At 38.3% G+C, this 72,089-nt stretch overlaps 1 protein-coding gene across 3 annotated transcripts; it reads left to right on the top strand.

Moving 5' to 3' along the window:
* The first annotated feature begins 12,010 nt into the window (after positions 1-12,010).
* Positions 12,011-67,525, top strand: LOC138072305 (lysozyme C, kidney isozyme). 3 transcript variants are annotated; one of them, XM_068963414.1, is made up of 6 exons: positions 12,011-12,154; positions 42,227-42,336; positions 61,354-61,690; positions 63,297-63,461; positions 65,313-65,391; positions 66,626-67,525. In XM_068963414.1, the coding sequence occupies exons 3-6, from the start codon at positions 61,555-61,557 to the stop codon at positions 66,690-66,692; spliced, it is 447 nt and encodes a 148-aa protein (XP_068819515.1). In that variant the 5' UTR covers positions 12,011-12,154; positions 42,227-42,336; positions 61,354-61,554; the 3' UTR covers positions 66,693-67,525. The 3 variants fall into 3 exon arrangements, with proteins under 3 accessions (XP_068819515.1, XP_068819516.1, XP_068819517.1); XM_068963415.1 differs by lacking the exon at positions 42,227-42,336; XM_068963416.1 differs by lacking the exons at positions 12,011-12,154; positions 42,227-42,336 and adding an exon at positions 53,674-53,691.
* The last annotated feature ends 4,564 nt before the right edge of the window (positions 67,526-72,089 follow it).

Here is a 72,089-nt window from a genome sequence, read left to right as displayed (position 1 = left end):
AACAAAGGTCCTTAGTCTGAAGTGTATCTCAGTTTGTTGCAAGGGAGAAAAACAAGTTTCAGAGAGCTGTTTAAGGCATACAAGCACTAAACTGAGACTTTCCTCCTTGAAGTAATCAAGACTGATTGATAACTGAAAGCTACTCTTCTAACCATGTAATTTAATATTATTCCAAATTGTCTCCATTGCTAAGAATATCACACTATAAGATAATGAGAAACACTCATTCGTAGTGAACCTCTGGTTGCTGTGTCACATAGGATTTTGTTCAGTGGCATGTAACCAAAATCCAACTCTTGTGGCTGAATCAAATAGAGGTTTTTATTTGCTCTTACATTAATCAAAATCTGGAGGCAGAGAGGGGTTTGCCTCCTTCCAACCCTCTGCCCCACCAGTCTTAACCTTGAATCCAGACTCCACAGAGAAAGAAGAATAACAGGCAAAAGGCAAAGGGTGGCCAGCCAAGTTTTCATTTTTATCATGAAAAAAATACGGAGTTTATTCTTCAGGCAGACAGACTTCCATTTCTATCTCATTGGTCAGAATGAATCACATGCCTCCTCTTACCTGCAAGGAATTCTGGGCAGTTAAGTGTTTTTCCTGGGCATTTGCTGTCTGGACAAAAGCAAAAAAGGAGAAGGGAATCAAGCAATGCCTGATACCAACCATACCAAGCTTTCGTCCTTGGAATCATAAATTATCATCCTTAATACATCTTGCTCTTGAGAGAGATTTCTTTCAGTTACTACCAAGGATTATAGGATGTACAACTTGATGTCATGTGACACTATATTTCTGCTGCTAGCTACCATGGGCCTATCTAGATGGCAGTGTAAGCTAGGAGGAAACCTGCAATTCATATGCCCTTGATCTATTAATATTATACCTAGGTTTATTGCTTCCCATAGTAGTTCAATAGCCCCTACCTTGTCTTCTTTTTCTGGCTGTCTCACATCTCCACATTGTCATCTAAGTACACATAACAATTCTGTCTAACCTGTATCAGTTATATCAACAAAAGTGGACTGTGTTTTGCTACCTAATATCTCAATTCTTTGTTGTTTTGGCTTGTTTATTGAGATAATAGCCACACTGTGTGTGTGTGTGTGTGAATTTTCCCTGGTGCTTTGTGGTTGCTCATCAAACTACATTCTGGGATCATCTCCTTATATGAGTGATTTATCTCATTCAAACGCACAAAACAATATCCCATCCAAAGCAGTTTGAATACTTTAGAAAAAAAAAAAAAAAGAAAGTTCAATTGAGAAAAATTGAGGCTCCCATGTGTCTAACGTTTTAGAAATCTCTCATGTTTTCCGTTTTTTGGCAAAATCGAGGGCTTAATGTGAATAATCACTGTGGTTACATTTGATCCAGAGAGATTACATATCTGTCAAAATAGTAACTGGCCAAATCTACTCTAGTAGAATGAAACAGAGGGAAAAAACAATTTATTTGATAAATCAGGACTTCCCAGTTTTGTCTCAGCTAACCAGAAAACCTAAAGAGAAGTGACTTTCAAAATTTAACAGTTTTCATAATGCATGCCTTAGATCTCTACTTTTAACCTATATTTGACTTAGTTTTAATAATAGTTGTTATTTTTAGCATGCTTAAAACATCCCAAAGCATTTAAACTTATACAATCTTACCAGACTTTAATTTTTATAAAGTAAGAAAATGTATTATTGTCTATGTATTTTATAGATAAATTGAAAGTGTTTAGATGTCACGTATAGAAACTGTATTTATGATTAATGGATCATTGAGAAAAATTTCCTTTCATTTAACAAAAAACAGTCTAAACTGTTGTATGTATTGCCAACGAGCATAAAGCCCTATAACTAGATATTTCACTGTTATAATTTCTCTGCACAGCGAATAAATCTGTCATGGTCCAGCAGGACAGGAACCTGTTTTTGCCAACCTGCAATATAAGGTCAGAAAGAATAAAGTTGATAGGAGGGGAGTCGATTTTTTTTATTCATGGTTTATATATTTGAGCATCTTATTTAGTCAGAGTTTTCCTACCTTGAAATCTTAACACTAGCCTCCCACTCTCATATTTTTAAAATAAGATTCCATATTTGTTGGAAATTTTTCACTCATTTATGTTGTTCAACTTCTTGGTATTAATTTTTGTAAATGATGTTCAGTAGGGATCAAAAATTTTCCCCCACACATATAAACAGTTGTCCTGGAATTACTTACTGTCATTCTCCCACTCATTTGTGATGTTTCTTCTGTGACATATTGATTTTATGTGGATGTTCCTCTGAATCAGCAAGGAGACCAGTGTGGCTGGAGCAATTGGCCTTGCACAGAAAGAAAACTTTACATCATACTTCACTCTCTTAATTTCTAGACATTATAGTAAATCGTGGTATCTTGTAAGGCATTTTGATGTGTAGAGGTTGAAAGTATCACAGGAAATGAGAAGTGTGAAGTTTGGTTAAATTAAGTGGTAAAAGAAGAAAGAATAATGATTTGGAGATAAATGGAAGAAAATAATCTGACCTGGAGATTTGCTTGTATTGTAATAATTCCTCCCAATAGCATTTCCTAGTATGGCAACAATTTCCTAGTCTCTATGTTTTTGTTCTTGTTCCCTTCACAGTCTGTTCTCTTCCTATCATAGAACTCCTCTCATCAATTCTCCATTACTGGGATATTTCTCATCTTATTGAAATAAAGCAGAAGTCCTTCACATGACCTGTATAGTCTAATAAAAATGTCAGGCAGCACTCTTGCTTCCTTCATGACCTACCACTCACCACTTTTGACCATCTGCTTCACTCCACTGGCCTCATCTCAGTTCCACAAACATGACGGCCCGACTTGCACCACTCAACCTTTAGCTCATGCTCTGCATGGAAGGCTCCTCTACTGGATATTGTCATGTCTGCTCCTTATGTTATTTGCATCTCTGCTAGAAAGGCACCTCAATGGAGAGTCTTTGTATACTTTATATAATAGAAAATAGATGTTATAAACTGTCTGATCTCCCTTTCCTCCCAATGTTTGTAAGCCCCATTTCAGCAAGGCCTCTCTCTTTGGTTTACTACTGTATTCCAGAAAGTTAGATGAACATCTATCTCATTGCAAGCAAGACATCACTCAATTTAAGTTAAATAGAAAAAATGCCCTTTACTTTTAAGGGTTCAGAACTCCTGGAGAAAGCTAGAAAAGCCTAGACAACTTTGAAGTTGGCTAGGAGTGTAAAACTCTATTCTAAGACTTATTAACTATGTCCGATGAATTACTTTAAGCCTTGATCTTATCAGTTCTTTGGGATAATAATACAAATCTCATAAAATTGACTAGATAATTAAACACCATACTTAACATGAGGGAATTGCTCCATAAATATTGGTTTGATTTCCTTGATTTGAATTGCATTTTTGTTTAAGGGTTTATTCATAATTAAAAGTAATAGCTAAAAAGGCATAGAATCAGGAGAATGAAGAGAAATGTAATTAACCTGGTCCTACTAGGGAAATGTACAAGTATCTTTGGTGGTGGTTGATTTTCAGAAAAGCCAGCGGGGGCGGTAGATTGGAGCTAATATTGATTGAGATTTGGCAATGTGCCAATGATTTTACTTACAGTATTTTATTTATTCTCTTTTAATTTTATAAATTATATCATTCTCCCAATTTATAGTCAAGAAAACAAATGATGAAAGATGTTAAATACCTTGTTCAAAGTCTATCAGAAACAGAAGAGCAGATTTCCACTTCAAATCTGCCCAGCATCTCCATCCACCCTTCTTTCTATGCTAAGTTTTTCTAATGTAATAAGAAGGTATTGATAATATATTTAGCACCTCTGCCTTAACACCTGGAATAAGCCAAACCAGACTGGGATTATTAAAACCAATAACAAAGGTCTGGTAGCAGTACTAAGTGGGACAACAATGACTCTGTCTTTAAAAGAAGTGAAGTGAAGTCGCTCAGTCGTGTCCGACTCCTTGCGACCCCATGGACTGTAGCCTATCAGGCTCCTCCGTCCATGGGATTTTCCAGGCAAGAGTGCTGGAGTGGATTGCCATTTCCTTCTCCAGGGGATCTTCCTGACCCAGGAATCGAACCTGAGTCTCCTGCATTGCAGGCAGACGCTTTATACAACTGTAAGAATTTTGTTTCTTTAAACCCTGCACTGTTTCATAAGAAAATAAAATTTGTATTTTTTTTTTGTTTTTTAAGATCAAATATGTTTCCATTTATAAAAATAAACTAGGAATAATAATAAATGGATCAACCTGTTTTTCTTGGTTGTCCATTCTGAAAGGAATCCCAAGATGTGAAAAATATTCAATGGATTTTGGGATGTTGGGTCACAGGGGAATGTCTACAGGTTTGTTTCTAAGATACCTCGTGGAGTGGCTATAAATTAGTGTACTTGTCATCCTCCAGCCTTCTTTGTAGTTTTTCTAGATTTTTTTTCTTATTGTTAGAATACATCCTTCTCCTGGGGACTTACTGTAATCAACTACTTTCATCTATATCTTTAATTATATTGCTTCATCTACTCTAGTTATAAGCTAGTCTTTCTGGCCAGGAATGATGATGGTGATGGTGATAGTGATGATGATAATAACAACACATTGAGGAGAAAAGACATTTTATTTTATTTTATTTTTTTTTCCACTGGTTTAAGCTACTTTTATTTATTTTATTTATTTTTTTATTATTTTTTTATTTTTTTAATTTTAAAATCTTAGACATTTTAAAATGCACTTCCTTTGTGCCAGGCACTCCTGAAGCACTTTGAATGTATTAACCATTGTGGCCTCAAAAAATGCCATGATATGTGAGTGAAAGTCACTTAGTCGTGTCTGACTCTTTGCGACCCCATGAACTATACAGTCCATGGAATAATTCCCTAGGCCAGAATACTGGAATGGGTTGGGTAGCCTTTCCCTTCTCCAGGGGATATTCCCAAGCCAGGGGTCGAACCCAGGTCTCCCACATTAAAGGTGGATTCTTTACCAGCTGAGCCACAAGGGAAGCTCAAGAACATTGGGGTGGGTAGCCTATCCCTTCTCCAGCAGATCTTCCCAACCCAGGGAGAAGGGATAGGCTAGATATACTAGATATAGGTACCATTATGTTCATCTCCAGGCTTCCTTCATAGCTTAGTTGGTAAATCATCTGCCTGCAATGCAGGAAATCGGGTTTGATTCCTGGGTCGGGAAGATCCTCTGGAGAAGGAAATGACAACCCACTCCAGTATTCCTGCCTGGAGAATCCCATGGACAGAGGAGCCTGGAGGGCACAGCAAGAGTTGGGCATGACTTAGTGACTAAGCCACCACCATTTTCATCTCCAGTTTACAGGTAAGAACAGAGGCACAGACTGATTAAATAAGTTGGTCAGTGCATATAGAGAGAAGAGGTGGGGCCTGAAGTCACACTTAGGCTGCCTGGTACTGCTGCCTGTGCTCTTGTGCACTGAATAGGCTGCTGCATGAAAGTGGCTGTGCATTTTCATGCAATCTGAATGGAACTTTTTTGATTTTACTGTTTCATTGCCTAAAGGATGTTTTTATTTCCTTACTTCTGGGTTATGATAAGTGTGAGCAGAGGCACAATTTTTTTTTGTAGCTGCCAAATACTGAAAATATAATGATTATATTTTCAGAAGCACATAGCAGGAGCACATGGCCCATTAATGGATGTTTGTGTCAATTTCAAGGTTAAAAGACAGTCTAGAACTGGCTAATAAGGTTAGAAACATGAAATGTGCAAATATTTTTAATATTTTCTTGGTTTGTGGAACAAGAGTGTTTGAGATTATATTGTGTATGTGTATATATAGTGTCTGTATGTGTGTGCTTATTCACTCAGTTGTGTCTGACTCTTTGTAGCCCCATGGACTGTAGCCTGCCAGGTTCCTCTTTCCATGGAATTTTCCAGGCAAAAATAACTGGAGTGGGTTGCCATTCCTTACTCCAGGGATCTTCCCAACCCAGGGTTTGAACCTGAGTCTCTTGTAAATCCTACACTGGCAGGCGGATTCTTTAGCACTAGCACTACCTGGAAAGACCGTATATAGTGTCCATCCTTAAAGTAAGTTCATCTGTCATCCCTGAGCTCCCACATATCTGATAACTGATATGGTAATTAAGGCAAAAAACCTTGGGAGAATAAAGGAAACTTTGTAGTGTGCTCCCTAAAATTCCAGCATTTTTGAGTGACAGAGAGAACTCTATCTATATGGTTGATTTTGGCCTGTCCATGGCAACCCACTCCAGTATTCTTGCCTGGATAATCCCATGGACAGAGGACCCTGGTGGGCTAGAGTCCATGGGATTGCAGAGAGTCGGACACGGCTGAAGTGACTTAGCATGCACACACCAATAGCAACATAAAAACTGCACTATACTTTTTGGTGAAGTTTTATTTGACTATTATACAATAGCTCAGTTGGTAAAGAATCCTCCTGCAATGCAGGAGAGTCTAGTTCAATTCCTGGGCTGGGAAGATCCCCTGGAGAAGGGATAGGCTACCCACTCCAGTATTCTTGGGTTTCCCTTGTGGCTCAGCTGGTGAAGAATCTGCCTGCTGTGCAGGAGACCTGGGTTCGATCCCTGGGCAGGGAAGATCCCCTGGAGAAGGGAAAGGCTACCCACTCCAGTATTCTGGCCTGGAGAATTTCATGGACTATACAGTCGATGAGGTCACAAAGAGTCGGACACAATTGAGCGACTTTCACTTTCACATTATACAATACTTTATTTTTCCCTTCAGTTCAGTTCAGTTCAGTCGCTCAGTCGTGTCCGACTCTTTGCGACCCCATGAATCGCAGCGCACCAGGCCTCCCTGTCCATCACCAACTCCCGGAGTTCACTCAGACTCACGTCCATCAAGTCAGTGATGCTATCCAGCCATCTCATCCTCTGTCGTCCCCTTCTCCTCCTGCCCCCAATCCCTCCCAGCATCAGAGTCTTGTCCAATGAGTCAACTCTTCACATGAGGTGGCCAAAGTACTGGAGTTTCAGCTTTAGCATAATTCTTTCCAAAGGACACTCAGGGCTGATCTCCTTTAGAATGGACTGGTTGGATCTCCTTGCAGTCCAAGGGACTCTGGAGTCTTAACAAAAAAAAAAAAAAAAAAAAGGAAAATTAAGGGGCACCTTTTATTCCTGTATTATCCTAACACAATTTCCCCATTAAGCTATGTGGAATTGCAATATATCCACCCAAAGAAAATGCAAAGCTCGTTATAAAGAATGTGAGTATTAAAAACTGGAATAATGATGCTAACTTGGAACTGCAGAAATCACAGGCCTCATAATCATTAATTTTACATGTTTCAAATAGTGTGCACTATTGCCTTTCTGAAGCAGGGCTTCATGAGCTATGATGAAGACGACCAAATGAAATCTTTCTGAATGGTTTATACATAAACATCTTCTTCAGTTTAGGGCTATGGTCAAAGTTTATGAAGCCATTCTTCATCTCCTTATTGACTTTAGGTTTTTGTTTTTTACCAGAAAATCCATTGTATTATTTTTTTCAGCTCTCATTTGCCTTATGAATCTTTTTGTTGTTGATTTCATGTATTTTTATCAATAGAAATAATTTTGAAAGGCTACTTATTTGTGTATTTTATGATTGTGTGAATTTTATCATTTATGGGTAAGATTAGAACATTTCCTTTAAATAAAACCATTTTGGTTACATAATCTTTCATAAATAAATAAAATGCACTTAAATATAAAATGCTTTAATGTGTCATACTGGTTCACAGTGGGTTTAGGAATATACTTGCTTTCTTTAGCAAGGACCACCCTTATCTACGGCATATGGGGAAGAGTGATCCTTGGTAGTAAGCTGTTTCCCAGAACACAAAATGGTGAGGGATTTCTTTATTGTCACTCTTTTTCATGAGCTCATGTCTCAGGTGAAGTTCAACTTTGTCAAATGTTACTGGAATTTGAAATAATCTATAAGGAAATGGATCAGTGTTCTAATAATATGTGGAAGAAATGATCTTGCCAAGAGACGATGTGACTAACCTTTTAAAAATCCCCTTTAATTTGTCAAGCTTGAAAACAATTCATGATACACCACATTTGCATAAGAAGTAGTCCACAGAAGTTATTCAGTCTCCAAGTTGTCCATTTGTCCCAATTTCCTTTTTAAATATGGACAAGGAAGAACCTCAGATAGTTCTGAGCCTCGGATCATGGAGAACAAGGAAAGAGGGGGTATATCCATGAATCTTGGGCTATTTAAGAAACTTTCTTGCCCTCAAAGTAGGAGGTCTCCACAGTTGCTGTGCTGACATCTTCCATTTGAAACTGGTTTCCATGGTGAGTATCCGTGTGGGCAGCTGCTTCACTCTTATTTAGCGGTTAATCTGTAGAAAACTGCAGATAGATTGTTCTTTCAGGCCTTAGGCCACTGGACCCGAGAAGCCAGGAATGGACATGAATAAGAGGACTGTGAATCTTCTGGACATCCGGGGCTTTGAGTTGAATGGAGAGTATGAAGTGGATATTGGGTTGCCTGCCTTGGGCAAATGGAGAGTGTGTACAGTGTTTGGCAGGAAGGATATGGATAGTTGAGGGCAAGAAAAGCTAACTGGCAAATATGACAAACTCTCCACCATAAGACTCCTCTTCCATAAAGTTTGTTGCTGGAAAGTGACTTCTCAGCTAGATAGTCTTGCTCTCACTACTCTCTCTGCATATAACTGGTGCCATGTGACTGGCACTCGACAGTGGAATATGAGTGAATTGTGTTCTTCCAGGCTTGGCCTGTGCAAATCCTCCCCCACATGATCTTCTCTCTCCCCTCGTTTGCCGGCTGGATACCAGTGCCTGACATGCCCTTGCAAGCCTCTTTTTGAAGATAGTTTTAACCTGTAAGAAACAGAGTCCTCCATGGCAACCTATTACAGTTAGACTTTATGCCTTTGAAGAATCAACATGTTTTATGATAAATTAGTGTAATGTGGAAGTTTACTTATTACAGTAGGCATATTTACCTTTATATAGATCATCTTAATTTATGTATGATAATATTAATATATGATCATCTCAGTTTGTGTCTGATAGTGTTAGATATTGAGATACCCACTTTCCTTTTTTTGAAGGGGCAGAAAAAGCGGGAGTCTTTTATTGTATAAAGTTTTGTTCCCATTTATGAGATATAGACTTGTATTATAAAAGAATGGGAAAAAAAAAACAAACTCTTTAGTGTGGAGAGTATACCAGTGTCCAAAACTTGAAAGAAAATGAAAAAAAAAAAAAAAAAAAGCTGGTCTCTATATGTATGTCGATGGCAGAAGGAGGGAAAGGGGCTAATGTGTATCCAGAATATATTAGATGGCAGCAGTTGGATTACATGCTTTAATTACATCTCCTTTCTAAGAAATACCAGACTTCATACAGATGAGAAAATCTAGGCTCAGAGAAGTTAATAACTTTTACAAGTTCAAAATATGACTAAGAGGTCAAATCAGTTTCCAAACTCAAAATTCATTTCACTTTTTGACTACACCATGTTGCTTCCAGATAAAATTTTCCAGTTATCTTGTATAGCATTTCTTTTCTTTCATCATCATAATCCTTGTCATTGTCATTGTCTTCATCACCATCAGTAGCAACCGTTTTATTGTGACTATTATCACTGTCGTTATAATCCCACTTAGTGTTTAGTATGCACCTGCTGCATGACCAGGCCTAGACTAGATACTTGTCATGAACTATCTCTAACCCTTCTTATCAACTTGTTTTTATCCCACTTATCATTTGTTCAGCCCCTTTTGTGTGTCAACAACTAGACCAGATGCTTGGCGTATGTTATCTCCAACCTCACAACAGCCCTTTGAGTAATTCTTTGTGTAATAAGAAAATAATTCTTATTTCTGTTTTCTGGAATCAGAAACTCAAGTTTGGGGAGACTGAGAAACCAATCCAGAATTCACACCCTCTGGAACAGGTGGGTTCATCTGGGTTCTTTGGCGCAGAACCAGGATAGTATTCATTACTCCTCCACATGTGTAGTATAGCGTGTTCTCTCTCTCTCACACATTGCATTATTTCATCTCAAGAATTTCATGAAGAATTCTTAACATAGGTAATTCTTAAAGGAGAGCATATTGAGTCGCATTAGGGGCCTTGACTCAAAGCTCAGCTTGTCCTGGTGGAAGATCTAAGGCTTGAATCTACCTCTCATTGCAGTGCTCTTTCCTCCCACTTCACAAGGCCTACTTTCAATGGCAGCTTCTACGAGCTGAACAATGGAGTCCCACTGTTCATAGAACCAAGGATCAAATGTAGTCGCTCAGTCTTATCTGACTCTTTGCCACCCCATGGACTGTAGCCTGCCAGGCCCCTCTGTCCATGGAATTCTCTAGGCAAGAGTACTGGAATGAATTGCCATTTCCTTCTCCAGGGGATCTTCCCAACCCAAGAACTGACCCTGAGTCTGCCACATTGCAGGCAGTTTCTTTACCATCTGAGCCACAAGGGAAGCCCCCACTGTTCATACACACATGCAGATGGTAACCAAAAAGTCCCACCGATCATACTTTTGAAGCTAAGCTTTGCATCTGTTGTTTGGAGAAGATGACTTTTCAAAGAAGCATCATTTACTGTATTCTCTATAAGACAGAGTTTAATTAATGTTTTTTGGAGGGAGTTTCTAGTTAGAGATTATTAATTTTACCCAGGTATAAAAGGTGGAGATAAAGTAAATATTAGAAAAAGAAGTATACTTTTCACGGTCATAAAACACCTTGTTAATGTTTTTATTATTTACTTTAGCTGCTCACAACTATATATAATGGCCCATAGAACCAGAACAGAACGGGACCAGAACCTGAGTGGGCTATGGGTAAGCTCAGTATATACTGCTGACTAGGAGTGTAAGGAAAGTGAAAGTGAAGTTGCTCAGTCGTGTCTGACTCTTTGTGACCCCAAGGACTGTAGCCTATCAGGCTCCTCTGTCCATGGGATTTTCCAGGCGAGAGTGCTGGAGTGGATTGCCATTTCCTTCTCCAGGGGATCTTCCCAACCTAGGAATTGAACCTGGGTCTTCTGCATTGCAGGCAGATGTTTTACTGTCTGAGCCACCAGGGAAACCTTACAGGTAGTGTAAGGAAGTGGAGGCCTGTTCATTCTCAACCACTTTTGAAACAAAAAGTTGCTTCTTCAGACTGTGTCTCAAAAACGTTTTATTTTTTTTTTATTTTTTATTTTTTTTTAATTTTAAAATCTTTAATTCTTACATGTGTTCCCAAACATGAACCCCCCTCCCACCTCCCTCCCCATAACATCTCAGTGGGTCATCCCCATGCACCAACCCCAAGCATGCTGTATCCTGCGTCAGACATAGACTGGCGATTCAATTCTTACATGATAGTATACATGGTAGAATGCCATTCTCCAAAATCATCCCACCCTCTCCCTCTTCCTCTGAGTCCAAAAGCCCATTATACACAGCTGTGTCTTTTTTCCTGTCTTGCATACAGGGTCGTCATTGCCATCTTTCTAAATTCCATATTATATATGTGTTAGTATACTGTATTGGTGTTTTTCTTTCTGGCTTCCTTCACTCTGTATAATCGGCTCCAGTTTCATCCATCTCATCAGAACTGATTCAAATGAATTCTTTTTAATGGCTGAGTAATACTGCATTGTGTATATGTACCACTGCTTTCTTATCCATTCATCTGCTGATGGACATCTAGGTTGTTTCCATGTCCTGGCTATTATAAACAGTGCTGCGATGAACATTGGGGTACATGTGTCTCTTTCAATTCTGGTTTCCTTGGTGTGTATGCCCAGCAGTGGGATTGCTGGGTCATAAGGTAGTTCTATTTGCAATTTTTTAAGGAATCTCCACACTGTTCTCCATAGTGGCTGTACTAGTTTGCATTCCCACCAACAGTGTAGGAGGGTTCCCTTTTCTCCACACCCTCTCCAGCATTTATTGCTTGCAGATTTTTGGATCGCAGCCATTCTGACTGGTGTGAAGTGGTATAAAGATGGCGGAGGAATAGGACGGGAAGACCACTTTCTCCCTCACAAATTCCTCAAGAGAACATTTCAACGCTGAGCAAACTCCACAAAACAACTTCTGTAGGCTGGCAGAGGACATCAGGCAACCAGAAAAGCAGACCATTGTCTTCAAAAACAGGTAGGAAAAAATATAAAAGACGAAAAAGGAGACAAAGGAGGTGGGGAGGGAGCTCCGTCCCGGGAAGGGAATTTTAAGAAGAGAGGTTTCCAAACACCAGGAAACACTCTCCCTGCCGAGTCTGTGGCGAGTCTTGGAAACACAGAGGGCAACATAACAGGAAGGAAAAAATAGAGAAATAATTAAAACCAAGAGATTACAAGCCCAACAGTAACTCCCCCAGCGGAAAAGCAGCACAGACGCCTGCATCCGCCATTGGGAAGTGGGGGCAGGGCAGGGACGCGCAGGAGGAACGGGCTGCAGTGCTTTGTAAGAGTCGGGCAGGAACGCCCCACGCGCAACCAGAACGATCTAACTTGGGCTAGCAAACCAGCCTGTGTGATAGCTACCGCACGAAAAGCTCGAACATAAGACACCGCCAGGACCGAGCACAGAACGAAGGACGGAACGGAAAAGCCGGCTGCAGACCATCCCCCGCCGGGGATAGGCAGCCAGAGCCGTAAGGACTGGAAAGGGGCAATTGCAGACCCGGAGAGACTTTACCTACCTAACTGCAAGCAGGCTTCTTTGCTAAGACTTCTGGGGGTGCTGGACAGTCACCATCTGCCTCACGGGGGCTGCCAGCGGTCCACCCAGAAAGCTGAGCAGCAGCGGCAGAAAAGGTGACAAACCGCGGCGATCGCGCTCGCCAAACTCCTGAGCTACTCGGACCTGGGAAGGGCACAAAGCGCAGTCCCAGCCGAATCTGTGCCTCTGAGGGCTGCCTGAGCGCCGAACCTGAGCGGCTTGGACCGGGGAAGTACACGCAGCCTAGGGCCGGCCCCAGCTGTAGCTCTTGACAGTCCTCTGATGTTCCCCTCCTAACCTTGTCGAGAAAGTTAAGGAAGTGCAGTTTATTTAAAATGTTGTGTTTAATTTCTGTTATATAGCAAACTGACTCAGATATATATATATATATATATATATATATATATGCATATATATATGTTCATCTTAATATTCTTTCCCATTTGATTTATCTCAGATACTGAGAATAGTTCCCTGTGCTATCCTATAGGACCGTATTGTTTATCCATTTATTTATATATACTTTTCATCTGTTAACCCAAAGTCCCAGTCCTTCCCTCCCCTACCTCTCCTCTCCGTTGACAACCACAAGTCTGTACTCTGTATCTAAGTTGATTTTGGTTATTAGATATGTGAATTTGTGTCATATTTTAGATTCCACGTATAAGTGAGAGTATATGATATTTGTCTTTCTCTTTCTGACTTCACTTATAATCTAGGTCCATCCATGTTGCTGCAGATGGCATTATTGCATTCTTTTTTATGGCTGAGTAGTCTTCCGTTGTATACACACCACATCTTTATCCATTTATCTGTCAATGGACCTTTAGGTAGTGTCCATGTTTGGCTCCTGTAAACAGAGCTATCCGTGGATGTTCAGGCTGTCTCCATGTCTTTGCTGTTGTGAATAAAGATGCTGTGAACACAGAGGTGCAGGCATCTTCTTGAATTATAGTTGTGTCTGGGTTTATGCCCAGGAGTGGGATTGCTGGATCATACGGTAACTCTATTTTTAGTTTTTTGTGGAACTTCTATACTGTTTTCCATAGTGACTGCACAAATGTATATTTCCACCAACAATGTAAGCGAGTTCCCTTTTTTTCACATGCTCTCCAGCATTTATTGTTTGTGGACTTTTGTATGATGGTCATTCTGACTAGTATGAGGTGATACCTTGTTTTAGTTTTGATTTGCATCTCTGTAATAATTAGCGCTGATGAGCATCTTTTCATGTGTCTGTTAGCCATATGTTTGTCTTCTCTGGAAAAATGTCTATTAAGGTCTTCTGCCCACTTTTCAATTGGATTGGTTGTTTATTTGTTACTGAATTGTAGAAGCAATCTGTTTATTTTGGAAGCTAAGCCCTTGTTGGTTGTATCATTTGCAAATGGTTTCTACCAGTCTATAGGATTAGACCTGAGTTTTGAATCATGACTCTGCCATGTATTATATATGTCATATGGGACAAAGCTTTCTCAGTGTCATCTTCAACGTCCATACAAACAACAGGATCAATAATCCTTCCCTTCCAAAATTGTGTGGACCTTGGCAAGTTTGCTCAAAATAGGCACTCAAAAATGAAAGAAAATATTTCTAAGTAAGTTGGGTCACCCAACCAGAGGCAAAATTTGTCACCTTTAAGTGAATTTTCTTATTAGGTCATGTTATCTTAATAACCTATGGGAAATGTTAAAAGACTAGAATTTGTCGGAACAAACACATTTTTGCATGCTTCTGGGAAAGTAAGTCAGATAAATAAATGAACCATCTGATTTGACACTTCAGCTCTGAAATGGGGCAGAAGAGAGTTTAAAAAGTTTTTTGGACTTAGAATCAATGCTTTGAAAGGCACTTAACCAACTGTAAATACATAAACCCCTTTTGGGAGGGCAAGCTGGTCGTATCTTCAGAAGCCTTAGAAATACCATAAACTTTGAGTAGTAAGTCTATTCCAAGAAATCCATCCCAGAGAAACCAACAATCAGAGATACTCAGTCAAAAACTTACATATAATACTGTTTATAATTTTTTTTTAATAATAATGAAAAATTGGATGCAATTTAAGTGTCTAACAATAGGAGATTAGTTAAATATGTGGTATTTTTTCTTTAAAATAATCTATTATGAAGCCATTAAAATGTATTTTCAAGTAATGTTTGATGACATAGAAAATGCTCAAATATAAATTTAAGTGAAAAAGGAGAATATAAAGCTAAATTTACAATGTGATGCCAATTTTGTAAAATTGAATATTTAACATAATTATTTTTATTCAACTTAAAAGGAATCAACCAAAATATTGTCACAGCATAAACAGTTAAGACAAATGAATTTCAAATTTAAAATACCATTCCATCTCTTTTCTCTATATCTGTCTTCAGCTCGGGTTAATAATCATGAGCATAGTATGACACAGGCCATATTTTCGTTCATGTTTTGTTTTCCTCCAAATTCTGACATAAGAATATATAACATTTATTGACAAAAAAATCATATGTTTCCTTTAGATTTAACTACAGAGGGACTGCAGTTTAAGACATTGCCTTTTCTTTTGCACCACTGCCTTTATAAAATGTGGGCCCTTTTTGGCAAATGTTTGGATGAGCGCACCACATGCATTAGCTTTGCACATTGTCTGAATTATCCAAAAGGAAAGAGAATGTTGTAATGAAATTTGCATATCTAACCAGTTAGTTAAGGGAATTTAATGGGCATCCATTTTCAAGGAGATTGCAGAAAACCTACCAGGACATAACAAAAGTAAGTGAAGACACAGTAATTAGATGTTTTTAGTCATCCTCAGGAAAAAAAAAAGTATTTGCAGGTGGCCTCTACTCAAAGCCAGCCCTGCCAAATGTTGTGGAATCCTATCTAAGGCAAAAGGAAATCAAGAGAGAGTTGTAGGAAAAATCTGGACACATTGCTTCCCTGAACTCTGTAACACATTAGGGCCCAAGCAGTAATCCTTCGGGACCCTTCCAGTCAATTATTAAAGAGAATAAATAGACATCATTCATTCCTCTAGACTTGTACCCTCTACTGATAAAGAAATTGTGGGCTGCTTTTATCAATGAGAGAACTGTGCACTTGGACCAGCAATTCCTGCCAGGACCATGGCTATTTCTAATAGAGAAGTACCAAGAAGCACTATGCCTGAAAGAGACTTGACATTTTCTTCAGCACGTGTGAGATACCCACTAGGTGCTCCTAGATAAAATGTGGAGAGAGGTCATCTGTATGCAGTTGGAGTTTCTGAGTGAAAACGAGAGAGACAGCCAGAGAAATAAAATATATTTTGGTCCTATTTCCGTGGAAGCTATTTATTTTCAGATCAAAAGCTCAAGTTGTTTACCAAATCAAGATTTTCACACTCTTCCACCTGTGGGGGCAGTGAGCTAGATCAAAGTCCTCAGGACTGATCCAGAGTAAAACTGATGCTGAATTGGATTTATGAGGAATGTTGCAGTGAATAAAATGGAAATGGAACACCAGAGTATTAGTCCCAATACTGTACAGAATTGTAAGAATGGGTGGTATGTTTCAACATACTCACAAATATATACTGCTGATTTCTGTTGTTCTAAAGTATTTGCTATAATATCTGATTAACTCAATATACCATTAAGGTTCATATGACCCAGTTTTAGTTTATTAATTATTTTGGAATAACTCTATTTGCAAGTATTAATATTTCTTGACTTTTATTCTTTCTTTCTCTTTATTCCAAAAAATAAAGAGAAAGATACACCTATTTTTATGAAACTAGAATAAAACTCTGTTTTGTAATAATCATTTGAATCCATTGGAACCTTTAACATATTTGAGATACGAGTTCTTAGTGATTTCATCTTTCTCTGTTTCTTGAAACATTTGCTATTTAATCATCCTAGGAATTATTTTCTCATTCAGTTCAGTTCAGTTCAGTCGCTCAGTCGTGTCCGACTCTTTGCGACCCCATGAATCGCAGCACGCCAGGCCTCCCTGTCCATCACCAACTCCCGGAGTTCACTCAGACTCACGTCCATCGAGTCCGTGATGCCATCCAGCCATCTCGTCCTCAGTCGTCCCCTTCTTCTCCTGCCCCCAGTCTCTCCCAGCATCAGAGTCTTTTCCAATGAGTCAACTTACTTATCAATTATTCCCAGATATACTTTAAAAAAATTATAAACAAACACAAGAGTAATTAAGGAACCTAGAAGGATAGTAAATTATTAAAATAAACTATCACTACTGTTTCATGCTTCAGGTTCTCTTTTTGAGAAGATATAAAAGGGGACTGGAGACATCATCTTTGTACTCCACTCTTTTGTGGAACGTAACTTTGGACTCATAATTTCTCATACTCTGTCCATAATGGCAAATTGAAGAAAACTGTAAGAGGAAGATATTTCACAACTGCGAGATGATTCAGAATCCTAATGCAGACAGATTAGGAACATTCTATAATCTGACAGTGAAATTCATTTCATAAGCAAAAATTTCAGACATTCAGATTATGATGTCCTGGATAAATTTTCTCAAATTCAAAAATCAATAATGATCCAAAATAAAATTTTAAGGATGAAAAAGATATTTGGTTTCCTCATAGTTAACTGTTAACACAGAAAGCACATTACCATCTATATTTGTGAGAAAAACAAGACCATTCCATTTTATTTAAAAGATGTGTGACACCCTTCTTTCACCTGTTATGATATCTCTGCACCAAACTTACCTGATACAGTTTGTAATCAGCAAATGCTGAAGACAGATGTGTAAGAAAAGGTGATTGGGGGAGAAAGTCATGAGGAAATTTAAAAACTCATTGATCATTCTAAATTGTGTTTATAGATGTAAAACTGAAAATGGTCTTAAGTATAGAGCAAAGAAGATACAACCAAAATTATATCATCCAAGAGACTGAAAAATTGCTTTTAAGTGTTGCATTTTGATGATGCAAATTCAGTAAGAACCAGGATTAATGATAAGCTAGAACCTCTTCAATATGTATTTGAAATACAGAATATGTACTACAGAATGGATACATCCCAGGTTCATGCCTGACTGCTGATGGGCAGTTAGTTGCATTTAAAAGATATTTTCCATTTTAGGCATATATAACATTAAAATCATGAAAGTATAAATTATAAATCTGCGTTTACTATATTCAGATTTTCATTAAAATTTCTAAATGATTTTCACTATCTACTTTTACTGATTTTATCTTTTGGTAAATAAAATATTACACAAATATAAATTAGTAAAGAGAGTACATTGGGTCCAGATGTTAAATGGCACTGGCTATTTTTCCTGGCATATGAGAGCAAGGCTTTAGCATGTGGACTAGAAGTAGTTAAGTTCTTGAACTGGACCCAGGTGTGATGTTGAAGCAGGAATATTTTGTGGCACAGTTCTGGGAGTTAGTTTAAAACAAGGCACATGTGGTAAAAATAAATTTTGGGACCAAAAGTACAATTAAATAAAAAGTGCTAATGTCTTCAGACAAACACAGCAGTAGATTTCTTAGCCAATCCTCCTCTGTCCTCCTCTGCTTCCCTTTCTTTTTGCTTCTATCTTCTCCTTCTTTTCCCTCCCAGTCTCTTCCTCCCCCTTCTCTTGTGAGTCTGGGTTAATTTAGGAACTGCTGAAAGAACATCTAAATGGCTGTCCTTACTTTATTCTAATTATGGATCAGGAGAAAAAAGTGTTGGCTGTCTTTCAAGGAAAGCCAATCCACTGAACTCTTCCAGTTTTTTTTTTTTTTTCTTTTCTCCCAAACCCAAGGGATTTACATGCTCTCAGAGAAAAGATTCTAAATAAGGAATAATGATCTTAATCTCAACTAGTATGGTTTGTAGGACAGCCTTTTCATAATCTCGATTGCTGCAAATGAATGATTTAGTCTGTATATTTATTGAGCAGCTACTATATGCCAGACACTGGGAATAATTTTTAAAAAAGACATAATCCTGTCTCTCAAAGAGAAATGCGTTCAAACAGTAAACAATTGCCATAATTTGAGGGCAAAGCCAGCCAGGCGTGCTGCAGTCCACGGGATCTCAAAGAGACAGAGACAACCAAGCAACTGAACAACAACAGGAAAAGCAAGCAAAGAGAGGAGCAAAGAGAAAATCAAAGACGAGTTTACTTTCCCAGAAGCCTGTTGAAGAAATACAAACAAAACGCATCCTGAGTTTAAGCTTTAATTTCACAGCTTTCCCTATCTGATTTGCTTATTTTATAAGTAAGCCAACAAGATTTGTGTACTCAGTGACAACACACTGTCTCACAGAACTAACATAGATTTTATTTTCCTAAGAAGTTTTACCCTTCCCTTTGTTTCAAGGTGTATGGAAAAGAAGAGTCCCTTTGGTAAGCCAGCCCAGTGAGAAAGATGCCTTATCTTTGGACTAACCTTTTGCCCAAATAAACTAATGTTTCTTGCCAGTGGCCTAAATCTCTGTCTAAAAGGTCCATAATGTCATAAAATGGATTTTTTTTTGTTTTTTTTTTTTTTTGCTCAGCTCACCCACCAGGGTAGTAAAAAATAAAATAAAATCTATATCCAAATACACACAATAAATTTCCATTGCTCTAGGGGCAAAATAAAAGCACTTCCATTTCCTTTTTATTCTGGATCACAGACCTGACTGTTTCTTTTACCCCCTCTCAAATGAACTTCCAACCTTCAAGGTCATTTTCTTTTTAAAAGTTATCCTAGTGACATCTAGAATAGCTCTCTCTGGGAATACCTTTTTATTTTCCCCCTCTCACTTAATTTGCCTCTTATGCACCTTTCTCTCAGGTCCCATATTTTCAGTAATGCTGATTGGGCAACTATTTACTTTTTGCTTGAGTTTGAAAAGCACATCAACAGGCACATAAATGTGTTTTGGATCTCATCCATGTAGAAATATTACTGGTAACTTGATGAATCTGTAAGTAATTTTACAAAAATGTTTAGTGAGTTTTGCCAAGGACGTCTGACCCCCGGCATTGCTCCACTGATGTAAGTTTTTGAGTGCTTGGCCTGTTCTGATCAGTACCAGCTGTTCATGCTTCAGTTGTACACATCAGATGTTAAGTGAAGGAGAAAAGACAGCATATTCTGACTTAGGCTTGAAAGTTTGTGAGCTAGGACAGAAATAAGACTGCAGTTGAAAGCGAAGCATGTCTTTCATGCTTCATGTTAGGTTCAGTTGTACCTTCAGTTCAGTTCAGTTCAGTCGCTCAGTCGTGTCTGACTCTTTGCAACCCCGTGAATTGCAGCACGCCAGGCCTCCCTGTCCATCACCATCTCCCAGAGTTCACCCAAACTCTTGTCCATCCAGTCGGTGATGCCATCCAGCCATCTTATCCACTGTTGTCCCCTTCTCCTCCTGCCTGCAATCCCTCCCAGTATCAGAGTCAGTTCTTCGCACGAGGTGGCCAAAGTATTGGAGTTTCAGCTTTAGCATCAGTCCTTCCGATGAACACCCAGGGCTGATCTCCTTTAGGATGGACTGGTTGGTTCTCCTTGCAATCCAAGGGACTCTCAGTTGTACCTTCAGTTCAGTTCAGTCGCTCAGTCGTGTCCATCTCTTTGCGACCCCATGAATCGCAGCATGCCAGGCCTCCCTGTCCATCACCAACTCCCGGAGTTCACTCAGACTCACGTCCATCAAGTCAGTGGTGCCATCCAGCCATCTCATCATCCTCTGCCGTCCCCTTCTCCTCCTGCCTCCAATCCCTCCCAGCATCAGAGTCTTTTCCAATGAGTCTTAGCATAATTAAAAATCTCTCTCAATCAGATGCTGCATAGAGCAGATAGAGTATCTCTAACAAAGAATAAAGATTCATTAAAATAGTTTTGTTTGATAAAGATTTAAAAAACTGTTTGATTTTTTGTACATCTTCACAGACTTCCAAGGAAGAAAATAAAAACAATAAAATATTGATAACGTATTGTGATTTCCTTAGAGAGCAGTAAGAAATCTATTTCAGGACACATTTCAGAAGGAGTTAAAATTATTTAGGTTTTTAATTTTTTTGCTTTGAAAGACCATGAGGTTAGTGAAAGCATGGGATATTTTAAGTATATTTACATCCAGCCTAAATGCCAACACAGAGATGCCCCTTTAGTTCAGTTCAGTTCAGTCACTCAGTCGTGTCCGACTCTTTGTGACCTCATGAATTTATAAAAGTGGAAGTACGTATTCTTCCACTTTTAAATACTTTCTTCCACTTTTACATACATTTCTTCCACTATTACATACATTATTCCACAAATACATACATAATGGAATGTATGTATTTCATTACATCTAAACACATACTGCCTAGGGCGTGGCTCCCAGTATCATAACATACGTTTAAGGTTTAGGGCCAGGCATAGTTGTTAAAAACTAGTATTGAGAGAGTGTTAGTTAAAGCTTTGGAGTAGAATGTCCATCAGACCAAACAAAACAATAGCCCTATTGACAGTAACCAAAAAGTGGAAATGACCCAAATGATGAACCTCACTGATTAATGGAGACGTAAACAGTGGTATATCCATACAATGGGAAAGTATTCAGCCACTAAAGGGAATGAAGTGATACTTGCTACAGTGTGGATGAATTTTACAAATTGTTGTTGTTGTTGTTCAGTCGCTATGTCCTACCTAACAAACTGCAGAATGCCAGGCTTCCCTGTCTTTCACTATCTTTCAGAGTTTGCTCAAACTCATGTCCATTGAGTTGGTGATACTATCTAACCCTCTCATTCTCTGCTGTCCCCTATTTTTTCCTTCCGTCTTTTGGAGAATCAGGGTTTTTTCCAATGAGACAACGCTTGGCATCAGGTGGCCAAGGTATTGGAGCTTCAGCTTCAGCATCAGTCCTTCTAGTGAGTATGTATTCAAGGGTGATTTCCTTTAGGATTAACTGGTTTGATCTCCTTGCTGTCCGAAGTAAAAGTGAAAGTCATTCAGTTGTATCTGACTTTATAGTCCATGGGATTCTCTGGTCACAGAATACTGGAGTGGGTAGCCATTCCCTTCTCCAAGGGATCTTCCCAACCCTGGGATCGAACTGAGATCTCCCACATTGCAGGTGGATTCTTTACCTACTGAACCACCAGGGAAACCTTGCTTGCTGTCCAAGGGACTCTCGGGAGTCTTCTCTGGCGCCACTATCCAAAAGCATCAGTTCTTCCTTGCTCAGCCTTCTTTATGGTCTGACTCTCACATCTGAACATCACTACTTGAAAAACCATTTTTCTGACTATGCAAACAATGTCGGCCATGTGATATCTCTGCTTTTTAATATGCTGTCTAGATTTGTCGTAGTTTTCCTTCAAAGGATCAGTTGTCTTAATTTCATGGCCACAGTCACCATCTGCAGTGGTTTTCAAGCCCAAGAAAATAAAATCTGTCACTGTTTCCACTTTTCCCTCTTCTATTTGCCATGAATTGATAGGACTGGAAGCCATGATCTTAGTTTTTTGAATGTTGACTTTTAAGCAAGTTTTATCACTCACCTCTTTCACCCTCAAGAAAAGGTTCTCTAGTTTATCTTCACCTCCTGCCATTAGAGTGGTATTATCTGCATATCTGATGTTGTTCATATTTCTTCCAGCAGTCTTGATTCCAGCTTGTGATTCACCCAGCCCAGCATTTTACATGATGTACTCTGCGTAGAAGTTAAATAACCAGGGTGGCAACAACCCAGTCTGTTGCTCCGTGTACAGTTCTAACTGTTGCTGCTTGACCTATATACAGGTTTCTCAAGGGACAGGTAAGATGGTCTGGTATTCACATCTCTGTAAGAGTTTTCCACAGTTTTTTGTGATCCACACAGTCAAAAGATTTAGCATAGTTGGTGAAACAGAAGTAGATGTTTTTCTGGAATTCTCTTGCTTTTTCTAAGATTAGTGAAAGTTGGCAATTTGATCTCTGCTTCCTCTGCCTGTTATAAACCCAGTTTGTACATCTGAAACTTCTAGGTTCACATACTGCTGACGCCTAGCTTGAAGGATTTTGAGCATAACCTTGTTAGCAGGTGAAATGAGTGCAATTGTACAGTAGTTTGAACATTGTTTGGCACTACCCTTCTTTGAAATTGGAATGAAAACTGACCTTGTCTAGTCTTGTGGCCACTGATGAGTTTTCCAAATTTGCTGACATATGGAGTATAGCACTTTAACAGAATCATCCTTTAGAATTTAAATAGTTCGGCTGAAATTCCATCACCTCCTCTGTGTTCATAGTAATGCCTCCTGGGGCCCACTTGAATTCACACTCCAAAATTTCTGACTCTAGGTGAGTGATCACACCATTGTGGTTATCTGGGTCATTAAGACCTTTTTGTATACTTCTTCTATGTATTCTTCAGTTCAGTTGCTCAGTTGTGTCTGACTCTTTGCGAACCCATAGACTGCAGAACACCAGGCCTCCCTGTCCATCACCAAGTCCCAGAGCTTACTCAAACTCAGGTCCATTGAGTCGGTGATACCATCCAGCCATCTCATCTTCTATCGTCCCCTTGTCCTCCCAGCCATCTCATCTTCTATCGTCCCCTTGTCCTCCCAGCCATCTCATCTTCTATCGTCCCCTTGTCCTCCCAGCCATCTCATCTTCTATCGTCCCCTTGTCCTCCCAGCCATCTCATCTTCTATCGTCCCCTTGTCCTCAATCTTTCCCAGCATCAGAGTCTTCTCCAATGAGTCAGTTCTTCCCATCAGGTGGCCAAAGTACGGGAGTTTCAGCTTCAGCATCAGTCTTTTCAATGAATGTTCAGGACTGATTTCCTTTAGGAAGAACTGGTTGGATCTCCTTGCAGTCCAAGGGACTCTCAAGAGTCTTCTCCAGCAACATAGTTCAAAAGCATAAGTTCTTTGGGGCTCAGCTTTCTTGCAACCTCTTAATATTCTCTTCTGCTTCTCTTAGGTCCTTATTGTTCCTGTTCTTTACTGTGCCCGTCCTTGCATGAAATGTTCCCTTGATAGCTCCAGTTTTCTTGAAAAGATCTCTAGTCTTTCCCATTCTGTTATTTTTGTTTTCTTCTACTTCTTTGCATTGTTCATTTAAGAAGGGCTTTTTATTTCTCCTTGCTTTTCTCTGGAACTGTATTCAGTTGGATATATTTTTTCCCTTTCTCCTTTGCCTTTCACTTCTCTTCTTTTCTCAGCCATTTGTAAAGGCTCCTCAGACAACCACTTTACCTTCTTGTAATTCTTTTTCTTTGGGATGGTTTTGCTCACCACCTCCTGTACAGTGTTATGAACCTCCGTCCATAGTTCTTCAGGCACTCTGTCTACCAGATATAATCCCTTGAATCTATTCATCACCTTCACTGTATAATCATAAATGATTAGATTAGGTCATACATGAGTGACCTAGTGGTTTCTTGTACTTTCTTCAATTTAAGCATGATTTTTGCAATAAGGAGCTCATGACCTGAGCTAAGTGAAAGAAACAGGAAATAAAAGATCACATATGTGAAGATTTCATATATTTGAGATGTGCAAAATAGATAATTCCACATAGACAGAAAATGGAATGAAGAGTGACTCTCGATGGGAATAGTATCTCTTTTTTAGTCCCTAAGTTGTGTCGACTCTTTCATGATCCCATGGACTGTATGTAGCCCTCAGGGTCCTCTGTATATGGGATTTCCCAGGTAAAAATACTGGTGTGGGTTTCCATTTCCTTCTCTAGGGGATCTTCCCAACCATGACTCTTACATTGGCAGACATGTTATTTGCTACTGAGTCACCCAAGAAAGCCCCATTTGTTGGGAGACGATGAAAATGTGCTGGAACTAGATGGTGCTAACTGTTCAACTTTATAAATAAAGACCACTGAGTTAGATACTCATAAAGGGTAAATTTTAAGTGATGTGAATGATGTCTCAATTTCAAAAATTGTGAGTAAGGGAAAGCAAGCCAGCCTGTAATTTTGAGAGATGATATACATCTATTTCCTTTTTATGTGCTCTCTATTCTATCCCTCTGAAACTGTATATTAGAAAGTGTCATGGTATTATCCAGGTCTCTTAACATTTCTTTCACATTTTCCTTTTCTTTATCCTTCTCTGCTGCATTCTAGGTAGCCTTAGAAAAACGAATTTCCAGCTTACAAATTTTACTTTTTAAGTATGTCTTTTTTCTTGCTAGTCTATGTACTGAGATTTACCTTTTAACAATTATAGTTTTTCTCTTTTACCTGTTCTATTTTCTCTTTTAGATATTATATTTTCAATTTGTCTGGTCATTTTTTCTGTCTTTTGTTTTTTCAGTCATTGATTCAGTTCCTTCTTTTATTTCCTCAACAACAATAAACAACATTTTCATGATCTCTATCTGATAATTACAGTATCTTCAAACTTTGTGAGTCTAATTCTTCAGTTTATTGCTTCTATCAACTCTCACTCATGGTACCTTTTTTCCCCGAGTATGTTCTTTGTGTATGTGTGTGTAGTAGAAGGTGGGCGATATTTTCTTTAGCATGTATGGTAAACTATGGGGGGTGATTTTAAACATTAATCCATTTCCAGAAAAGATTTGGTGTTGCTTCAGTTGTGTGCCTGAATAAACAAGCAATCCAAAACTTTAAAATTAAAAACCAGTTTGAATATATTCAGAACGCCCCAATGGCATCAGTTGTAACGTGAAACCTGTGCAAGAGCTAAATATGGCTGCAAACACTCAGAGACGATTTTTTCATTTCTTTAAAAAAGATTGTTTCTAGGAAGCCACCTGAAAGTTATTTTTTTCTTCCATGTTTCTCCTTTTTAAGATAATTTTTATTTTAGTGTAGAAAGAGGGGTCTCCTTTTAAAGATTCTGGCTTTATCTGGGGTTCCCTGATGGCTCACCAGGTAAAGAATCATCCTTCAGTGGAGGGGATACCGGAGAAGTGAGTTTGATTCCTGGGTCAGAAAGATCCCCTAGAGGAGGAAACAGCAACTTACTCCAGTATTCTTGTCTAGAGAATCTCATGGACAAGAGGATCCTGGTTGGCTACACTCCAAAGGCTCACAAAGAGTTGGACACAGCTGAGCACAGTACAATTATGAATTTATTTTTTATGAGACCTAATTTTTATATCCTGCTAAGAAAACATCATAAATTAAAATGAAGAATCTTATTTGTACAGAAATATATATTGCAGTTTTATTTTAAATATCCCCAAACTGGAACAACTCAAATACCAATCCACAAGAGAACAGGTAAACATACTGGGGTTTTTTTTTTTTTTTTTTTTGAGAGAGAACACTACTTAACATTAATTTAAAAACTTAAGCTAACTGATCCTCAAAACAAAATTGATAAACCTCAAAACGTAGAGTGAAAAAAATCAGACCAATCAACTGAATCCAGGCCAAGTTAATCTAGAATAGTAAAAATCTAAATAGTAAATACAAAGGGGAAGTTAAGACTAGCCAGAGATAGAAGAAACAATATCTTTCTTAAAAATTTTCTTGTATCTTTTAGTGCGGTTGCATGTGTGTGTGTGTATATGTGTGTGTATGTGTATTTGAGAAAAGTCACCAAGTTAAAGTCTGCATATTTCAGTTTATGTAGATTTTATCTCAATAAACCAATGAAGAATATGTGGAAGAAATAAACTAAATATTTGACAGTTTTGTAGATAAATGAAAGCAAAGTAGGGTCACTGATGCCCTAGAGAATCTTCAAGAAAATTAGAGATACCAAGGGAACTTTTCATGCAAAGATGGGCTCAATAAAGGGCAGATGGTACGGACTTAACAGAAGCAGAAGACATTAAGAAGAGGTGGCAAGAATATACAGAAGAACTGTACAAAAAAGATCTTTAAGACCCAGATAATCATGATGGTGTGATCACTCACCTAGAGCCAGATATCCTGGAATGTGAATTCAAGTGGGCCTTAGGAAGCATCACTACAAACAAACCTAGTAGAGGTGATGGCATTCCAGTGGAGCTATTTCAAATCCTGGAAATTGATGCTGTGAAAGTGCTGCACTCAATATGCCAACAAATTTGGAAAACTCAGCAGTGGCCACAGAACTGGAAAAAGACAGTTTTCTTTCCAATCCCAAACAAAGGCAATGCCAAAGAATGCTCAAAAAACCACACAATTGCACTCATCTCACACACTAGTAAAGTAATGCTCAAAATTCTCCAAGCCAGGCTTCAGCAATACGTGAACCATGAACTTCCAGCTGTTCAAGCTGGATTTAGGGAAGGCAGAGGAATCAGAGATCAAATTTCCAACATCCACTGGATCATGGAAAAAGCAAGAGAGTTCCAGAAAAACATCTAGTTCTGCTTTATTGACTATGCCAAAGCCTTTGACTGTGTGGATCACAAGAAACTGTGGAAAATTCTTCAAGAGAATTCTGAAAGAGATGGGAATACCAGACCACCTGACCTGCTTCTTGAGAAACGTGTATGCAGGTCAGGAAGCAATAGTTAGAACTGGACATGGAACAACAGACTGGTTCCAAATAGGAAAAGAAGTGCGTCAAGGCTGTACGTTGTCACCCTGCTTATTTAACTTATATGCAGAGTACATCAAGAGAAATGCTGGGCTGGAGGAAGCACAAGCTGGAATCAAGACTTCTGGGAGAAATATCAATAACCTCAGAGATGCAGATGACACCACCTTTATGGCAGAAAGTGAAGAAGAACTAAAGAGCCTCTTGATGAAAGTGAAAGAGGAGAGTGAACATGTTGGCTTAAAGCTCAACATTCAGAAAACTAAAATGGCATCCGGTCCCATCACTTCACGGCAAATAGTTGGGGAAACAGGGGAAACAGTGGCTGTCTTTATTTTTCTGGGCTCCAAAATCACTGCAGATGGTGACTGCAGCCATGAAATTAAAAGATGCTTACTCCTTGGAAGGAAAGTTATGACCAACCTAGACAGTATATTCAAAAGCAGAGACATTACTTTGCCAACAAAGGTCCGTCTAGTCAAGGCTATGGTTTTTCCAGTGGTCATGTATGGATGTGAGAGTTGGACTATAAAGAAAGCTGAGCACTGAAGTACTGATGCTTTTGAACTGTGGTGTTGGCAGAGACTCTTGAGAGTCCTTTGGACTGCAAGGAGATCCAAGCAGTCCATCCTAAAGGAGATCAGTCCTGGATGTTCACTGGAAGAACTGATGTTGAAGCTGAAAGTCCAATACTTTGGCCACCTGATGTGAAGAGGTGACTCATTTGAAGAGACCCTGATGCTGGGAGGGATTGAGGGAAGGAGGAGAAAGGGACGACAGAGCATGAGACGGTTGGATGGCATCACCGACACGATGGACATGGGTTTGGGTGGACTCTGGGAGTTGAAATGGACAGGGAGGCCTAGCGTGCTGCAGTTCATGGGGTCGCAAAGAGTCAGACATGACTGAGCGACTGAACTGAATTGAAGGATTACAAATACATGGTGTATATCCCAGTATTTTCTTCAACTTGACACATGATCAACAGCAGTAATTATGTCAACTGTTTTTTTTTTTTCTTTTTACACTGACTCAAAATTTTCCTTTCAAAAGCATTTCTATGAAACTATTGGCAATTCACAAACAAGATGAAAATTTTGTACCCACTAACATTTTAAACAGCCATTGGGTAACTCATGTATTCCTTTTTTTGCTCTTATCTCACATTGAATCCATACTTAAATGCTTTTAATACTATCTAAAAATTATATTTAAATTCTGATTGCATCTCTCCACTTCCATTATCACCATCCTAGCCCAGCCATGAACATGTTTTAACCGGACTATTACTCTTTGTTCTTATTTCTACCTGTTTCATTTTGTCTTTCTACAAAAGAGGAGAAAGTTTTGTTTTCAAATATGCCAGATAGATTACCCCCCACACATCCTTTAGAGTACAGGTCAAGGTCTTATCTGGTTCAGCTTCCTTTGATGATCTATCTCCAGCTAACCTTTTTTTCCTTTTTTTTTCCTACTGTGCTGCACCCTGATCTCTCCACTAACCAGGCTGTACACTCTGTCCTTCCAACACAGCGTAAATGCCTCTGGTTCACTGTCTTGACACTCATCATCCCTTCTGTTGAAAACACTTCCAACGTATCTTCATGGCCTGAATGTCAGCTAACTTTTTTGAAGTGTCTACTCACATGTGAAGTCACCAGGGAGGCATATCCAGATGAACTATCTCAAATATTACACACTCCTCCATCCCCTGTGCATATGATATCTCCTTTTACTACTTGACTGTTTTTAAACCCTTATGATCACACACACATACACACAGTTTCATTTTCTGTCTCATTTTGCTTAAAAGTAAAGTGCATGCACGTGGAGAGTATCTTTATTTTGCTCGCTGCTTTATCTACATACTCCACCATTCTACCATATAGTAGTTACTGACTTATATATCTCCAGAACCGATGCCACAGTAGAAATTTCCTAAATGTTAGTTTAATGAATATACTCAAGAAATTTATATTTGAGAGAAAAAAAAAAATGATGTCACATCCCTCTCCTTGAGGACGAGAGAGAAGAAAAAGACTGTTAAAGACTATTCTCCCCTGACATATTATTGTATGCATCAGTTTTGAAAGGAAAAGTATGGGTTCTACTGATATTACAACTTATATGTTGGTGGAAGAAGTTATTTGATGCTATGTTCTTTATTTCCCATTCTTTTTATCTCTGTGCTTTTGTCTTTATAAGTTATCTTGACCTAATTCAAATTCACTGATGCTTCAGTCTGCTGCCCATCTTCTGTTAAATCTGTTCAAAAATTTTTAATTCCAAACACCTTATTTTTCAGTTGTACAGTATTCAATTTATTTTCTCTTCTGTGTCTCCATTTCTTTGTTAAATGATTATTTTTTCAGTTATTGTCTTTATTGCCTATATTTCTTTAACATATGTATAATGACATTTAAAATTCCTTTTCAGAAGTTCTAATCTGCGATGCTATGTGTCTGCTTCTATTTTTTATTTTTGCTCTTAATTTTGGTTGACATTTTTCTGTTTCTTTACGTGTTTTGAAATTTGTGGTTGTATGTCAGGTATTATACATTAAAAAACAAACAAACAGACAAAGAAATATCTGTCCCCCATCCCAGCAAGAGAGCATTCTCTCTGGCAGTTAGGATAAGAAACTGATTATGTATCGATTGATTCAGGAGATGAGCCATGTCAGCAGTGGGTTGCAATTTAACTTCCTTTTTTTTTTTTCTTCAGTTCGCTAGAGCTTTTTAATTCTTCTGTGAATATTGTGTTCCTTTTTAATTGAAATACAGTTGATTTACTGTGTTTTGTTAGTTTCAGGTATACAGCAAAATGATTGAATTGTCATATATATGCATGTAAATATTTATATATGTGACTCTGAAAAAGAATTTCCGGTTCTTTTCCGTTATAAGTTATTACAAGATATTTAATATAGTTCCCTGTGCTGTGCAGTAGGTCCTTCCTGGCTATCTATTTTATACATGCTGCTACTAAATCGCGTCAGTCGTGTCCAGCTCTGTGCAACCCCATAGATGGCAGCCCACCAGGCTCCCCTGTCCCTGGGATTCTCTAGGCAAGAATACTGGAGTGGGTTGCCATTTCCTTCTCCCGTGGATGAAAGTGAAAAGTGAAAGTGAAGTCGCTCAGTCATGTCCGACTCTTAGCGACCCCATGGATTGCAGCCTACCAGGCTCCTCCATCCATGGGATTTTCCAGGCAAGAGTACTGGAGTGGGGTGCCATTGCCTATGTTAATCCCAAACTCCTAATTTATCTTCCCCTCCTTTCTGCTTTGGTAACTGTAAGTTTGTTTGTTTGTTTGTATTTTTGTCTATGGGTCTGTTTCTGTTTTGTATATAAGTTCATTTATTTGTACCATGGTTTATTTTTAATTCCACTTATAAGCAATATTATGCAATATTTGTTATTCTTTGACTTATTTCACTCAGTGTGGTAATCTCTAGGTGCTTCCATGTTGCTGTAAATTGCATTATGTCAGCCGGTGGCTCAGGGGGTAAAGCATCTGTCTACAATGCAGGAGACCTGGGTTCGATCCCTGGGTTGGGAATATCCCCTGGAGAAGGAAATGGCAATCCACTCCAGTACCATTGCCTGGAAAATCCCATGGACAGAGGAGCCTGGTAAGCTACAGTCCATGGAGTCGCAAAGAGTCAGACATGACTGAGTGACTTCACACACACACACAACAATCCATTGTACAAATATATCACATCTTTTTAATCCATTAATCTGTCAGTGGACATTTAGATTGCTTTCATATGTTAGCTTTTGTAGACAGTGCTGTAGTTAACACTGAGGGTGCATTTCAAATTATGGTTTTCTCTGGATATGCACCCAGGCTGCGATTGTAGCTTCACACTGTAATGCTACTTTTAGTTTTTTAAGGAACATCAGTATTGTTTTCCAGGTTTCCCAGGTGGTGCTAGTGGTAAAGAACCGGGCTGGCAATGCAGGCAATGGCACCCCACTCCAGTACTCTTGCCTGGAAAATCCCATGGATGGAGGAGCCTGGTAGGCTGCAGTCCATGGGGTCGCTAGGAGTCGGACATGACTGAGCAACTTCACTTTGACTTTTCACTTGCATACATTGGAGAAGGAAATGGCAACCCACTCCAGTGTTCTTGCCTGGAGAATCCCAGGGACAGAGAAGCCTGGTGGACTGCCATCTATGGGGTTGCCCAGATTCGGACACGACTGACACGACTTAGCAGCAGCAGCAGCCAGTGCAGGAGACATAAGAAGCATGGGTTCCGTCCCTGAGTCAGGAAGGTCCCCTGAAGGAGGGCAACAACTCCAGTATTCTTGCCTGTAGAATCTGTGGACAGAGGCACCTGGGGGACTACAGTCCATGGGGTCTCAAAAAGTCAGACTTGACTGAAGCAACTTAGCACATAGCATGCTATTCTCCATAATGACAGCACCAATTTACATTTCCACCTAGAGTGTGGCAGGGCTCCCTTTGCTCAGCAGCCTCTCCAGCATTTCTTATTTGTGTGTTTTTAAAAATTAATTTTATTAGAGTATTGTTGATTGACAATATTGTATTAGTTTCTGCTGTATAGCAAAGTTATTCAGTTATACATATACATATAAACACTCTTTTTGTAGATTATCTTCCCTTCGAGGTCATTACAGAGTACTGAGTAGAGCTCCCATGCTATACAGTAAATTCTAATTACTCACCTGTTTTATATATAGTGTTGTATACATGTCAGTCCCCATCTTCCAATTTATCCCTCTCTCTCCTTCACTGCTTGGTGACTGAAAGTTTGTTTTCTACATCTGTGACTATTTCTGTTTCATAAATAGGTTTGTAGATGTTTTGATGATGGCCATTCTGACTTGAGATGATATAATACCTGATTATACTTTTAATTTGCATTTCTTTAATAGTTCTCAATGTTAAACATGTTTCCATGTGCCTTTTGGCCATCTGTGTGGCTTCTTTGGAGAAATGTCTATTTGGACCTCATATTTTGCTTGGCTTTTTAAAAATATGCTGAGCTATATAAGCTGTTTGTATAGTTTAGAGATTAATCTCTTGTAGATCACATTGCTTGCTAATATTTTCTCCATTTTATGGGTTGTCTTTTTGTTTTGTTAATGGGTTCCTTTGCTATGCAAAAGCTTTTAAGTTTAATTAAGTCCCATATGTTTGTTTTTCCTCTATTTCCATTACTCTGGGAGACAGATCCAAAAAGTTATGCTGCCATTTATGTCAGAGTGTTCTGCCTATGTTTTCCTAAGGAGTCTTATAGTGTCTGGTCTTACATTTACATTTAGCTATTGAATCCATTTTTAGTTTATTTTTGTGTGTGATATTAGAGAATGTTCTAATTTAATTCTTTTACAGTCTAGTTGTCCTAGCACCATTTATTGAAGAGACTCTCTGTTCTCTGTTGTAGAGTCTTGCTTCCTTTCTTGTAGATTAATTGACCCTGGATGCATGGGTTTATTTCTGGGCTTTCTCTTCTGTTCCATTGATCTACATTTCCTCACCGCCCTGAATGTGCCCAGTCTCGCCACTTTTGTTTAATTCATGTCAGCTTTCAAATGTCTAAAGATTGATATCCATAAGATATTATTATAGGCACATCCTTCTAGCAGGACTTTGGAACTAAAGTGCAAGACTTATGAAGATTCCTCTTCTTCCTCAGTCTGTCCCCCAGCATTCTATAATGCCACACTCTTAGTAAATGTTTACTGGGTGAGTGAAGTCTTATAGGAAGAAAAAACTAGCTCCGCCAGATTCCAGTCATTCATGTCACCTACACAGCTGTGGAAAACTCTACTGGATTCTATTTACTCCAACAGATTACCTCTCACTATGCTAGGTCTGATCTTTCTCCTCTATGCTTGTATTCAGCAAGTGTCACCAGGGAATTGCCAACAATCTTCCTTTATTTACTCAAGATCTCATTCCTCTCTATATCTTACTTTTAGAATTCTTTACATCTGCAACTATTGAATATCTTCAAATATCTATGTGTATATAAACATATACACACAAACAGGTGGGTGCACACACACACTCATTATTTGCTTTATTGTTATGGAGGGAGCAATGATTTTTAATGAATGGCTGCCTTTTAACAGAGGTTAAACTCAGAAAAATTATTGTAAATCAGTATAGTGCTGAAAATTTTGAGATATAACATTTACTTAAGCAAATTTGTCTGTTTTACCTAATGTTTAAGCAACAATTATTGAAAAAAAGATGATAAGTAATTTTTGTGAATCAAATCAATTATCACAAGCCAGGCTTTCAAGTCTTTCCCATGAGGTTCCAAATTGTCATGTTGGAAATCAACTTTTTTGGGAATTAGAAATTTCTTCTGTGACAAAAGACTTATTTTTAAGTTGATTAACCCAGTAGGCTTCCCAAGGTACACTAGTGGTAAAGAACCTGCCTACCGATGCAGGAGATATATCCCTTCGACAGAGGAGCCTCTGGTCCATAGGGTCACCAAGAGTCAGACATGACTGAAGCAACTTAGCATACATGCAAGACTAGAGCAGCAAAAAGAAAATACATACATAGCAACCATATGATTTTTCTACGTTATAGAAGCAATACTGTCAAAAAGGATTTTAAATAAAATTATAAATAATGATTTTGAGATTATTTTCAGTGAGCACTTAAATAGGAAGATATTTGACTTCTGCCGTTAAACAAAAATATGACATTAAGGTCATTGCCTTTATAAACTTCTGTTTATCCATATTAAAATGACATGCTCACTAATATTTCGTCTGATTCTAACATTCTTTGACACCTTTCTAATGCCCACTAGGATGTCCACATAGCTTTTAGGAGTTAGTATTTTAGTTATGAATTTAGGTTCTGGAATAAAAGAAGTTTGAGTTTGAACCTCAGGGCTCTGCACTATGACTTTGAGCAAGTTACATAGGCCATTCAAGTTGCAACCTTCTTATCTGCAAATGAAAGTAAAAACACTCAGTTCAAAATATTCTTGTAAGAATTAAATGATGAGGACCCACTGTATTTTCTCACATTTAAGGCACTGTTAATTTTGTTCTTTGTTGTACCCTGAGATAAAACAGTGTAAGTAAGACAAAGAACATAGGAGAGAAAATCATGAATCTGATCTGAAAACTAACTATAAAATTTCTGAACAGAAAAATCAGCTTAAATTCCCTCTAAAAAGTTCCATTTTGTGTGAGCTACTCAGTAGTTAATATTTTTAAAGATTAATATATAAACTAGAATGAGAACCTATCAAACACTTAATGAATTGTTCACTTCTATTACTAATGTCTTAAATTCTGTTTTTACTGAAAATATAATGTAGCCTATGTTGGTGGAGGAACAAACTAGTGGAGGTACAAATCAATCTGTTGATTGAGCTATCTGTCTATTTCGGCCTTCAACTTTGCCCTTTATCAAAAGACTGGTTTTGGAAAAAAAAAAATATTAAGCTCATATTTCCCCCATAATATTCAGTATGAAGGGTAATGATTTAGAAAAATCCAGAAAGAATAAACCAAGAAAACAGAAATGGCATTGACCAAAGAAAATATGGCTGAACACAAGAAAAACTATTTTATATTTCTTCCCACACAATTGGTCAAAACCAAATGATTAGAGTTTTAAAATCAGGAACTTGGCACTTTTGAAGAGTGATTTTTAAAGAAAGTATATGGAAAAACTAACCAAATGGCTTTAAGCTGCTCAAATGCTAAAAACCTATTCTATTGCAGAGACAAAGAATCAAGTGTGGAAAACCCAGTTATCTCCTTTAATTTTATGGTTCATGGAAGAGATGAACAACGCTTTATCTAGTGTGTCTCCGTCTTTAGAAAACAAACCAAACACAACAAAATCTCCTGCTAGGTTAATAATTTGGCTTTTTGTATGGAAATGATTTTAGTATTCTAAAATGTCTATTCCACATCCCAATCTAAAGTAGGCTCTACATACAAGACTGTATAGTGTAGAGTGCTGCTGATTATTATGCATAAGAGTAATGGATGGAAAATTATTTATTAAATAATCTTAAGGAAGAGATGGTTCATCTCCGTGGCTCCTCTTGGATCAAAAGACAGTAGCAAAACTTGAGAAGAGGACTTGACTGACAGTTTAATGTGACAAGTTTCCTCCGGAAGCATCTTTCACAAGAGGTTTTTTATGACATGGGAGGCAATTTAATGAGGCCCTGGAAGGAAATCTTGAAATCATGACTATAATTTGTTGTTTTCAAATAAATAGGAGGGAAGAAATTTCTCATTTTGCCACAATTTTGCCATTAAGAGTCTCTTGAGAAAGTGAGTAGTCATACATTTCTGATAAAGGAGCTTTTATTTACCCATACATTTCAAGGGTTATGATTACAGCATCAGCAACTGACTTCAGAAGAGATTGTGCAGAGACAGATAATACAGCTCATTGAACTGTGTGATCCGGGAAGTACACACACCTGGTAAAGCTCTAGCTGGGATTACAGGCCTGACATTTTGGGCTCACTAGTTAAGAAGGGACTTTTGAGAAAAGCAAACAAAAGTTAAAACAACAAAACAAAATTAATTTTCCCCTTAAACTACAAAATGACTTTCCAAATTCTAGCGACTCTTCTTTGACTATTACATCTACTAAAGCATTTTCTACAACTGCCTTGAAATCGTAATATCAGAAATAGAACAGTAAGTGTATCACTTGGTGCTATAGTCTAGTACTAAGAAAGTAAAATAGAATATTTACAACCACTGTTGATTAAAAAATAATAGCTGCCTTTATGTTGTCTAGGTATAGCTAGTGAAAATATTAAAAATATGGAGTATTTTTTAACGAGTATATTTCCAATATAACTTATATTTGATTATCATGAAACAACCATATTTTAGAAATATAAAACACTAAGAATTGCAACAATGATTACATTTTATAAATCTGAAAGTTTAAAAATTACTGAAAAAAGTTAATTAGTGCAGCCATCAATTTTCTTATGATTTACTAAAATCATACTAAACAGTACAAGAACACAAGTGTAATTTACCAGAGACTTTAACTTAAAACATTTGCTTATTATGCTGACAGACTTCTGCATGTACCAAATATACCTGTTTAGATATTTGTAACTACAGATAGTTTAGGAGACAAGAATAAGAAAAAATAAAACAAGCAAGACACACAAAAGAGTGATCCTTATATTCTACATAGACTCTATAGAGAACCTCAGTAGCCTTTGTACTAATGAGTGGAGTGTATCTGATGAAATTCCCCTCTGGATATTTTTCAGATATTAAATTTTGAAATGACATATCTTACAAACAAAGGTAGAAGCAATTTTACCCTATTACGAACTTAAAATTTCACACAGTGAAGATGGGAAGAGAAAGTAAAATGAGGGTAAAGAGAAAGCTAATCAGAATTTAGAGGTTTGCTGGGTTAATGTCTAGGCTTAAGAGACTCAGATTTCATAATTTTTTCATATCGTGTGTCTTAGCCTTAAGACTGACCTGCACTTAAACAGCATGATGAATAAAACCCTGTCTCCGTCAGAGAACTACAGGCCCACATTACAATGTCACAGTGTTGCATAAGGAAAAAAGAAAGAAAAAACTGTAGAATTTTTATAAAACCTCAGCTGGTAAAAAATCCACCTCCAATGTGGGAGACCTGGGTTGGGAAGATCTCCTGGAGAAGGAAATGGCTACCCACTCAAGTATTCTGGCCTGGAAAAGTTCATGGACTATATAGTTCATGGGGTCTCAAAGAACTGGACACAACTGAGTGACTTTCACTTTTACATTATAAAACCTAGGTGCTAAGCAAAGTGAAAACAAAGGAAGAAGTTATAAAAATGGAGAAAATACTGTAAAGAATAAACCATCTGTGGAAGTCTCTTAGAACTTGTTTACTTACCTGATAATGCTACAACCCAGGACCATTCTCTACCATACTTATTGAATTGCTTTCATTGGTTATACTGTGAAATTTTGCACCAATTATAAATTAATTTGGATTGAAACTATCTCTGTTAGGATGGAAAATCTCTTGGTACAAACAAATGATCGCTTCTAAATTTTAAAGTTAGATCACTTTTCAAAAAGAAGAAATCCCGATCTGATGGTAGAGGGAAGATCCAGCCTTTCTGGATGCTGAAGAGCTTTGTTGTGCAGAGCAGGTGGAAGGAACAGAAAGAGGAGTAGGACTTAGCAGCCATGTGATGACCTGGGCTGCTGGAGGACTCAGAGGGAGCCTGGAAGATTAAGAAGGACTGGATGGTGTGAGATAGAGAGCATATGACAAATATAAAATAATGCCCATGCTGCTGCTGCTGCTAAGTCACTTCAGTCGTGTCCGACTCTGTGCAGCCCCACAGACGGCAGCCCACCAGGCTCCCCCCATCCCTGGGATTCTCCAAGCAAGAACACTGAGTGGGTTGCCATTTCCTTCTCCGATGCATGCAAGTAAAAAATGAAAATGAAGTCGCTCAGTCATGTGCCCGACTCTTAGCGACCCCATGGACTGCAGCCCACCAAGCCTCTCTGTCCATGGAATTTTCCAGGCAAGAGTACTGGAGTGGGGTGCCATTGCTTTCTCCTATAATGCCCATAAACAACCCTATTTGTCATTTTGTTATATGTGCCACTTACTGACATGTTTTAATTAGGAGATTCACTTGCCAATAGTAAAATAATTCAGCTCAAACCATCATAGACAATCAGTGGGACCATGGGGGCAAACCAGCATAGGCTGCATGTTGCCTTTGCCGTCCTAGCTGCAGAGATGCCGCAGGATAAAAAAGAAAATCTAGGAAGACCTGAAGAACTAATGCAAAACTCATGAGAGGCCACTGAGAGAGTACTGTTGAATCACGTATATATGTATGGGGCTTAAGGTGGGGAAAGGCTGGAGAAGGATGAGGCCAAAAGAGAAAAGGAATCAAACTAATTAAGAATATTCAAGATTTTATGGGGAAATATTTTAATCTCTAACAAAGCAGATAAAACAGGTTTTAATAATTGGGCAAATATACCATATTTAAAGATGGGAAGACTTCACGTTCAAAGTTAAAGATCAACCAAATTGCAAACTCAATGCTTTGCAAATCAAATTACTGTTAAGATACTTAGGGTATCCAAAATAACAAATTCTACAATTCAGATAAAAGAATGGAGTTCAGAGTTGCCAAATCTGTGTTGATGAAGAAAATTAAAGGGGGGATGACTACACCAGATATTAAGGGATCCGATGAAAATATTATAACAAGAGTATGGACTAGCAAAGGAACAACTAGGTGAATTAAAACAGATAATTCAGCTGCAGAGCTGTGTGTGTACAGGAACTTTATGTATAAGTGAAGCAGCAAAGGCTAGTAGAATGAGGGAAGAGGAGAATGGTTGGAAATGGATTTAGGAAGATGTTTGGGGGCATGGCTGGGTAGGGCTTTATAGGGAATGGTGAAGATTTTAGTTTTTACTCACAGTGTGACAGGAAGCATGGAAGGGTATGAGTAGAGGAGTGTCGCAATCCCCCTTTTATCACTGGTCACTATCTGGAGAAGAAATGGTTAGGGAACAGTTGTGGGAGCAGGCAGACCAACTGGCAATTTTGCATTAGTGTGGTGAGAAATTGAAGTGGTTTGATTGAGGCAATAGTTGTGAAGAAGCAGTAAGACAGTATATTTTAAAGGTAGAGCTGACTTCATTTGTTGATGGACAAAAGCTGAATGAGAGAGAAAGAAATCAAGGATATCTCTATAGTCTTTGACCTAAGAAATAAAAAAATAGAATTGTTTTCTACTGAGATAAAACTGGAGGGTTGGGTGGGATTTTTTTTTTTTTAATTTTTTGGTGGGAGCAGAAATAAAAAGTTTCATATTGGGCATGTTGAGTTTGAGACAACGATTAGGCTACCAAGGGGGAGCTAGGTACTCATTTGGATGTACATATCTGGAATTTGGGACAATTTCATGACTAGAGGTACAACTGTGTGAGGTATCAGTATCTAATAATATTTGAAGCAGTGGGACCAGGTGAGATCACCAGGAGAACAATGATGGATAAAGAGGAAAGGTCAACAGTCTGAAAAAGGGGGCTCTTATACCTAGAAATAGGGAAGATAGAATGATGCAACCAAAAAGATAGGCAGCAGCTCGTGAGGTAAGAGAACCAAGGAAGAAAGGAATAGAGGAGAGAAAGAAGAGAGATGGAAGTGTGGGGAGACAAGGAGGGAGTGTGGGATAGAGAGGGAAGGAAAGGAGAGGAAAGGAGGGAGAGAGGGAAAGAAAAGGAGGGTGTCTTGGAAGCCTAGTTTCTCAAAACGGAGTGAGGTGTGTCACATACTATTGACGGTTTTGATAAAATGAAGACTGAGTTGACCTTTGGCTGTGACATCTGGAACTCATGGTGACTTTGAGTGGAATGATATTAATGGAGTGGTAAGGATAAAAGGATGATTGAACTGAATTCAGGAGGGGATGATGGGAGAAAACATTGTATGGGAAAGTAGCTGGAAGGGAATGTTGTTAATCAGTGGATGTCTGGGGTCTTTCACAATCTGAGTGTCATGTTGTGTTCAGAAATGGCCAAGCCACATTTGAGAGGCCATCTTCCATGTGTTGCCTTGTATAAAGCTGAAGCTCCCAAGGAGCCCACATTTTTACAAGATAGCCACCTCCCAGTGAGCTGGTCAGAGAGTAGTGAGTGTGTTTATTAAGTTCTGGAATAGTGACCTCATTAAGGGTCCACAGTCCTAATGATGGACCTTCATTTTGTTCTCATATAGTAAGCCAGTGTCCTCATAGGGGACTTGGAGGGCATAATGAACTTTTACCAGAATTTGGTGTATATCTACTTAAAAAGAGCCTCTGTTTCTAACAATCCAAGCACTTGGCAAGGACACGAACTCTCACCATAACTCTAGCTAGCCTCACATATTGCCGTCACACTGGAGAAGTTCATTTGCCTCCAGGTACATGGGTTGGGAAGATCCCCTGGACTAGGAAATGGCAACCTACTCCAGTATTTTGACTGAAAAATCCGTGGACAGAGGAGTGTGGTGGGCTACAGTCCAGGGGGTCTCAGAGTTGGACACAACTGAGGGACTGAGCATGCGTGCATGTATACTCCTTATATATTTATTTAGGATAATTTGTGAGTTAGCATATGGAATTAGAATCTTTTTGGAAAATCATGTAGGCAATTCTAGTAACAGAATTCTTTTGTAAAAGTGGAGAATTATACCTGAAAAGAACACAAATAATCGTTGCAAAATGTTGAATCCAACTCAACAAATCCTAATATCAAAGATGTGACATTTTCTCCAGTGAATTTAAAGAAACTAGACAGAGCACATATTCTGTACTTGTTCATGTTTTTAAAAAATGCTTTATTCACATCTTTCATTATAGCTTTCTTATCATACAGCTGACTACAAATACCATTCAACAACAGGTTCAAGTCATCCAGAAGTTGCTCCACTTTGTTGAATAAAGCCATAGCTAGTTTTCAGTTGATAAGAAAGTTAAAAATCACTCATAAGGTTTTCTATATTAACCATATTACACAACAGTCAACAATTGATCAGGGCTGTTATATCTGAAATAAAATCTCCAGTAATGGACTATTACTTGCTATCTGATTTGTTTCTTTACCAGTTAATTTTATACATATTTTTCCATTTTAAGTTTTAATAAAGTGTTTTGGATAAATATTAATTAGCTTTTCTCATTTTAGTATTTTTCCGAATGTTCCTGGATGAAAACAGCAGCTATTTTGATGATTCCTATGAAATATTTGCTATTTAATAATGCTGCTGTTCATTATGAACTCTGAAAGAAAATTCTTTTGCTTTAAAATCTTTTTTTTTAATCCAGTTGAACTTCCTTTTAAAATTTATTTGGCTGTGATGTGTTTTAGTTGCTGCATCCAGGATCTTTAATTGTGGCACGCATGCTGTTAGCTGCAACATGCAGGCTCTAGTTCCTTGACTAGGGGTCAGACCTGGGCCTCCTGCATTGGAGCATGGAGTCTTAACCACTGCACCACCAGGGAAGTCACTTTTGCTTTAAAATCTTAATAGCCACAACGATTAGCACTTCAGAGTAATATTTAATGTTCTTTCTTGTTCCTGTTGAAAACTTTGGTCTAAGCGCATTTTTATTTATGTGTAAACCAAAAAACCTAAGAAGACATGAAAACAAATATAATGTGGTATTCCCTGTTGGATCCTGGAACAGAAAAAGAACGTTAGTGGGAAAACTAGTGGGATCAAATAAAGCCTAGAACTTAGTTAATAGTAATCTACTAATGTCTACATCTTACGTAGACAAAACTAAGAGAAAACTACATTTGCCAAAACTAGAACACTGACATTGGGAAAACTCAGTGACAGAATTGTCAGTACTACCTGTGCAACGTTTCTGTAAATATAGAAAAATGCTTTAAAGGCACAAAGGCAATGTAGTGGAGAAGGGATGGGCCTTTTAACAAGTGGTGCTGGGACAACTAGATGTCGGTATGCAAAAAAATGAACTTGAATCCACACTGCACACTACATACGGAAAATAACTCAAGATGGATTGTAGACCTAAATGAAAAACCTAAAACAATAGAACTCCTCCAAGAAAAATAAGCAAAAATCTTGTGACTTGTTTGTTAGATACAACAGCAAAAGCATACTCAAGAAAAGGACAAATAAATAAATTGAACTTCAGTGTAATTTATAAAACTTTTGCTTTTAAAAAGATGCTGCTAAGATAATGAAAATATTGGAATAAAATCTTTGCAAAGCACATATCTGATGAAGGAACGAGAGGAATCTTTTGAAGGTGAAGAATATGATCTTTTTTGACTGTGGTGATGGCCTCATGGGTGTATGCATATATAAAAACATATCAAATTGTATACTTTAAAGTGCGGTTTTTGTATGTTATTTATACCTCAATAAAACTGGTCAAACATTTCTTTTTTAAAAATTTCATTTATTTGTTTATTGGCTGAACCGGGTCTTGCTACGCTTGGGCTGTCTCTGGTTGTAGCGAGCACCGGCTACTCCGTAGTTGCCGAGCTCAGGCTTCTCACTAAGGTGGCTTCTCTTGTTGCAGAGCATGGGCTCCCAAAAATGTTTGCAGCCAGATTCTTTCTTCTCCTTTCCTCACACATCACAAAAGGAGAAGTAAAAGAAGGGGAATTTGGAGTGGAAAGAAATAGCAAGGTGAGTTGTTGGAAGTTAACACATCTCATTTTTGGAAATTTTACAAACATGAGCATCAATTTTACAAACAGGTAAGTATGTTTTAGGGCCCTCTTGGGGCCTTATGAAGAGCCTGTGCAAGTGAGGGGCCCAAAGTTTAAGCTTCATTAGTTTCATGGTAAATCTGCCTAATAATATGGCACATGAAAATGCAAAAAGATAATACAATGTAAAGTTTCCTCCAAGCATGTCCTTCCGTCACCAGTTCTCTTCCTTGGAGGCAATAGATATATTCTGTTTCCTGGGTCCTCCCTGAAATATTATGCATAGATAAGCTTTTTGTTCTGAAACATTTTGTCACCCCCCCCTCATTCTTTTCTTAGAAAATTTAGCCTGTTGTATACAATTTTTTGCACTCTGTTGTTTCTCTTAGATGCCTTTATTGAGATGGTTCACATACCATCAATTCACTCATTTAAAGTGTACACTTTAGTGGTTTTTAATGTATTCACAGATACACATACCTGTCACCAAAGTTGATTTCAGAACATTTTCATCACCTCAAAAAGAAAGGAAGTGTCCTTCAGCTATCACCTACTGACCCCTAACCCCAGCACTTGGCAGTCACCAATCTGCTTTCTGTCTCTGTGTACTTCCCTGGGATGAGCATTTTATGTGCATGGAATCATAGGTAGTCCTTGGTGACTGGCTTCTTTCACTTAGCATAATTTTTCAAAGTTCTTCTTGGACTGATCAGGACCTGTATCAGAATTTAGTAATTTGTGTCTTCTCTTGTACTCTTAGCCTACTAGAAGTTTATCAATTTTATTGATCTTTTCAAAGAGCCAGATTTTGGTTTTGTTGATTTTCTCTATTGTTTTCCTATTTTCAATTTCATTGCTGCTCTAATTTGTATTATTTCTTTTCTTGTGCATTTGGTTTGGCTTGAATTGTTCTTCTTTTTCTAGTTTCCTAAGGTAGAATATTAGGGGTTTTTTTTTTTTAGTGTTTTTCTTTTTTTAATTTTACGTCTTCTTCTCTACTAATATATGTATTTAATGCTGTAAATTTCTCTGTAAGCACTATTTTCAGTGTATTTCATACATTTTCATAAGCTGTATTTTTATTTTCATTTAGTTTAAACAATTCTTTCATTTCTCTTGAGATTTCTTCTTTGACCCAAGTGATATTTAGAAGTATATGAATATTCATAGCAACTTTATTCTTAATAGCCAAAAACCATAAACTAGTAAGATTTCATTGAGTGGGTGAATGATTAAACAAACTGGTGTGTCCACACCATGGAATACTACTCAGTGATTTAGAAAAAGATGCAAACTATTGATACAAACAACATCTTAAGGAACCTCAAGGAAATTTGGATAGTTTACAGCTATTGGCTATTTAAGAATAAAGTTGCTATGAATATTCATATACAAGTTCTTATGTGGAAAGAAGACATTTCTCTAGGATAAATACCCAAAAGTAGATTGCTAGGTTGTATAATAAGTCCATTGTTAATTTTGACAGGATACTGTAGTTTTAATTAGCATCCGTCTAATGGATGATAATGTTAAAGTCTTTTCAGTTGTTTATTTGCCAGCTGTATACCTGTCCTTTTTGGAGGAATGTCTGTGAATTTTTGTCCATGCCCAGTTTTCTAATTAGATTATTATTTTTTAAATGTTGAGATTTGAAGGATCTTTATGTGTTTTAGACAAAAGAATTTTGATAAGTGATTTTCAGAATCTTCCCCTGGTCTCTAATTTGTCTTTTTATCCTTGTATAGGGTCTTTTTGCAGAGCAAAAGTTTATTTTGATGAGGGCCAATTTATCTGTTTTTTCCTTTTATGAATTATGCTTTTGGTGTCAAGCCTAAGAATTCTTTACCTAATTCTAGGTCTGAAAGATTTTCTCCTATGTTATTTTCTATAAGTTTTATAGTTTAAATTAAAATTTTGTTTTCAGTACAATTTTGCATAAAGTGTGAGTTTTTAGGTCAAGTTTTTTTTTTTCTTTTTTTGCTGATGAATTTCAATTTCTCTAGTTCCATTTATTGAAAAGGCTGCCCATCCTCCATTTAGTCACTTTTGCTCTTTAGTCAAAAATTAACTGGGCATATTTGTAAGAGTCTGTTTCTGGGCTTTCTATTCTGTTCCATTGACCTACGTGTCTTATTTTCCCTTCAGTATTATGCTATCTTGATTACTGTGCTAAGTTTTTAATAGTGGTCTTTCCAGGTGGTATTTCTTATTATTTATTTTTCCTCAAACACTTCTAAAATCAACTAATAAATAGATGCCACGAAGGTAACAAATTTTCTGTTTTCTCTCACTCTTATTGTAGTATAAGATTCATCAACTATGATAAAATCTTCTTACCTCTGGGTTTGTGGTTTGTTGAGATCGTCAAGAGTGGTCTATGTAAATGCTATGGCATGTGATATATTAAAATAATAATTTGTTTTTCTTGTTTAGAGAGGAGAAAGAACTAAGAGGGTAGAAAAGGAGCTGTCATTTGGTTGTTTAAATTTTGCTGTAATCTTCATGGTGTGATTTCAACAAAGCTACAGGATGAACATTAGTACTCTCATTTTATAGAAGAAAAGATTGAGCTTCATAGAGTACAAATTATGAGCATAAGCACATACTTTATAAAGTATAACTTCATGAGAATGATCTTGGCAGGATCATAGAGATTAGTGCAGCTTTGTAATCTTTCCTCCTTTTTTTTTTTTTAAGATAGGTTACTTGGGCAAATATGTATAAAGCACTTGGAGCCAAGTTTATATCACTTATAGGAAATGTGGGCTCTGATAGTGCTAATTCAACCGTAGATAACCTCTTCATGGTAAGGTGAGGTTGAAAAGAAAGGATATTTATCCAGTACCTGAGTTACAGGTAGATAACTCAATAGAATTATAGCTACTTCTATATCCTGAAAGGTGGCCTGCCTTAGTGTTGGGCTTCACCATTCTGAGATGTTTTCCTAATTAAGATCCCACTTGGCCACATTAACAGGAAATTGTGTTCTATCTTCTTTATTAAACAATTCTTCCTTTGAAGTTCAAAGAATCCAAGGATACTTACTCAGTCCACGGTATCTATAGTTACTCTAACTTCATCCTGAAACTGGACATCCCAGACAGCTCAAGAAAATGACCTGTTGATCGTAAAGCTGCTGTTACTATTGCTAAGCCTCAGTCCTTCTCCAGAAGAAGTTAGTGGGCTTTACCTTTCACCAGCCTGGAGATAGTTGCTGCTGCAGCATGTGGGAATCCCTGTTCCGGGGGAAGAGTTTTTCTTCTCTGTTGCCAGGATGCTGGTGCATAGTGACCCATGTTGTTGTTCAGATTCTCAGTCATGTCTGACCCTTTGTGACCCCCTGGACTGCAGCATGCCAGACTTCTCTGTCCTTCACTATCTCCCGGAGTTTGTTCAAACTCATGTCATCCAACCATCGCATCCTCTGTCATTCCCTTCTCCGCCTGCCCTCAGTGTTTTCCAACATCAGGGTCTTTTTCAATAAGTCAGTTCTTTGCATTACATGGCCAAAATATTGGAGCGTCAGCTTCAGCATCAGTCCTTCCAGTGACTATTCAGGACTGATTTCCTTTAGGATGGACTGATTTGATCTCCTTGCAGACCGAAGGACTCTGAAGAGTCTTCTCCAGCATAACAGTTCAAATGCATCAATTCTTCATTGCTCAGCCTTCTTTATGGTCCAACTCTCACTTCCATACATGACTGCTGGAAAAACCTTAGCTTTGATTAGACAGACCTTTGTTGGCAAAGTGATGTCTCTGCTTTTTAAAACACTGCCTAGGTTTGTCATAACTTTTCTTCCAAGAAACAAACATCTTTTAATTTCATGGCTGCAGTCACCATCTGCAGTGATTTTGGAGCCCAAGAAAATAAAATCTGTCAGTGTTTCCATGCTCCGCCCCCCCCCCCCGCCCCCGTCCCCATCTATTTGCCATGAAATGATGGGACTGGATGCTATGATCTTAGTTGTTTGAATGTTGACTTTTAAGCAACTTTTTCTCTCTCCTTTTTCAACTTCATTAAGAGGCTCTTTAGTTCCTCTTTGCTTTCTGGCATTAGGGTGGTGTCATCTGCATATCTGAGGTTATTAATATTTCTTCTGGCAATCTTGATTCCAGCTTGAGCTGCATCCAGCCCAGCATTTCACATGATGTACTCCGCATATAAGTTAAATAAGCAGGATGACAATATACAGCCTTGACATACTCCTTTCCCATTTTTGAACCAGTCCATTGTTCCATGTCCAGTTCTGACTGTTGCTTCTCGACCTGTATACGGGTTTCTCAGGAGATAGGTAAGGTGGTCTAGTATACCCATCTCTTTAAGAATTTTCCACAGTTTGTTGTGATCCACACAATCAAAGGCTTTAGCGTGCTCAATGAAGCAGAAGTAGATGTTCTGGAATTTCCTTGCTTTTTCTATGATCCTACGGATGTTACCAACTTGATCTCTGGTTCCTCTGCTTTTTCTACATCTAGTTTGTACATCTGAAATCGCTCGACTCACATCTTGTCGAAGCCTAGCTTAAATGATTTTGAGCATTACCTTGCCAGCATGTGAAATGAGTACAGTTGTACTGTAGTTTGAACATTCTTTAGCACTGCCCTTCTTTGAAATTGGGATGAAAACTGACCTTTTCCAGTCCTGTGGCCACTGCTGTGTTTTCCAAATTTGCTGCCATATTGAGAGCAGAACTTTAAAGCATCATCTTTTAGGACTTTAGATAGCTCAGATGGAATTCCATCACTGCCACTAGCTTTATTTGTAGTAATGCTTCCTAAGACCCACTTGACTTCACACTCCAGCATGTCTGGCTCTGGGTGAGTGATCACACCATTGTGGTTATATGGGTCATTGAGACCTTTTTTGTTCAGTGCATTTATCTACAATGATAAAGTTGATGTATATATAATCCCATCAAACTTTGGTTTACAAAAATGACATTTCATCCCAAAGACTGAGTAATTTTTTTCTCAGGAAAGTGGCAACAGTAGGGTAGGGTATCTTATGGGGTCATTCCTTTCCCCTGCAAAGTAGACCACAATTCAAAAAAGTCTGAAGATCATGGTCTTTATCACCATCTTGGCTTTAACTCCTGCCTTCCTTCTCCAAATACATACACATTATCACTATAGTCTGGACTACCAAGAAGGGATCTTTTTTGCACACAAAAATAGAATTGTTTCATATCTCTTGCTCGAAATATTTCAATTTCAACATTACCTTCAGCAGTGATTATTAACAATTTTATGTGCTTTTCCCTTTAAGAATAATTGAATAATAATTAAAGTTTTTAACTTTCTTCAGAGAAAAACATACTATACACATTCAGACAATATAATCTTATACAACTCAGGAGGTTTTGCAACACCCCTGAAGCCCATCCACAGATCTAGGAATCCTCATCCAGCCTATACAATTTATGTATTGAATCTCCTTTGAATAGCATAAAAGGTCTTTTGCCTACCTAGCCAAATTCTTCACTTCCACTCCCCACTTCAAAGGAGATTTCCAGAACATACTATGTTCTCTCTTATACTTTTTTAAAAAAAATCTATGGTTTTTCCTGTGGTCATGTATGGATGTGAGAGTTGGACTGTGAAGAAAGCTGAGCGCCGAAGAATTGATGCTTTTGAACTGTGGTGTTGGAGAAGACTCTTGAGAGTCCCTTGGACTGCAAGGAGATCCAACCAGTCCATTCTAAAGGAGATCAGTCCTGGGTGTTCTTTGGAAGGAATGATGCTGAAGCTGAAATGCCAGTACTTTAGCCACCTCATGCAAAGAGTTGACTCATTGGAAAAGACTCTGATGCTGGGAGGGATTGGGGACAGGAGGAGAAGGGGATGACAGAGGATGAGATGGCTGGATGGCATCACCGATTTGATGGATGTGAGTTTGAGTGAACTCCGGGAGTTGGTGATGGACAGGGAGGCCTGGCGTGCTGCAATTCATGGGGTCGCAAAGAGTCGGACATGACTGAGCGACTGAACTAAACTGAACTGAACTGAAACTTTTAATTTTAGAATAGTTTGAGATTTACATAAAAATTACTAAGATAACACATAGATTCTGTATGCAGAGTTTATCATTCCATATTCTTACAGTATTTCTCATTTACTATTAATAAGTGACTCTTTAATTGAAAATCCTTTTGAATCACCAGTCAAGGAAATTATTTTCCAAAATAAATGTATAAAGCACTGATACTAGCCCTCATAATCTCTGGTTCAGCTCATGTGAGACAGTGTGAAAAATGATGCTGTTTGTGAGTTCACTTCCTATTTAACAGAGTTGGAAATAGACCACTCACATGCCAGCAACCAGCCACCTTACAGAGGTATGATATTGACTTGAGGTGAGGTGTTGGGGTGAAATAATTTGTGGCTGCATCTTCATTTAGAGTGATGTCAAAGAGAGAACAGAAGCATCTTCAATTCAGTGTGTACAGATAAATTGTTGTTAATATAAAGTTGAGCATATTATCTTATTTGCTTCTTAAGAGGAGAAATAAAATATTTGTTTGTCAAGAAAGGGAAAAAAAATACGATCCAGGTACATTACCTTATTCCCATATTTCCAACTATTTCTTCTCTTCTCAGCATTTTGTAATGTTACCAGAGCTAATTTACAGATTGAAATCACTGCGTTTTAGTTCAGTGAAAGAACTTTAATGATATGCAGTTGATTTGGCACAAATAAAAAGATCAAACCTTAAACTCAAAAGTCATACTTAACAGAGAAATGAAATCAGAATACTCTTCTAGAAAGAGCAAATGAAAATAGGAACATTCCCATCTCTTTGTCAACAAGATTATGTTTTATCACATGTTTGAAAAATCAGTTACTTATTTCATTACAATTTCTCAATGATGAACGCCCAATTTTTGTGTAAATTGAGGAAGGATTTTTGTAACCTGACCCATGTGGGAAGGGAAATATCTGTTCATAATGTGAAAAAGGGAAGTGAACTCTAAAGTTATAATTTCATTGAATCTGAAAGTTTAAATGTACTTTGTAAATAGTACAAAGAAAGTATGCACAAAGAAATAAAAAACTTTCCACAATTATCAGTTGTACTCACATTAAGAAAATTGATTTTTAGGGGCTTCTCTGGTGGTCCAGTGGTTAAAAATCTACCTGCCAATGCAGGGCACATGGGTTTGATCCCTGGTCCAGGAAGATCCCATGTGCCACCTGGCAGATAACCCCAGTGCCACACCGCTGAGATCGTGTTCTAGAGCCTGGGAGCCGCAGCTGTTGGAGCCAGAGTGCCTAGAGCAGTGCTGTGCAACAAGGGAAGCCACGGGAATGAGAGGCCCAAGCACTAGAGAGCAGCCCCCACTCGTCGCAGCTAGAGAAAGCCCACCTGTGGCAATTAAGACCCATGCAGCCAAAAATAAATAAGTAACATCTCTGTTTAACAAAAAAAGAATACTGATTTTGAAATAGTCTCTGATTGTTTAACGGCATTGCCTGGAGTTAGATTAACCTCTTAGATGAAAATCACACTTAAAACACATAAAATGGATTTGTATAATTATATTGGGAACTAAAATCAGCAAGAGGTAGACAAAGAAGTTATAGTGTGTTGTGAGAGAATTTCTTCCCTTTCACTTGAACGTCAAGGTAACGAGGTAAACTGAAAAGACCATGGACCTGACCTGAATCTAACTCCCAGCTCCCCCACTCACTATCTGTATGTCTTGGGGCAGGACTTTTCTCCTCTGGGAGACATAGTTTTTCATTTGTAAAATGGACATAATACCTATCTTTAAGACCCCTGAAAGAATTATAAATAATGTTTATTAAGTGGCTAACACATTGCAAGCATTTGAGTAAAAAAAAAGCTAGCATTATATACCTTTCCTTTTATCCCTGTGTCTCAAAATCGTCTCCAATCTTGACTATTCAAACCTCCTAAATATCTCTTGAATTCTCCTAGTTCTATTATCCACTTCCCACTTCATCTGCCATCTGAATTACTCGTATAGTTTTCTAGCAGCAGTCCCTGAATGCAATCGAGAGTGTTAATTTACTTTGTTTTAAGATTTTGATCCAGTTACCTTCCAGTTTAATACTCATGAATACTTTCCATTGTCTTTGGGATTAATTGCTGAACTTTACTGTTTCGGGGATTAAGCTTTTAGGTCTGATTCTGCTCACCCCCCAGCGTTGTCTTTGACACCAGCACCTATTATTTCTTCCATTGTCTGCACAGCACATTGAGGAGACAGCAGGAACAAAGACGAAAGAGAGTGATGCATGGCAAGGGTGAAGAATGGTAGAATCTCCTCTGTGATTAGCAGTAAAGCACCTGGCAGATGACTAGGCTGGTACTGTTTTAGGCTTAAAGATCAATTCATGGGTCAGTAAGTTGTGGCTCTGTGCGAGACCACAATAACTTTTATAGCACAGTATTGACACCACAGTAGAAATAATTTCTCTTGTGTATATTAAGTAGTAGTATTTTTTCTCAGTATGAACAGATTGTTGTTTTTTAGTCGCTATGTTGTGTCTGATTCCTTTGCGACCCTAAGGACTGTAGCCTGCAAGGCATCTCTGTCCATGGGATTTCCCAAGCCAGAATACTGGAGTAGGTTGCAATTTCCTTCTCCAGGAGATTTTCCTGACCCAGGGATCAAACTCACGTCTCCTGCTTGGCAGGCAGATTCTTTATCTCTGAGCCACCTGGAAAGCCCATGAACTGAGTATCTGACTCAAAACACAAAAACACCAAGACTACATAGTAAATTAAGTACAAAAGTTAGATGATTTCTGGAGTTTGGGTGGTGTTATGAGATGCAGGAAAGCATCTTGCTTGTTCGATCTATTTTGCAAAGAGCGGGAACTGAAATTACAGAGACATTGAGAGCTAAAAGAACAGAAAGTGATCACTAATCCTCGAAAAAGACACACTGGTTTGGATTAGGCAAACCCAAATCATTTACCATTTTTCAATGACCCAAGAACCTGGCCAACAAAATGCCAGCTTTGGATTAGGGTGAAGCACTGCCCTGAGTCAGGGAATGTCCCCACAGAGAGCCACTCTGACCTGTGGCTAGGATGCTGGACTTGCTGGGAGCAGCTGGATGCTGGTCCTGTTTCACAGGGCTATTACACAGCTCCATTAGAAATTACTCCATCTTCAGCTTTCAGCATCTGGGCTCCCTGGGAGAGTCCAGCTGTGTCCCTTACCCCACATGCCAGCCCTCCCATCTCCCCTGCCTCTTCCAAATTCTCCTAGCAGCCATGCTGCCACAGCAGAGATGAGACTAGGTCCTCTGCACCCCTGAGCCAAACTACACAAGGACAGTGTCAGCTGGCTAATGAGAGGAGCTGCCCTGACCACGGAATGGCACTGCTTCATAGCAAGTGACTATTTACAATCTTTGACAAAACTCATTCCAATGCCTCTTTTCATTAATACGGTCTTTTTTTTTTTTTTACCAGTGTCAGTTATTAATACTTCCTGAGGTTATGCTATTTTCATATAGTTTTTCATGTCCTTCATATATTGACACAAATAGATTTTAATTTAGAAAAGGGAGAGACATCATTTTGCCAACAAAGTTTTATGTAGTCAAAGCTGTGGTTTTTCCAGTAGTTATGTATGGATGTGAGAGCTGGACCATAAAGAAAGCTGAGTGCCTAAGAACTGATGCTTTCGAATAGTGGTATTGAAGAAGACTCTTGAGAGTCCCTTGGACTGCAAGGAGATCAAACCAGTCAGTCCTCAAGGAAATCAGTGCTGAATATTCATTGGAAGGACTGATGCTGAAGCTGACGCTCCAATACTTTGGCCACCTGATGCGAAAAGCTGATTCATTGAAAAAGACCCTGATGCTGGGAAAGATTGAGGGTAGGAGGAGAAGGGGCCAATAGAGGATGAGATGGTTGAATGGCATCATCAACTCAATGGACATGAGTTTGAGCAAGCTCCAGGAGATAATGAAGGACAGGGAAGCCTGGCATGCTGCAGTCCATGGGGTTGCAAAGAGTCAGACACAACTGAGTGACTGAATGACAAGAAAATAAAAACCAGATTGCAGGAACAACAACAGCAAAAAAGTGATGGGATAGATTATAGTGAAACAAGATTATCAAGACAGAGAGGTCTGAGTCACTGAAAATTAAAAACACCGTGGCTTACCTCCAGGGTCAGTGGTGACCAAAATCATTAAATCGAAGAGCCATTTTCAGGAAAGTAGTTTCATCTCTAGGGCTCTCAAGAACCATCTCACTTCCCACTCTGCAGTCACATTCAGAGAAGGTAAGTCTAGGTCAAATAGTGCAGAGGGTCTACATTTGCTATACTATAAATGGGTGCAAGAACCATCACTTTGCTTTATTTTTCTAAATCTAACAAAGTTTGTCTCTAAGCCCCATTTCCCCAAAAGATGGTGTTGTAAAACTTCTTTAGCTTATCCCCTGCCCAGGAGCTTACAAGCATCTCAAGAAAGGACAAAGCCCAGAAAACTTGAGGAAGACCTTAGAGTTTCAGTCCATCACTGAGATGTTCATATGATGGTAATTACCCAGGCTGACATGGTTCACTCGAAGGCAGAAGCTCTTTCTCGAAGCTTCGTTGAGGGACTTGTCTGGTGGTCCAGTGGCTAAGACTCTGTGCTCCCAATGCAGGGGGCCTGGGTTCAATCCCTGGTCAATGAACTAGATCCTACATGCTGCAACTAAGAGTTCACATTGCTGCAGCTGAGACCCAGCACAACCAAATAAATAAATATTTTTTAAAAAAGCTTTATTGATTCCCAAGGGAGAGCAATTCATGTTCACTTTCCCAGCAGCTGCATTGCATCCAAGAGACCTCTTACCACTGCTCTGGGACCCCCACGGAGTGGGATGCAGGGCCCTGCCACTTCTCAAGCCTGTTACCACTATCATCTCAGATCTGGCCAAATTTGCCTCCTCAAGTACCCAGGCCTCAGGAAATGTTTCTTCCTGCTTTATCCTCCTTCAATAATATAATCTCCCAAATGAAGGCCTGGATGGGACAGTGTTCCAGGAGCTTGGCAACTTATCTCTTATTCCAAGAAATATAAATTCTATTCTTATAAGAGTATTTTTCAGTCTTTTAAGAAAGTTAATGATACAATAAAAATGATCCTAAACAAAACAGGATTGTTCTGACATATTCTCTCATGTTTCTTTTTCTATAGCTTATATGCCATTTTAATGCATCTCATGAAGTTCATTGAAAATTAATATTTAACTCCTTTCTATTGAAGCTTAAGAGACCACTGATCTGGGTACAGATGAGCTGCATGAAAGAAGGATAAATTTAAAGTTAATTGGCAGACTATTTCTACCAATATGGGTGAGTTCATATACACAGAGGAATGTTGAGGACTTCAAAAAAATCATTCTTTTTTTAGTGATTCTGCACACTCCTCTCTGTATGTGTAATTATTTATTATTTTGCTAATTATAAAAGTAATATATGCTGAAAGAACAAAACTTGGAAAATGCCAAAATATACAAGTTGAATAAAATTCTGAAGAGTGTCAGTATAAACATTCTGGTGTGTATCTTTTAGTCCTTTTTCTTACATAAGACGTTTTAAAGTTTTTTTAATCATAAAATACATACGCACATTTTTTAAAGTCAAATGAGGTGTTATAAGTTAAATGCTGAAAGATAGCCCTAAACTTTCTTATCCAATTCCCAACACTAGAGGCAATGTCTTTCAACTTCTTAGGTATTTTTAGCTTCTTTAGTTCTATTTTATTATTATGGCCATATATGTCAAGAGTATGATTATTCTATTCATTTTTTATTTTCAATCATGGGTATTTTCTACTGATTTCCACCAAGGAAGATGAAGATTTAGCTCTCTGGACTCCCCATGTCTTGTTCCCCTTTACAAGCATGTACAAACTCTCACAGATGAGTATACTATGATCGTATAATTTGGTTGTATATCTTCTTTTCTTGTGTTTTAGTTTTCTTGGAATTGACAATTGCCTTACTTTTTGTTTGCATAGTCTTCCATTTACTTATTCATGTATTAATTCATCGCCCTAGATCTCAGTCAGAGTTGTCAAACTCCTTTCAATAGTTTCAAACGTTCCAGGACATGTTTGTTTAAGCTTGTCTGTAACACACATTTGTAGTAGGGTTTTTAAAAATTAGTCAACGAACGTTTATTTTTTGTTGTGCTGGGTCTTTGCTGCTGCACGTGGACTTCCTCTAGTTGCAGTGGGTGGGGAGCTACTCTTTATTGTGGTGCCTGGGCTTCTCACTGTGCTGGCTTCTGTTGCAGAATACAGGCTCTAGGTACCTGGGCTTCGGTAGTTGCCGCTGGCAGGCTCAGGAGTAGTGGCGCCCGGGCTGAGTTGCTCCGGCATGTGGAATCTTCCCAGTTGGAGATGGAACCCGCATGCCCGCTGTTGGCAGGAGGATTGTTATCCCCTGCACCCCTAGGGAAGCCTTCCAGGACTTCTTTAACTTGGCTTTCCCCCAGGGAGTCCTTAGGGTTACTGTTCCCTTCATCTCAATAATTTCCCTTCTCCTTTCTCCTGTATTAAAATCCTGTTTACTAGAACCCTTATCTTTTATCTTATTTGCTCTTTTAAATTTTTATATCTTTATTTATTGGCTGTGCTGTGTGGACGCCACAGGATCTTAGTTCTCCAACCAGGAATTGAACCCAGACCACAACAGTGAAAGCGCCAAGTCCTATCCATAGGACTACCAGGGAATTTCCAGGAATGTATCACTTTGTGATTTTTAAAGACATATGCCTTTTCATAGTACAATTTTTTTTAAGTGGTAAAAACAACATGTTATTAACAAACCCAAATACCTTTAGTTTCTCTGTAATAAGAGGTGAAAAGCATATAAACTTAAACATGTGTTTGGCAATTAATATTTCACTATTTTATTTGGAAATGAACTAGATATCAATGAATATCATTTAAAGTGAATGTTACAAAAAGATTTTGAAAACTATTTTTAAGCAGACACATTTTATTAATGATACCTGCAAAATTCATTTACGAACATTTCTACCACTTATATCTATTTAATTCATGTGTACTTAACAATTATGCTTGAGTCACCATGAAAATTTAATGATATTAAAAATTAACCATCATTTTATGTTATTTTTCTTGTTGACAAACTAGGCAAGTAGCAAAACTTACAGAAGTAAAGAATCTAATAATTTAAAGATGACTTTTTTCTCTACCATATTGACATACATTAAGGAAATAATTTCTATTGTAAATTTAGTTCTTGAGTAGAATTTATAATTTTATAATTTCAAGCATAAAGTAGAGACAACATAAACTTATTTGACTAGTCTTAGTTTAAATAAGTGCTTGTATTGTCTTTAAGCCAGTTAAATAGAGGTCTTTCACAAGTTTTTACAAATACTATCCAGAGGAATAAAAATATCACACATACATAACATACATACATAGATATACATGGATATATAGATAGAGACTGATGCAAACTGTGATCTCATAGCTTTCATTTAAAAATTTTAGCCACATATCCAGTACAGTAGTACAAAAACTTTCTAGCTTATAGGAGACCTAAATGGGATTTTTGGCAGATAGAACAAGTTAAATTTACCCACTCAGGTGGCTAAAGCCTTTTGCCAATATTTGTGGAAAAGACTATTAAGAATTTTACTTGTCTTTAATGAATAATCTTGTGGAGGCTATGGACAAAATTTGGGGCAAGGGAGCTTATGAAAATATCAAACGGTTTGTTTTCTTAAAAAACTATCTCTCATATTTGTTTGTTTCCGGTCCTGTAATTGCTTCAGCAATATGTGAACCATGAACTTCCAGATGTTCAAGCTGGTTTTAGAAAAGGCAGAGGAACCAGAGATCAAATTGCCAACATCTGCTGGATCATGGAAAAAGCAAGAGAGTTCCAGAAAAACATCTATTTGTTCTTTATTGACTATGCCAAAGCCTTTGACTGTGTGGATCACAACAAACTGTGGAGAATTCTTCAAGAGATGGGCATACCAGACCACCTAACCTGCCTCTTGAGAAACCTGTGTGCAGGTCAGGAAGCAACAGTTAGAACTGGACAGGGAACAACAGACTGGTTCTAAATAGGAAAAAGAAGTACATCAAGGCTGTATATTGTCACCCTGCTTATTTAACTTATATGCAGAGCACATCATGAGAAACGCTGGGCTGGAGGAAGCACAAGCTGGAATCAAGATTGCCGGGAGAAATATCAATAACATCAGATATGCAGAAGAAACCACCCTTATGGCAGAAAGTGAAGAACTAAAGAGTCTCTTGATGAAAGTGAAAGAGGAGAGTGAAAAAGTTTTCTTAAAGCTCAACATTCAGAAAACGAAGATCATGGCATCTGGTCCCATCGCTTCATGGCAAATAGACGGGGAAACAGTGGAAACCGTGGCTGATTTTATTTTTCTGGGCTCCAAAATCACTGCAGATGGTGACTGCAGCCATGAAATTAAAAGATGCTTACTCCTTGGAAAGAAAGTTATGACCAACCTAGACAGCATATTCAAAAGCAGAGACATTACTTTGCCAACAAAGATCTGTCTAGTCAAGGCTATGGTTTTTCAGTGGTCATGTATGGATGTGATTGTTGGACTGTGAAGAAGGCTGAGTGCTGAAGAATTGATGCTTTTGAACTGTGGTGCTGGAGAAGACTCTTGAGAGTCCCTTGGACTGCAAGGAGATCCAAGCAGTCCATCCTAAAGGAGGTCAGTCCTGAGTGTTCATTGGAAAGACTGATGTTGAGGCTGAAACTCCAATACTTTGGCCACCTGATGCGAAGAGCTGACTCATTTGAAAAGACCCTGATGCTGGGAGGGATTGGGGGCAGGAGGAGAAGGGGATGACAGAGGATGAGATGGTTGGATGGCATCACCAACTCAATAGACATGGGTTTGGGTGGACTCCGGGAGTTGGTGATGGACAGGGAGGCCTGGAGTGCTGTGGTTCATGGGGCGGCAGAGTCAGACACAACTGAGTGACTGAATTGAACTGAATTGCTTTAGCAACAAGGATCTCTTTGGGTGCTTACATTTCAAAGATACAGTAAGATCAATATTTCCAAGGGTCAGAGAAGGGACTGTAGGTCTTATATGAGATGGAACTCAAGGGTATATTTGCCCTTATCAGAAACCTAAGATCATTATTATTACATTTTCCCTTTGTTTAACAGGAGGATAGGAGAACTCAACAATGTTGACATTTTTTTGGTAGTGCAGGCCCAAAATATGGGATGTCTGGAACTGGTGGGGTTGGCTTTACAAAGTAAAGGACAATAAATCAAACCTTCATGTGCCTTTTCTGGACCTTTGTCAAAGCTATTTCCTGGCTATCAATATTTCTGTAAGTTTTATACCTGCTTGAGTGCCAGCTGTAGCTCTTGACAGTCCTCTGATGTTCCCCTCCTAACCTTGTTGAGAAAGTTAAGGAAGTGTTTTGTTTTTCTTTCACACAGTCGCTCAGTCATGTCTGACTTTGCAATCCTGTGAACTGTAACCCACGAGGCTCCTCTTGTGTCCATGGGATTTTCCAGGCATAAATACTGGAGTGAGTAGCCATTTCCTTCTCTAAGGGATCTTCCTGACCCAGGGTCCCCCTCATTGGCAGGCAGATTTTTTACCATTGAGCCATCAGGAAAACCCTGTACCTTCTGTATCTATTTCTATCTTTTCTCTCTTTCTTTCCTTTTTTTTTTTTTTCTCAATTTGATCTTCCCATTGGTACCTGTAGGACACTTGTTTAAGATGAGAGCTATCTTAAAAGTCCTTTTAGGTGTAAAAGTTCAAGTCTTCAATAGATCTATTCCAACTGTGAGTCTGAGCCAGTGAGCCTTTTTCATGGCTTAAAACCAATATTAGGGCTTACAAGAGCTTAAAACTAATATTAGAGCTTATACTATTAGGACGCAAGAGCTGTCCCTTAGGAAACGTAGGCCTCTCAAGATGCAGAGCCACTCCAGAGAAAGCCTAAGAAACAAAGACCTTCCTTGTCTCAGGTGACAAAGAAAGCTCTATGTCCTGCAAAGTGGGACACCTTACATAACTGACCTCCTAACCTATGCTACCAGAAAGGTGATACTGAGAGGAGAATTTTTCCTTCACAAACCAGGCAGCAAAGGTAGAGGCCCTAAAGGCCTCTTATGACCTGAGACACTTCATTAAGACAAATTTCCCTGACAGCCAGCATGGTTGGACAAAGAGAATATTGCCTGTCCCCTTCATGTCTTCGGCTGCTAGCTGGCTGGCTGGCTAACTGCTGATGCAAGCCTGACAACCTGCACCCCGCCAACCCCACAAAGGGAGTATTCTCACTGGTGACAAAGCCAAGTTCTCAGAAGAGAAAACAAAACAAATGGAGATTCTCATCTTATGGTTTTTCGTCCTTATGACAGACGACAAAGGAAAACGTAACTCTTCCTGCGAGGCTAAGAGTCAGTAACCATAGGGGCTGATTAACAAAAACAGATTCACGAGAATCACAATTCAAGGTCTGTTTTCACAAATGTTTTTCTTCTGCCACTGTGAATTTGGAAAGGAAGGGAAAAGGAGAAAGTTTTATCCTCCTCTCTTGTCTGTGCACTACAGAGAAAGAGCTGGGAGACTGACATGGTAAGAATCTGTACCTTCTGCTGGTCTGCTGTCTGTTATCCCATATTTCAATTGCAGTCGCCAGGGAGAATGGAGTGTTCTAGCCTTTCACGGTCCCATCCTCCTCACCAGAAACTGTACAGGGGGAAATGTTTGTTTCCTTTCACTATTTTAGGTTTTTGGCTGGGACTCTGTAACAAAAAGACAGCTTAACAAGAGAAAAGGAAATGAGTATATTAACATGTACATCTCATATATACTTATGAGAAATGAAAGTGGTGAGTAACTCAAAGAGGTGTCTAGGACTTGGACTTACAGATCATCTTAACCAAAGAACAATATATTTTTAGGGGAACTACAAGACAGAGGCAAAGAGTACTGGGCTTCCAAGGGCAGCAAATAGTGGTACAATAAATACATCAGAAACTAATGGAAAATAATAGCTAGTCAGTATAGGTTGTTTTCCAGAGTTCTCTAGTCCTGACTTGGGCCTAATATGTGTCTAGGGATGTTGATGATTAATTCTTGCACACATTTATGTGCTGCTTTCAGGAAAATAGGGGGGAGAACAGAGAACTTTTCTTGGATCTTCTTCTTCTGCATTGCCTTCAGCTCAAAATTTTTCTTGTGTCAAAGGGGAAGATTCTTGGGGTGGCATATTCTGTTTTTTTGGGTTTTTTTTGCTGTAAAATTCCCTTGCTTTACAATGACTCTTTATGCTCTAACATGAAAACGTGAAGTAAGGCTTTGTCAGAAAGGAATTCAGTTCAGTTCAATTCAGTTGCTCAGTCATGTCCGACTCTTCGCGACACCATGAATCGCACTCCAGGGCTCCTTGTCCATCACCAACTCCCAGAGTTCACTCAAACTCATGTCCATCGAGTCAGTGATGCCATCCAGCCATCTCATCCTCTGTCGTCCCCTTCTCCTCCTGCTCCCAATCCCTCCCAGCATCAGAGTCTTTTCCAATGAGTCAACTCTTCTCATGAGGTGGCCAAAGTACTGGAGTTTCAGCTTTAGCATCATTCCTTCCAAAGAACACCCAGGGCTGATCTCCTTTAGAGTGAACTGGTTGGATCTCCTTGAAGTCCAAGGGACTCTCAAAAGTCTTCTCCAACACCACAGTTCAAAAGCATCAATTCTTCAGTGCTCAGCTTTCTTCACAGTCCAACTCTCACATCCATACATGACCACTGGAAAAACCATAGCCTTGACTAGATGGACTTTTGTTGGCAAAGTAATGTCTCTGCTTTTGAATATGCTATGTTGGTTGGTCATAACTTTTCTTCCAAGGAGTAAGCGTCTTTTAATTTCAGGGCTGCAGTCACCATCTGCAGTGATTTTGGAGCCCCAAAAATAAATTCTGACACTGTTTCCACTGTTTCCCCATCCATTTGCCATGAAGTGATGGGACTGGATGCCATGATCTTCATTTTCTGAATGTTGAACTTTAAGCCAACTTTTTCACTCTCCTCTTTTACTTACATCAAGAGGCTTTTTCGTTCCTCTTCACTTTCTGCCATAAGGATGGTGTTATCTGCATATCTGAGGTTATTGATATTTCTCCCGGCAATCTTGATTCCAGCTTGTGCTTCCTCCAGCCCAGCGTTTCTCATGATGTGCTCTGCATATAAGTTAAATAAGCAGGGTGACAATATACAGCCTTGACGTACTCCTTTTCCTATTTGGAGCCAGTCTGTTGTTCCCTGTCCAGTTCTAACTGTTGCTTCCTGACCTGCACACAGGTTTCTCAAGAGGCAGGTTAGGTGGTCTGGTATGCCCATCTCTTGAAGAATTCTCCACAGTTTGTTGTGATCCACACAGTCAAAGGCTTTGGCATAGTCAATAAAGCAGAACTAGATGTTTTTCTGGAACTCTCTTGCTTTTTCCATGATCCAGTGGATGTTGGCAATTTGATCTCTGGTTCCTCTGCCTTTTCTAAAACCAGCTTGAACATCTGGAAGTTCACAGTTCATGGAGTTAAGAATGTTATTTGCACGAGGCTTACTTCTAATAGCGAAACATTGATTTATAAATTAAGAATTTACAAGAGTAACCAAGAAGTTAGGAATGGAATTTGGCCGAACAACATAGTGTTGTACTATATACCTATCTGAACAACAGGCAATGTTCTTTTGTGGAAAGTGTATATAAAATAATCTTAAAGGAAAAAGATGAAGGCAACATACAGAAGGCACATAAAGCAACTTAATGAAGAAAAATGTAATGAAAGATTGGAATTCATTTTCAGTTGAGTCAAATGTTCATTCAGGTTTTTTTTATACTTGCTCAAATTCATAATAAAATAGGAAAAAGTTCCGCTTTTGGCAATAGTGCTAATCCCAATTAGTCCTGAGCAATGTCTTTAAGTAATGTCATTTCACTATTTTCTTGCAGATTAATTCTTAGGACATCAGAATGTCCCTCTTCAAACATAAGAAAGAAAAATTTAAAGTTAGTGAACCAATCAACATTTCCTGTTTTCCACGTCTCAGAGGGTGGAGCTCCCAAACCAGTCGCATAAGAAGGAAGTGAAAAGATGTTAAAAAGCAGGGCCAGCTCCCCTGGTCAGCCTGGAGGTCTGGCTTCTCAGTCAACATGAAGGCTCTCCTTATTCTGGGGCTTCTCCTCCTTTCGGTCGCTGTCCAAGGCAAGGTCTTTGAGAGATGTGAGCTTGCCAGAACTCTGAAAAGATTTGGAATGGATGGCTTTAGGGGAATCAGCCTGGCAAACTGTAAGGTAACTCTTTTTCATCCTTTCAAATAGTTAGCTAGGTGTAGAACAGATACTAATAGAGGATGAACCAAAAGAAAGGGTCTTTGAGTGAATGTTTTTTTCTTTCTTGGAGGGTTTACACACCTCAGTTCAGTTCAGTTCAGTCGCTCAGTCGTGTCCGACTCTGCGACCTCATGAACCACAGCACACCAGGCCTCCCTGTCCATCACCAACTTCCGGAGTCCACCCAAACCCATGTCCACTGAGTTGGTGATGCCATCCAAGCATCTCATCCTCTGTCGTCCCCTTCTCCTCCTGCCTTCAATCTTTCCCAGCATCAGGGTCTTTTCCAATGAGCCAACTCTTCACATCAGGTGGCCAAAAGATTGGAGTTTCAGCTTCAGCATCAGTCCTTCCAAAGAACACCCAGGACTGATCTCCTTTAGGATGGACTGGTTGGATCTCCTTGCACTCCAAGGGACTCTCAAGAGTCTTCTCCAACACCACAGTTCAAAAGCTTATACACTTACAATGGTTAAAAGTATCCACTTGTTCTTTTAGAATCAGATGTACCAGGTGAAGGAATGAGGCATGGTGGGTCAAATTCTACATCATTCTAAGCATGCAAGGTTCCCATGTACTCCTCTAGTGCTACTAAATTTGACAACTGGCGCATGTAGACTGACTATAAGATACATTTTAGCACCTGGAACATGTCTGTCAAGCCCTTGTTGTTTGACTCTAGCCATTTCTAATTTGGATCTTGGGTTCTGAATAAGGCAGTATTTTTCTCATTTTTAATCCCCCTAACATGATGTTGCACTTTTAACATCCAGGTTTTTTAAAAATTCCATTGAACTCTTAAAACAGGGACAGTAGAACTATCTCCCCTCAATCAATATCTATATAAGGATCCCTGAAATGCAGCATGAAATGACATTTTATTATTCTGACTCTAGTTCATTAATTATTTTTCATTTTCTTCCACAGAATTTAAGATGTGCCATAAGGAAAATTTCCTTTGTATTTTAGTCCATATTTGTCAATGTCATCACTGTAGTTTTCGTACTGAATTCAGACATTTCTCCTCCATAAATATTTTTGAATGAGTTAGCCAATTGCTAGATGGATGGATGGATGGATGACCCAGCCTTTCCTATTCTATGATTCTTGCCTGCATTATAATTTGATACCCAAATTCGCCTTCGGTATCATAAATTTTCTTTCTCCCAGAAAATCCTTATTTTTTTCTGATAAAAAGCATTTTTCCATTAACATATGCATCTGCTGCTAATGACCAAACCCAGTCAACAACTCTGTTGATTTTTCTGTTCTAGGCTTAATCCTACCTGGGTGTTAGTAGTAAGGAAAGTGTAATAGCAATGGAAGATATTTTTAAAAATACGTTATCTTTTTCATTTGTATTACCAAATCATTTGCTAATAAAAGAATTTTCTGAAGGGACCTTTAACACCAAAGTGTTAAAACACTTTACAAGTAAAATGCATCTTTATACTTGTAAAGTAAGTCGTTAGTAAAATAGAACTAGTTAAGTAGAACTGATTATGCTATGAACTGTAAGTCACATGATTCACTCTTTATTACTCAAAATATGTTTTTTTCAGGGATGTGTTTGGCCAGATGGGAAAGCAGTTATAACACACAAGCTACAAACTACAATAGTGGAGACAGAAGCACTGATTATGGGATATTTCAAATCAATAGCCACTGGTGGTGTAATGATGGCAAAACCCCAGGAGCAGTTAATGCCTGTCATATACCCTGCAGCGGTAAGACAAGATAATGTGGAGTGATGGCACAGGACTCACCTGGTTATGCCTATTGAGTTATCCAAAAAGTTCGTTCAGGTTTTTCCATAAACATCTTATGGGAAAATTGGAACAATCCTATAGGTCAAGATTCAATAGAAATAAAAAAATCTTGAAGGGTTCATCAGGGACCTATAAAAACTCCATTTTAATATCTAGAAACTCTATTCTCCTCCTCCTAATTTCTTAAGTTTCTAATCATAAAAGTTTGCTGTTTGCTAACATACAGGAGTTGCTGGAATGACCTATCACTTTATCATAACTGGACATATTGATACTTTGGAAAACAATGCCATTCCTTCTACTTTCCTTGTTTGGGGAGGATTAGCGATAATTTTGTTGGGTGGTCTGTTTTTAAAAATCTACCCTCCTTTATTGGAAAACAAAAGAATTACTAGTTAATCAAAGTGGAGGAATATACGTGGTATTTTTAAAAAATTGTTTTTACTTTTTATGATAAAATATTTTAAATATATGGACAATTAGAAACATTACTATAATAAGCATCAATATGCTCATCACGTACTTTAACAGTTGTTAACATTTTGGCATATTTACTTATGTGTATATATATATATATATGTATATAAACTTCTTTTTGCTGAGTGATTTTAAGGTGAATTAGAAACATTATGACATTTCATTTATAAATTCTTTAGAACGAATCTCCAAAAACACAGCTCCTATATAAAAATTGTCATTCTAACAAGTTAATTTCTAAATTTGCTTAATTGAGGTGAAACAAGTATTCTATTGATTTCCTTTTAAAATAGAGAAAGCATGTGGAATCTTTAAAAAAAATTTTTTTAATTAATTTATTTTTTAATTGAAGGATAATTGCTTTACAGAATTTTGTTCTTTTTTGTCAAACCTCAGTGTGAATCAGCCATTGGTACACATATATCCCCTACATTTTTTTTGAACCTCCCAAAGCATGTAGAATCTTTAGTGCCTGAAATATTGGAGAAATATAGCAAAATTGATACTGCTAAATTTTTAAATATTACAAATCCTAATAGTGAAGATGAGTCTAAGAATATACTTTTGTATCCAGTTAATTTATTTAAAACATTTTGTATTATGGAATAACCTGTTGTCATTGAATAAAAATTCTTACTACCCAGACATGTATGACCATAGAGAAATTTTGGTATCCACATGTTCTTTTGGAATACACAACAATCCCGGACATGAATGTAAAGCTATATTATACACATTTGTACCCACATAACAAAAGTGAAATTGTACTATAGTCACTGCTTTACAATTTTGTCTTTATTACACAAAATTATTTTTGTCAACAAATACCAATCCTTATTGTTTTTTAAAAATGAATAGATTTTCACAATATAAATGCTCTATAATGTATCAACCTAACTCTTACTGTTAAACATTTAGGCTAGTTCCATTTATGCCCTCTATTAATTGCTATGAAACAGTTTGTATACATGTCTTTCAGTACATCTCTTATTATTTCTTTAGAATCAATTTCCAGCGTTGAATTGCTGAGCAAAAACCTGCTAGACCAGTTTCTGCTTGTTTGTCTTTTTTTTTTTTTTCCAATAGTTCCTAGTAAAAAGAAAACCTTCTATCATGCTAATTAATAATTCCAGAGCTTCCAATGACTTTGGTAAATGAGAAACAGATGCCAAATGGGATGGAATGAAGAGTTTCCCCCAACATCAACAGATAAACAGACCCTTAAAAATTATTTTAGTTGTTCTTTCCTCAGCCTAACAGAATAAAGCTGACTGAGCCTAAACTTAACATTTCTATGAATGTTATTTTCACTTCTCACCACCTCTTTTTCAGCTTTGCTGCAAGATGACATCACTCAAGCTGTAGCATGTGCCAAGAGGGTTGTCAGTGATCCACAAGGCATTAGAGCATGGTATGTGTTTTTTTTCCCCCTTTCAGTTTATTGAGATGTAATTGACATAAAGCACTATATAAGTTCAAGGTGTATAGCATAATGATTTGACTTACATCAGGAAACAGTATCACAATAAATTTAGTGAACATCCATTATCTCACATGGATACAAAATTAAAGAAATAAAAAAATTTTGTGTGTGGTGAAAATTCTTAGGATTTACTCTCTTTTTAACACTTTTCATATATAAAATATAGCAGTGTTAATTATATTTATCATGCTTTATATTTGTTTTTGCTCTTTAGTCACTAAGTCCTGTCTGACTTTTGTGATCAATAAACTGTTACCTGCCAGGTTCCTCTGTCCATGGGATGATTCCAGGCAAGAATACTGAGGCAGGTTGCCCTTCCCTCCTCCAGGAGATCTTCCTAACCCAGGGACTGAATTTGTATCTCCTGCATTGCAGGCAAATTCTTTACTGCTGAGCCACCAGGGAAGCCCCATGCTGCACATTATATCCCTAGTATTTATTTATCTTATAACTGGAAGTTTGTAGTACCTTTGACTGCCTTCATCCAATTCCCCTTCCCTCACTCTACCTAACCACAAATTTGACCTCTTTTTCTAGGACTTTATTGCTTTGTTTGTTTGTGTTTGAAATATAATGGATGTACAACACTATGTTAGTTCCCATTACAGAGTGTGGTATGCGTTAAGTATTAAAGGAGAGAGCTGTTTTATCCTATTGTTATGAAAGAGGTGAGAGAATATTTCCAAAGAGCAAAGTATGGTACTGAGAACTGAAAATTGCAGCTTTGGATTCATGCTAAATGGTGTATAACATAGAAACAATCTACTTTAATGGATTCAAAATCTTATTCTTTTACTCCTCAATTTATTTTTGGGAATTTCTAGAGGTTTTAAGATTCTCCACCTTATACTAATTCCTTGTCATATCTTGACATTATTTTTGTCATTAAGTAAATATGGAATGCACTTTGCATTTGTGCTGTGAACTACACAGGACTCAACATTTGTACTCAGATGTTCTGTGCCCCAGCGAAGGTTTGGGGGAGATGTGAAGTCCTTGGTATACATATCTCCAGGTAATAAATAGCAATACTTGGATCTGTCTGTAGCTTTTATTTCATGTATTGATAAACTATGTTGTTTTCCCAAAGGACTTGAAATATATGTAATACAGTGAAGCTATGTTTCAACCTTATTACCATTTGTTTCATCTTTCTCTACAGGGTGGCATGGAGAAGTCATTGTCAAAACCAAGATCTCACCAGTTACATTCAGGGTTGTGGAGTGTAACGCTGGAGTTTTTACTTCAACCCATTTTATCTCTTTTTCATATTCAGGAAGTAATAGTTGAGGGAAAGGTCATACTTTCAAACAAATAATGTTTTTTTTTACAGAAGAAGGATCATGTGGTCTTTCTTTTAAGATACTTAATGTTTACTTCATGTATTTATTATTTGATATTAGGCCCACAGTGTATTTCAGTTTAATAGACCTAATGCTGGTGAATATTTGTCTAAAATCTTAATTATCAAATATATATCCAGAGCATTCAGTTCTTAAAGAAATAGCACAGACTTCATCTTGAATCATACAAGTACTCCCCAATATTCAACAAAAATATAGCAAAATAATATCTTTAAGCAAACTGATCTTAGGCAAGATCCCACCTGTGTAGTAGGCACGTAACACCGTCATCTGTTCAGTCATCTCCAAAAACAGTGAAAGATAATCACTCTTTGTTGGGCAATATAAAATGTTAAATGGAGCAGAATGCCAAATGACTAAGAATGAAGAAAGCCTGAATTAAGAATTTTGTTTTCATAAAGTGTGACCTTTGTTTTAAATGTTGTCTTAAAAATGTTGCATTTACACAGCTTTAAAAATAAGCTCAGAATTTATGTCAATCACTTTTAGCCCTTTTAAAGAACTCAATTGTGCATCTTGCTGTCATGAAGGATATAAAGATGGATTAGATGAGCTGTTGTTTTTTCTTAATGTTATAAGCTTAGTTTCATGCATTATCACAAATTCAGAGGCAGAAGAGTTTGTAAGTATTGAAATCATTGCTAGTTAATCACAGGTGTGAAATCATGAATGCTATAAAAAGTACATTTTCAGTAAAAGCTTTGCAATTTATACTTCGTCTTTCTTTGTTAAGTCATTTAGCGTCTCTGAAAAAATACATACATATATATTTGAGAAAAAGATTATCTGACACTTAGTATTTCCTACATCCTCACCTGTACCGAAACAGCTAGATTTTTTTCTGTGTGTATATTCTCTTTAATCATAGAATGCACATTGACATTAAGTAACATTTTTTCCTCAATGGATTTAATCATAAAGAGATAGGGTATATATCATCTTAAAAAGAAAGTTCTTACAAAATCCAAAAATAGCTAAATATTGCTGAAGAAAAATACATAAGCATGCTGACAGATCTCTATTTTTAAATTTTTTTAGCGGTGCTACTAGGTTTGTGGGATCTTAGTGCTCTGACCAGGGATTGAACCTGCATCCTCCACAGTGAAAGCTTGGAGCCCTAACCACTGGACCTCCAGGGAATTTCCCGCACACTAAATTCATAAACACAAATCTCAAATGGGCCCTCTAATCAGCCTGGTCATCTTAGTCACTTCTCTGAAATCCTGTGTTGGTGTCCCAATTCCTCAAAATGACTGTTACTATTTACTTCTTCTCTCATTTCAAAGTCCTGGCGCACACGCCAACCACTGGCCTTCCACACTCTGCCCGTGGTAGACCACCCAGCCTCACATTACACTGACAGAACAGAAGCAACTCATATAAAACCCTCCCCTCTTGGCCACCATAACAGAGCTCATGTCTTTCCGTGGGCTCACCCTCCCTTCCTTCCCCGTTATCACTGGGATGAAGGGCCTTGCTCCTGCCGATGGCAGTGTCTCCACATGCAGTCTTCATCACAGCCCTCTCCCTACTCCAGTTTAGGCTGAGGGTTTCCCGATCCTGAGTTTCTCCCTCTGCTGGATCATCCCCTTTACTGTAAGAACTGCCCTGGTAACCTTTCATCTTGCAAATAGCCCTCCAGGTACAGCATCATTTTAGACTCCCTTTTACCGCAACTGAGGCTTCCCTGGTGGCTCAGACGGTAAAGCGCCTGCTGGCAATGCAGGAGACCTGGGTTTGATCCCTGGGTTGGGAAGATCCCCTGGAGAAATGACAACCCACTCCAGTACTCTTGCTTGGGAAATTCTGTGGACTGAGGAGCCTGGTAGGCTACGGTCCACGGAGTCGCAAAGAGTCGGACACGACTGAGCGACTTCACTTCACTTTACCGCAACTATCTTCCTGGTGGCTCAAGAACCCTGAAGCTTCTCCTCAGCAACTGTGGTGGTGGTGGTGGTTTAGTCGCTGAATCGTGTCCGACTCTTGCGGCCCCATGGACTGTAGCCTGCCAGGCTCCTCTATCTATGGGATTCTCCAGGCTAGAATACTGGAGTGGGTTGCCATTTCCTCCTCCAGGGGATCTTCCCAACCCAGGGATCGAACCCAGGTCTCCCACATTGCAGGCAGACGCTTTAACCTCTGCACCACCAGGGAAGCGAGCATTATCTTATAAAGGAGGAAATAAAGGCCTAGCTTGGTTAAATAACTTGCCCAAGGTCACATAGACAGTAAGTGGTAACCATTAACTTGAACCTGGGTCTTCTTGAATTTATTGCCTGAGCTTGTAGCACTTTGAATGGAAACACATGATATGCTTTCTTTGTGATAAATGCTTGTGAAACTGAGGGTATTAATTACATTTTAGAATGACCAACAACAATATATGAAACTTCTTTTACACATTTAATTATTACCATTGTTAGCACACAAAAATCTCCTACTTCTGTCCTGTTCTACTAAATCTAAAATAAAATTTCTTTTATCAGTAGTATGACTTTGCTGCAGCAGTGAGAATTCACAAACATTTATTCATCAAGAATTATTAAGGACTTTCAATAATACCTAGGTTTGAGGCATGAGAAATGCGATTATGAAAAATTGCTAATGTTTTCAGAACTTTTAAAATATCAGATAAAGTCTAAGATTTTAGCATTATACAAAGTATTGGTTAATTATTAGTGGTTTGGAAAGACCAATATAAAAGTTTCTGATCTTACTGCGCTGAGATTCACAGCCCTGATGTTTTCCACACTGACTGTCTGAATGATGAAGAAAACTCAGTCATGTGTTTCATTTCCAGCTGGACAGAAAACAAAATGAAATGTTTGGACTACAAACTTTTAATTTTTTCTAAGGCAAATGTATAGGTGATGTTTATTGCCTAATTAGGAGAAAAGTGATAAAAGAGGGCAGGCTTAAGAATTAAGCAGCTAAGCTGTCAGTCCCCACATCAGACAAATGATCCTGTACCGCCTGTCAGTATTGTTAACAGAGACTGTTATTTTATTAATCCTTATGATCCAGGGATTCTTTTTTTCATGTTTCAGGGCACAGCAGCTGAGAGACTGGATTTGTTAAGCTGGGTGGGCTTATCCTTCTTCTATGTGTTCGTTCAATTTTATGTTCATTTACTTATTGTACACATATGGCAATGGAAGCTGCTAAAGCAATCGTTGCTATTCTACAAAACAACAGGCACAGAAGCAGATGTCTTATTTCCGAGATTTTCCCCCCCAGGATTATTATGATTAAAGATCCTTTCCTCCCACCCCCTGGAGAGGACCAGGGGCTGCTTGCCAGAGGTTTTTTAATGGCTTGGGAAAAGGCTCAAATATCTCACCCGCCATTATGATAATCCACCCCAGGGGCAAACCACACATGAATATTACAGATTTATTTTATTTTTGTATCCCTGGAAAGGTATTATTAAGCTCATTAGAATACGAAAAAATATATACAGTCAAATTTCAAAATTACATGGATGAAGGAAATCACCAAAGTGGCATCATACCATGTCTTGCACTTATATTAACTATATTGATTATAGTAACTATATTAATTATATTGTGTTAACAATATATTGAAGAGGCATAATACTGCAACTTATTTCAGATAAAATATTTGTATTGGCCAACCCCAATTTGTACCTTGAATGTGGGCTCTAGGAAAAGATTTAGTTCATGCTTAACAAGAGGTTAGCTTCTGTTTTCAGCCATGTGCTATTTGGGGAATTAAGCATCATGAATAATATAGGAAGTAAGAGGGATAGTCTAAAGATGGGATAGCAAATTTTATTTCGGAAAGAGAATTTAAGGTGTTTTATTTAAAGGAAAATTGCCTTATTATAATGTAATAAGAAAGTTATATTTTCTTTCTTTCCTTTCTTCTTCTTTTTCTTTTTAACCATTTTTATCTTGGATATTTGATCTCTAAGATGAGATGACTGGAAAAGGCCATCAACCTTTTTGAAAGACTATTTCCCCCCACTCCCTAAAGGCCATTTGTCTCTTGGAGGCTTGGTCTGCATTACTTCCCAAGAGGCAAGCATTTGTCCTTGCACTAAATGCTGACATCTCCTGATAAGAGAGAAGCTGCAAAGGAGAGGAATTGAAGATCAATATGTTTATTTTGCTCTCAAGCACACTGATGTACCTTGGTGTATTGGGGAAGGGAATGGAGCTTGAGAGTGGGCCAATGGGGAGGGGTGAATATTTTGTGATGCGCTCTACCTGTGGGCTTATAAAGTTTACAGCTGCATTAAGAGGAGAAGTATTACCATTAGCATGAATAGTAGAGTGGACTCAATTGAAAAAGCTTCTAGCCACTCACCTAGGGCTATATGCATTATTGCATTTACCCCCGCCCTGCCTTCAAGCTAATTGAAAATGTCAGTCCATTTCATCAAAGTTACACAACTGTCCATCCTTTTCCCTGGTACAGATATTCCAGGAGGAAGAAAATGGAATACACAGAGCAACAGAGCTCACGCAATAGCCCATGTGTCTTAGATTTAATAGCTGATCACTAGCTGGACTGAAGCCAAGAGGCAGTTCACAAATTTGCTGCACATTAGAATCACCTGGGGAACTCTACTTAGCTCTCTGTGCCCAGGCTCCTCCTAGACCTATTAAATCAAAATCTCTGGGGCTGGGACGCAGACACTCGTTTTGTTTTGTTTTGTTTTTAAGCTCTTTAGGTAATTCAAACAAAAGCAGCAAAGTTTGAGAACCAGTCCAATAGGGGGACAAACTTATTTCATGCAGATACAGTGAGAGCAATAAATATGTAAAAAGGACATTAATTCATATATCTATTCTTTATATCTCATTATACTGTTTGAGTTTCAAACATGCTTCCCCCCGCCCCACCCCCCACTGCAAAAAGCTTTGCTGTTTCCATTTGGTTCAAGGCGTGAAAAGAGGGCTCCAGAGTGGTTAAACAGCTGCCTTGTGGCTCCGAAAAGGGGCTTCAGGGAGAAGCCCTGACGCCAGAGGGGCTCCTCAGAGGCCTCTGGGCTTTGGAGGCTCCTGGTAGAGCTTGAGGGTGAGCTTTTGAGAGAGAGACTCACCTAGCCCAGCCTGGGGGGCCGCGAGCCTGAGGAGACAGGCCTTGATATGAGTTTCACCTGCTCCTCCAGGACGGGTCTCCCCAGGAAATCACGGAGGCGCAAGTCTGCTCGCGAGAACCAGGGCAGACAGATCCAGAAGGGCCCAGTTCAGGTTTTTCTCCATGACAGTGGTGGCTTCACAGCGTCCTGGGTTT

The sequence above is a fragment of the Capricornis sumatraensis genome, unplaced genomic scaffold (assembly GCF_032405125.1).
Source record: "Capricornis sumatraensis isolate serow.1 unplaced genomic scaffold, serow.2 scaffold1, whole genome shotgun sequence".
NCBI lineage: Eukaryota > Metazoa > Chordata > Mammalia > Artiodactyla > Bovidae > Capricornis > Capricornis sumatraensis.
Note: the sequence above shows the minus strand (reverse complement) of the source record. Positions and strands in the feature narration are given on the sequence as shown.

Coding starts and splice junctions, on each gene's coding strand:
- LOC138072305 (XM_068963415.1), top strand. CDS start 61,555: ATGAAGGCTCTCCTTATTCTGGGGCTTCTCCTCCTTTCGGTCGCTGTC. Junction 63,462..65,312: donor CTGTCATATACCCTGCAGCG/GTAAGACAAGAT, acceptor CCTCTTTTTCAG/CTTTGCTGCAAGATGACATC. Junction 65,392..66,625: donor CCACAAGGCATTAGAGCATG/GTATGTGTTTTT, acceptor CTTTCTCTACAG/GGTGGCATGGAGAAGTCATT.